At 39.8% G+C, this 72,089-nt stretch overlaps 3 protein-coding genes and 1 pseudogene across 3 annotated transcripts; all 4 read left to right on the top strand.

The window, feature by feature from the left end:
* Positions 1–14,741: 14,741 nt before the first annotated feature.
* On the top strand, positions 14,742–16,614 carry LOC120744906 (tripartite motif-containing protein 16-like). The gene has a single exon (XM_040049500.1). It carries the CDS (start codon positions 14,797–14,799, stop codon positions 16,486–16,488), a length of 1,692 nt encoding a protein of 563 aa, XP_039905434.1. The 5' UTR covers positions 14,742–14,796; the 3' UTR covers positions 16,489–16,614.
* Positions 16,615–22,723: 6,109 nt separating this feature from the next.
* Positions 22,724–59,707, top strand: LOC120744869 (E3 ubiquitin/ISG15 ligase TRIM25-like). The gene is made up of 3 exons (XM_040049461.1): positions 22,724–25,112; positions 58,076–58,849; positions 59,663–59,707. The coding sequence occupies exons 2-3, from the start codon at positions 58,172–58,174 to the stop codon at positions 59,705–59,707; spliced, it is 723 nt and encodes a 240-aa protein (XP_039905395.1). The 5' UTR covers positions 22,724–25,112; positions 58,076–58,171.
* Positions 28,153–29,928, top strand: LOC120744908 (annotated as a pseudogene).
* Positions 42,191–43,981, top strand: LOC120744907 (tripartite motif-containing protein 16-like). The gene has a single exon (XM_040049501.1). It carries the CDS (start codon positions 42,191–42,193, stop codon positions 43,853–43,855), a length of 1,665 nt encoding a protein of 554 aa, XP_039905435.1. The 3' UTR covers positions 43,856–43,981.
* Positions 59,708–72,089: the final 12,382 nt, after the last annotated feature.

The following is a 72,089-nucleotide window of genomic DNA, read 5'->3' as shown; positions in this document are numbered from 1 at the left end:
TTTCAATGTTTTGTTTTGTTTGCTGTTTACCTTGTAAATTAGTTCGTAAAAGCTGTGTTAGGGCAATTTTGTTTCTATAAATAAAGAGGAATGGTATAGTGTTACCAGCATGCACTGGGTTGAGCATTTTATGGTTTTTTACTAGAGCATTGAGAAGCAGCAGGACGTAACTAAAACAATGGATTCTTGTTTATGCTCTTGCCAAAACTGTATAAAATAACACCATAAAAACGCAACTTTAAAGTTTGGACAGTGGACTTCTGTTTGCTGCGTCCGAAACTATTATTCTCATCCCTGCAGCAGTGTGCTTGTTGATTTTTTAATTGTGGGCTGTTTGGTTTTTCAAACAAAAGGATATTGCCCACTACAACATAAGTAAAAACATTTTTGCCATTTCTTCCACCTCAAATCTTTTCTACAAGCTGAGCACACCGTGAATGTATGGGAGGGCTGGTGGCATATTAAGAGCTTTGATTGGGCAATCTAGGGGCCAGTCGTTCTTCCTTTGGTGAAAAGTTTGGCTCTTCAATCAGCTGGTTTTACAACTCCATCGATTCTGCAACATCAAACCCTCGTCTGCTAATCTTACATCCAGTTACATGATGAGGCTTCCCGACCCCTGAACTACGGATTTCCCTACCTGACTTTTAGGCACAACTTATGTACTTGCAAGTCTGCAGTACTAAGAATACTTGATGTTTTCGACGTTGATTATGAATTGTTTACCACGACAAAAACCCACATGTTTCAGTTCTACTAAATTAAAAAAACAACAATTTGTGGTAACCTGATAGGATTCAAAACGAATAATTCACAAACACTTCTCTGTACTGGTTGTTAAACTCAGCCCAGCTTTTATTTTCATATGCAAAAAGTAAAGAAAATCAGCAACATTACTCGGCACACATATTTATCATTGTCCATTATACTGTCACCATTTTTACTGTATTGACAGCTATTTGTAATTTGTCCAGGTAACGACTGCCCTCCCACAAATGTCATTTGGACAACCTCATTGGCTCTTACGTTAACTGTGAGGCACACACAATTAAGCATTCTTACCACCCACTGTGATCCTCATCCGATCCTTTGCTACTAAAACCTATACCTAGGGGTTGCGACGCAAGAAACTTTTAGTCCGTTCTTCGCTAAGCATTATGTTTGCAGATTTCAAACGACACGTTGCCAGAGAAGCCCTTTTTGGATCCTTTTCAGCGTCACTGTTAACAGATTCCACATGTCTCCACAGAAAGCAGACAAAAAGCGAACACGTTACAGCCCCCGCGCTCCTCTTTGCAAACCGAGAAGGCGATACTCAACGCAGAAGATGTGCTCGGAAAGACAAATGCTTCGGAAACTCTCCATGAAACAATCCCAATACGCGGGGGGGTGAAACCCCCCGCCCAGCCAGAGTACACCAATTACATCTGGGAAAGTTTTTTTAAACACCGAACGGAGATTATCTCACTGAGAGCTCCACTGTGCGGTCCGTGACCGCTGAAGCCGATAAACCTTTTCAGAAGCTTCTGCAAGGGAAAGATATTATAACGGATGAAAGAATGGAACTCCTCGGCCATGCGGGGACGGATCTTTGCGCTCCAAGCAAAGCTCAATAACCGAACCCGAAACAACCCCACAAACGACAATTCCTTCCAACAGAAAAGAAAAACGAGAAAGGAGAGGGGAAAAAAAGATTCAGGAGCTGTAAGTCAAGCTGGATGAAAGCTCTGCAAACAAATCAGAATCCTCCAGAGACGAACACAAACTGGTCATAAAAATTCCAAGCTGCACTGAGATACATGGAAAAAAGTGCTTGAAAGGAAGGGTTTAGGTTTCTTAGAAAGGACAGCGCAACAGACTTCATGAAAAAGACGATATGGATTGCAAGCTCAGGACCTCGAGACCCACCCGGCCGCCTTGCAAATAAAAGCTTGATGAAGCTCTGCGAATAAATCAATAGAACTCCCCAAGAAAAAAAGAACCAATGGCCCTAAAGCCGCGCCAACTGCACGGCATGGAGGGAAAGATACCACAGCACTGCCGTCGCAGCTTGATAAAAAACACTGAACAAAACTAACGCGTTGCTTCAAGGAAACAAAACGCAACTAGACATTACACTAGAAGAAACGGACCCCCACCCGCTTTGAAGGCGTGGCGGCACACTACACCGCGTGAAACTAAAAGCTTGCTAAAACAGTGCAAAGAAAATAAGGATTCCCTACAAGACAAAGCACAATGGCGAATCAAAGCCGAAAGCAGATCAACCACTTCTCCAGGCCTTTGCGCGGACAAACCACAACCACTGCACGCACGTTTTTTTCTAACAAATGAACTCCAAAACCAAACATGAGCTGCGAGGGGAAAAGAAAAACCGTGCACAAACACCTGTCCGAGATGCGAGACAGCTTCGTGACCTTGCTTGAGAGACAACACACAGAACTGGAGACACTTTCCACGAACTTGAAAGTGCAAACAAAAACACTGAGGTGCAGATGTTAAAGCAGCAAGTAGAGAAAACAACCAAAAGACCTGCAGGTACACTTCCAGAACTCGCGCGGAAGTCCAGCAGTTACAAGACGCACCACAACAAAATTACAACCCAGTTTGGGGGGTGTTACTTTTTTTTTTTTTCTTTTTAACCAAAAAGCGAAGGCAGGAGTGTGGTGGTCCCCCCCCCCCAACCGGGGAGGCACAGCTTCTGCAGGAGGCCAAATGTAAAAGAACTGAAACGAAAAGGCTCGCAGAAAAACAAGCCAAATTAGAGAAATGGAGACAACATGCAGGAAACTTGAGAAGGAAAACACCAAACAATTGACGAGTTACGAAACCCTCTCCAGCGAAAAGAGTGCTTCGTGGAAAAAGATCACGGAGAAGAAGAAAAAAACGCTTCCGCTTCTTCTGGAGAAAGAGCACTCCTGCTTTTTCTAGTTTCTTACTTTTCCTTCTGCTGATGTCACCCTTTCCCCCTCAACCGTTGATCGTACTTTACCTTTAACTCTAACAACCTTGCACCCCCCCCCCCCCCCCCCCCCCCCCCCCCCCCCCCCCCCCCCCTCCCCCCCCCCCCCCCCCCCCCCATTCTCTCTTTCACCCTCACCCCCCAAACCAGTCCCGACAGTTTTGAAATGGCCCCTCTAGAGCCTGGTTCTGTTCAGAGTGTTTTCCTTTAAAGGAGTTGTTCCTATCCCCTGTCGCACCAGTGCTGCTCAGCGGGCATCGTTGGGGGGTCTCTCTCCTCTCTTTCCTCTTCTCATCCCTTCCCTTTCCTGTACCCTTTCTTTACCCCCACCCCTCCCCCCCTTTTCTATTTCCTTAATAATTTAATAATCCCACCCACAATGGCTACATTTAAATGTGTCTGGAATCAACGTTTTCCTTTCAAGAATCGAATTGTCTTTCTCACGGAAAGTCATGTGGTTTTGTGTTTTCCTCGGGCTGGGGTGATCCCGCGGCGTTCAGCCCGGAGTCCCAGAGTTTTAGTGTTTTATCCCCTTAGTGTTACCTTTTAGATCCCCACAACTCGGCTATCCATAATTTAGGATTCCGGCATTTGTTTTAGTTCCCGTAATTCAATTCTATGACTGAGTAGTTACACGAACCTGCAGTTGCAGCAATAACTTTCTGTGGAGCTATGTTCTTATTTTTATTATTTGACATTTGTCACGTTTGTGTATTTTACTTATATTTTTCGGGTGTATTTAACAATGTTTATTTTAGGTTAATATTGTTTCAATGTTTTTTTTGTTTGAGTTACCTTGTTAAATTAGTCAGTAAAAGTTGTAGGGCCATTTGTTTCATATAAATAAAGAGACTGGTATAGGAACCAGCATGCACTGGGGGTGAGCCTATGGTTTTTTTTACTAGAGCAGGAGAAGCAAGCAGGTGACGTAACTAAATAATGAGGATCTTGTTCTTGCTTGCCACAATGGACATAAAATAAAACCATAAAAACGCAACTTTAAAGTTTGGACAGTGGATTCTGTTGCCTGCGTCCGAAATATTATCTCAGTGCAGCAGTTAGTGGCTTGTGGACTTTTAATTGTTGGGATGTTGGTTTGTCCAAACAAAGAGGGAATTGGTCCACTACAAAAAGTTAAAAAACATTTTGCCATTCTTCCACCCTCAACTCCTTTTCACAAGCTGAGCCCACAGTGGAAGGTAGGGGGAGGGCTGGGTGCATTAAGAGCTTTGATTTGTGGCAAATCTATGGCCCAGTTATTTCTTTCCTTTTGGTGAAAGTTGGGCTCTTCAATTCAGCTGGTACAATCCATAGATTCGCAACATCAAAACACCTGTCTGCTAATCTTACATCCAGTTTACAAGATGAGCTTCCCTACCCCCTGAAATACGGATGCCTACATGGCTGTTAGGGACAACTTAGTATGCAAGGTCTGCAGTTACTAAGATAAACCTTGATTGTTTCTGACGTTGCGCCTGTATGAAGTGGTTCCCACTGGACAACACCCTTCCAGTTCTACTAAATTAAAAACCAATTTGTGGTAAACCTGATGAGGAGTTCACAAAGAATAATTAACAACACTTCTTGTAACTGGTGTAAATCAAGCCAGCTTTTTTTTCATATGCAACACACGAAAGCAAATCAGCCAACATACTGGACCCATACTTGCTCAATTATACTGTCACCTTGTATCTGGTATTGAGCTTATTGATAATTTGTCCAAGTAAGGACTGCCCTCCTCATCCATGTCAGTGACAACCTCATTTGGCTTAAGGAAACTGCTGATTTCACACTACATTTAGAATCTTACCACCCACTGTGATCCTTCCGTTCGATTCCTTTGATCCCTAAAACCTATAAATAGGGGTGAGATCGCCAAGAACTTTACGCCGTTATCGCAGCATTTAGGTTGTCAGCATTCAACCGAAGTTTCGCCCAGAACGCATTCTGTCCCCTCTTCTTTTCTGCCCGCTTTCCTTCCGCCTCCCTTCTTTCGTCCAGGGTCACTGTTAAAGATCCCACATGTCTCCAGGAAAGCAGACAAAAAAAAAAGAGGGGAAAACGTAAAGCCCAGCGCTTTCCTCCTTTGCAATCGAGGTGGACGCCGATACTCACCTTCAAATAGTTTTGAAGAAATGCATATGAAACTCTTCATGACAAATCACATTACGCCGACACCCTCCCCAGCCAGAGTCAAACAATTACATCTGTGGAAAGTTTTTTTAACAACGACGGCGATTATTCTTAAATCTAAATTTTAAATTTCCAGTTCAAACTCTCCATAATTGACTACTTGTTCCCTTGTTTTACACATCTCTTCCCATACATTATCAGTGATAATAATATTTAGTTCTAGTTTCCATTTCTCTTTAATTTGGCCTGTATTTTAAGATCAAATTTCAATATTAGATAAAAAATAACCCAAGTAAGTAAAAAAGTGTTTTATAAATGATGATTTCGTTAGAAATCCAGAAATGACTCAAACAGAACCTGTCTGTCAAAGTGAAGCAGGCTAAAGCTCAGAAAAACAAAACATCACACCACGATGTAAAGACGCTCAAGAACCACTTATGAGAAAAATTACAACAGTTATTGGCAATCTACTTAGTCTGCAGATGTTTGTAAGGCTTTGGGGCTCCAGTGAACAACGGAGAGGTGAACTTTCCAAGAAGCTACCAGTGACTCATCCAGGTCACATAAGAACCCAGAATAACATCTAAGAACTGCAAACCACAGAAATCTAACATCTAAGAAATGTATAAAACCACATGTGCTCAATGGGTTGTTTTTAATTGTTATTCTTCTGTGTTTCAATTCCTGTTAAGATAAACCAGCTGGAGGGAACGCGGCAGATAAACGACTGCAGACAGAAGAAGAAACACAAAGCAGCAGTTTCTGTAATCTCTTTTATTAATTTTTTCTTCACATTTTTATTGACAGAAGTCAAGTAACCAAGGCATCTGTAAACAGTGCATCCACAAATCTACATGTTGCCTCTCATCAGTGCGATCGTTCAGTCATTCAAAAACACTGTTTGGAAATAAATACAATACTGATTGTTTTTTTTTCTTTAAAAAAAGAAGAAGAAGAAGAAGGTAAAACCTACATCTGCCTGAAGGAGCTCGTAAAGATTCAGTCTTTGTCTGTAGTCACAGTCTGGAAATGATGCCACATATGAAGCAACACACGGAGGTAAACGACTCGATGTGGTAAAATCCTGAAGCCGGAGGATAAAATACTGACACCACCTGCACGGCTGGTTATGTGCGGCTAAAATGAGAAGTGAGAATTTCTGGACCTTTGAACCCCTTAAAAAGCTTTCAGCTTCATTATAAGATTACAGTATATCTATCAGTGCATCAGGTGGTCCAGGTGTGTGATTAGGAGGCTTCCTGTGTGCCTCATTACGAGGTTTATTAAGCTGTACGACACCCAGAAAGCCACAAACTTCCTCCTAACAGCACTGCACCGCTGTCCAAAGACGACTGAAATGTTCCTTTATTACCATGAACACAGACCCACTCCCACATGCATCACTGTGCTGCCCCAAAAGTAACAGGTTGACTAATCCGCCATGAAAATAGTCCCCAAATAAACGCACCTTTTCCTCCTGTTAAACAAAAACTTCCCATTTTCTTTTGTGTGGTATCAAAAAGGGAAAAAAAGCCAGCCATCAAGAAATACTGGTGTCAGCAGTTCATCCCCCCAGTGTCGTTTGAGACGTGAAACAGCGCCGCCTGCAGCTAAACCGCCAGCGCTGCATGGACAAACTGAAACAGCAGATGTTCTGGTTGTTAAATGTTAAACGGATGGACGAGCATCTCTAACACGACACAGACGGACACGGTGAGATTGTATTAGTTGTTCTCGCTGTACATGAAATGGAATGATGTGCTGAAATTTGATTCTACTCTATTTTCTCTACTGGAATCGTGCGTCAAGTTTTCCTTCCATTTACTGAGAAGTGGTGCGATTTTTTTTTTTGTCCCAACGACGTTTCTTGTGTGTGATTATTGTCCACCTGTCCTTAATTTTATCACCTCAAAAGTCACTCTAACATTACAGAAACATGTTATTGCATCAGACATGAGCTCTAACCTGTTCAACCATGATAATCACTTTAATTAAAACAAGAATCTTTTTTAACATCACTGAACCCTTAAAGCTCACCAGTCAGTCATCAGCTCCAGCACGCGCCTCATCTTGAAATATTCCAGCTTGAATTTTATTTTTTATCCTATTGCTGCACAAGATGCACCGCGACTCTCTGAGGGGAACAAAATAGGAAGCACGTGTAAAACAATAATAATAATGATAATAATGATAATAATAATAATAATAATATTAATGCAGTAACTGTAAACAAAAACAAGGGTCGACTGATCGATTGTTTGTTGGCTGTTATGAGTTTCATGATAACCGTGTATTGACGATTACAATGAAGTGACAATACTGTGTCAATAATGCAGGTATAACGTAAACATATGAATAACTGTTCTCTTTTTACAGGTATGCCTAGACTTGCTCAAACCTTTGAGTTTAACTATTTTGAATTTTAAATTCTTTAAATCTAACCAAGGAAAAAGGGCAGATTAGCTTGGGTAAAAGAATGAAAGTTTAGGCACACAACGATGTGTGCCGCTGGTCAAGTTTCTGGGCTGCTTTTCCTCATAACAGCCATCACTCAAGATTTTCTCCATTTAAAGCAATGCATTGTCAGGGACTGTAACATCGAGTCCTTTTACTGAATCTTTGATGAATGCATAAAAATACAGCCCAAGTCGACCTGTTGGTATCTGTCTGAAGTCTTACTGCTTAAACAGCTGCTTTTATTACGTTTTTATTAGTTTGGTGAAAGAGGTTAAACGCCAGAAAACGTTTTAAAAATTGTCCTTCACCTGCTGGAGCTCAAACCGTGCAGCAAATGAAACAGGTGGCTTTAAATGAGTGTAAACTTTCTGGGGTTCAGGAGTGATGGTCAGGCATCTCATTTTAAAGTTTGCCCAGTTTGAATGCTCAGCATTAAATATCAGAGCTGCTTTTTACCAGAGCTGGTATTAACATCTTCGTTAGGACCAAAACTTGGTAGTTTTCTATACTCGTGGGGACAAACAGGCCTCACAGGGACCAAAATCCCAGTCCCCACATGTTTGAAGGCATTTTTGAGACTCAAAATTTGGTTTTAGTGTCAGGGTTACAATTAGGTTATGGTTAGGTTTAGGGTAAGGGTCAGGGTTAGGCATTCATTTTTGATCGTGTGAGTGCCTTTACTCCATGTGCACCTAGAAGCAGTTGAGTCTTCCAGCCAAGTGGTTCACAAAACGTTCATTTCTCAAAGCTTCACACAGTGTGTGTGTGTGGTGTGTGTGTGTGTGTGTGTGTATGTGTGTGTGTGTGTGTGTGTGTGTTGTGTGTGTGTGTGCGTGCGTGTGTGTGTGTGTGTGTGTGTGTGTGTGTGTGTGTGTGTGTGTGTGTGAGAGGGTATAATGAAGGTCGTCTTCATTACTTAACCATATAAACAGACATGGGTGGTTTTAATATTGATATTTAACTCATACAAAAGTTTGTTATGTTTTATTGAATGTTTGTTTATAATCCTCAGATTTACCCGTTCTTATATTTTGCTTGTTCTTATGTTTTTGTATTTTGCTTGCAGACAAGAATTTTGGATACGATTGTCTTACCTGTGATTTCTCTTGATTGTGTGTGAAATGTGTGTGTAGCTTAGTTCAGTATGTAACCCCAGATAGTGGTTTGGCTTCAGGGTAAATTAGCAGCAGTCTATAAAGGGCTGCCAGTTAACATCAGACGGCCTCTGATGTCCAAATGAAGCTTTCTGAAGCTTGGATTGAAAAACGGTTCATTACTCGAAGCTTTTCAACACAGTCCTGTTTGGTGACATCTGGTGGACAAAACTATGAAGCGCAGCTTGAATCTACAGCTTATAATGAACTGCTTCATTATGATTGCCCACTCTGCAGAGATGAACTGACAGCTTCTCTTTAATGTCACGTGACAGTTGTGTCTGATATCGGGCTGATATGGTGCTTTGAACATGTATTTGTTTTACGTGAAAAAAATTCTGTTATGTCGATTTTAATAATAAATAATTTAGATGAATAAAACGTTTTTGTGTAAACATGTGCCATGGTGTGTTCTCCTGTTGCTTGTGACTTCTTGTAGTTTGTTAGTAATAAAAAAGACACTAAATATAACAATGTAAAGCACAATATTATAATAGCTGTGAGTATTGTGCTGTGAGGTCACTGCCTCCACCTGATTATGTAATTAACCAGCAGACTGGTACGTTTATATATAATATACTATAAGTTATATCATTATAATTATGTGTACATCATATTTCTTATGTACATTTTAGACCTGGGAGCAGAAATGCTGATGAACTGGTTTTTATTCAGGAACAGGCAGAGCGTCCTCTCTTCCTGGCTCCATGTCTATAATTATGTCACACACTGATTCGCTCTCACAAAATCACCAAAACACAGCACAAATCCCGCCAATGACCCGCTTCCTTATAAATCTTTGAATCAGGTACCGAAGCAGTGACGTACTGAAAGAAGCTTCAGACGTCATTGATCACGTGACTCTGTTCAGACAAACCAAGCCTCAGCACAGCGTTTCTGAAGCAGTGTGTTGATTTTTTGACTCATGTGCCGGAGCTTCAGCTTCAAACGGGCCGTCACCATCAGAGTTGCTGGAACCATGTCCCACTACTGGCTACTCTGTTTTATTCTGTGTTAAGTTTTTGAATGTGAATTTTCTGTGTTAAGAATAACAAAGAAAATGTAATGAAGTGATTTTAAAGTTTAAACTTTGTGTTAAATCTTGTAAGTCAGAGAGAGATGAGGTGTGGGTGGACATCAGATGATCAAATGTCAACAACCTGATTGGCCCAAGTGTGCAGATGTGACGTCCAGTGAGGGAAGGGGGGAGAAAGGGTGAGCAGGTATAAAAGTGAGGTGAAGAAGAGATTCGGGGTTCTTCCCTTTTGTCCTCTGTGAGATGAGCAGTTCAGAAGTTTGGATCTAAGAGGTTCACAGTTAAAATTCCAGCAGAGACGCTAAAAGGAGAACCACAGTCCAACCTGTGAATGTTTTTAACCCTTTGTGAAACAACAAAGGCATAAATATGATCATATCAATATTATCTACTGGCTCAGACTCATAGGATCAGGGATTAGAACTCCTTTTATCAGAGAGATGAAATCTACTTCCTGTACAGGGTTTTTTTGTGGGCCTACCGATCGACAGAAACTAGAGTCAATAAAAAAACTGGACATTGGCTCAATGTGTGTGTGGCACAGGCAAACAAGGACTGAGCGCTGTGTAGTCCCACATAAAGTCAGACACCTGGTCACCCTAGGTGGACCATGGCATGGTCTATATGGAGGATACAGACACTGCTGAAAACATGACTCTGTCTGGTTTAGATGATCAAATGTCTTTACTTTAGGAGGCTGTGGCTCAGAGTACATTCACATAATGCCTTTGAATAAATGTAAAAAGCTTGTTTTCCTCCTGCTTTGATTTCTTTGTCCAGGTAGAAATTCTGCTTTTTGCCTCTAAAATCGGAAACAGTTTGAAACAAAGTTTGGCGCTCTAATCCTCTCTGTGTTTGTCCTTTGGTCAGATGGTGATATTGAATGAAATATTCCAGTATTCAGTAGCTCAGCAGCTTTGTAACATGTGGTTTTGCACACTGTTCAAACCTCAGATGTTTGTGGAAACAAGTGTGGAGGACACAAACTCACGGGGGAACGCAATAATTTTAGGTAAGAGAAAAATTGATTCAGAATGCAGGGTATTTAACCTGCAGTGGACACACGATTATTTTTTTGTTCAATGCAAAGAAAAGGCTGTTTGTCTCATCTGTCAAGAGAAGGTGGCGGTATTCAAAGAATACAATCTATGCCGACATTATGAATGCCGTCACAAAGACAAGTATGATAGCTTGCAAGGCCAAATGCGAACAGACAAAATCTCAAAGCTAAAAAGTGGACTGTTAGCTCAGCAGACTGCATTTGTACGCCAAACTCAGCTGAACCAGTCATCAGTTCGGGCCAGCTTTCGTGTTGCTCAACTGATAGCAAGCTACGGTAAACCTTTCACTGAGGGAGAGTTTGTCAAGAAATGTTTGAATGTTGTTGTGGAGGAGGTGTGTCCCGATAAGAAAGATGTCTTTAATGCTGTGAGTCTATCGGCGAGCACAATCACCAGAGGCTGGAAGAAATAGGGGGTAATGTATATGCCCAGCTGCAGCAAAAGACGAAAGAATTTGACTTTTTTTCATTAGCACTGGATGAGAGCACGGACAGGACACAGCGCAGCTTCTTATTTTTATTCGTGGAGTTAGCGCAAACTTTGAGATGTGTGAGGAGCTGGCAGCCCTCCAAAGTCTGAAATGCACTACCACGGGGGAGGATATTTTCGACAAAGTATGTCAAACAATGGAAGAGTTGGATCTGGACTGGGCAAAGCTTGCTAGCATCACGACTGACGGGGCTCCTTGTATGGTGGGCGCATCTCGGGGCCTAATAGGACGCATGAACCGCGAGATGGAAGAACGGGGTCTCACCGCCCCTCTACAAGTCCACTGCATAATTCACCAGCAAGCGCTTTGCTGCAAAGTGTTGAAGTGGGATTCTGTCATGAAGGCTGTGGTATCATGCATAAACTTCATCAGAGCAAATGGACTTAAACACAGGCAGTTCCAACAATTCCTGTCTGAACTGGAATCTGCGTACAGAGATGTGCTGTAGGGGAGACCGGGGATAGTTGTACCATGGGTCAGTTGTAACACTTTCAATTTCTCCAATCAGGGCTAAGTTTCAAATGATGTGACTCATCCTGTGCATGCCCAATTCAGTTCTGCTATCACATGTGGAAAATCAGCACATTTTGTCAAACACAGACAATTTAACATGAAAAAAAGTAATTTGTATGCCAAAAAGTAAGTTTTTCTACTTTATTTCAATTTCTAATAGCATTATCTGCTTTGCAGCTAAACTCATCAAACTTAAATTATGTTATTTGTATGTCTATGGGGATATATTCTGTGTAGGTCTTTAGTGCTAATGTTTTAGCCGTTGGCTGTAATATTAGCTAGTTCATGGCTATAGGAGTCTGGGTCAGTTGTAACAATAACGCAGATGTTAAAACTTACCACACTATTACTTTAACTTATATTAAACAAGTTGGGGCAACGACATCAGCAGAGAGAGGTTCACTGGTCGCATTTGTATATGCGGTTAATGCCATTGGCAACGCAATTCCTCCACTGTTTGTGTTCCCACACATACATTATGCAGACCTCTGTGTCAGAGATGGACCAGTAGGAAGTACTGGTAGTGGAAATAAATCAGGATGGGTGCAAGAAACAGATTTCCTCATCTTCCTGAAGCACTTTGCAAACCACACCAAGGTAAGCCAGGATAAAAAGTAATGGAATTGCGATGCTGGTGAACAACTACATTTTTTCAGCTTCATTGTTATGTTCAAAATTGGTGCAAGAGTTGTAGGTTATAATGCCCACTGAGCCAATGAGGCCAAACTCAAGGAAGACCAACCAAAATTAATGAAATATCCAGTTGCAGAAAATTCCATAATTTGTCTTTTTTGGGGGGTTGGAATATGTTCAAAAGCTAGATTTCTGCATTCTGTCACACACACACACACAGCTACATAAATGGCTCTAAGTGCATTCATGTGTTGAATAAACAAAGATTACATGTTAATATTTTGTTAGTACCCTTATTTCATTGTGTTACATTTCACCCCAGGATATGTTACAACTAACCCAGACTATGGGGTTAATTGTAACATTTCACTCTTTGTGTTTGAGACCACACCATGCAATGGGTAATTGTGCTGCAGAGAAAATAGCTGCACTATTTAATAGCAGAGACATGTAAATACTTTGCATTACATTTTGAATCCACTACCTTAACAGAGCTCCAATTTACAGACAGAAATGTCAAAAATGTTACAACTATCCCCGGTCTCCCCTACTACACAGAGGTCCGATGGTTGAGCCGCGGCAGAGTTTTGAGGCGTTTTTACGAGCTGCTACCCGAAATTAACGCATTTCTTCATTCAAAAGGCAAAACGGTCCCAGAGCTGATCGACCCAGAATGGAAGTGGCACCTCGCATTTCTAACAGACATGACGGAAATACTGAACGGCCTTAACTTGCAGCTACAAGCCAGGGGAAACTCATTTGCGACATGTATTCCCACATAAAAGCATTTGAGTTGAAACTAGCGCTGCTTTTGGAACAAGTGAAAAAGCACAACTTCACCCATCTCCCTGCTACCCAAAACCTTTCTGCAGAGAACCCAGCGGTCCTGTTCCCAGCTGGAAAGTGGGTGGAAGCACTGGAAATGCTGAAGGCGGAGGTCAGTGTGCGATTCCGTCAACTACATGTTCATGCAAAAGAAATCCGTCTTTTCCAAAACCCCTTTGTTGCTGACATCGATGAAGCCCAGCCTTTGTTTTTATCAGTTTGAGCTGGCCGAGTTACAGAACTCTGATGTTCTGAAAGACACATTCAAGCCCAACAGTCTCCTTGACTTCTATGCCGCCCTCCCAAATGACACGTACCCTGACATAAAAAAACACGCAATGAAGACTTTTTGGCAGCACGTATATCTGCGAGCAAACCTTTTCACACATGAAACTCATGAAAACTCCGATGAGATCAAGATTGACAGATGAACATCTGCATCAGTGTTTGAGACTGGCTGTGACTAGAAAGGAACCGTCACTCTTTTTCTGTTACAAACTGACCCTGGCCCCCCATCAGAGAAGGAAAAAGTTATGTGGCCCTCACTGGAAAAAGTTTGGGGACCCCTGCTCTGGACTTTACTAGACAACGAGTGAAGAACATGTAACGAATATCATCTTTAAAGTGATGAATAATAACTCTGCCTCTGTGTCTTCATAAAAAGATCGTACTTCTGAAAGGTCAGAGGGCAGCATCCACTCTGGGTTTACACAGTTTTGCAGGTTTAGCTCTTCTGAAGTTCAGCACCTGCTTTTTCAACCAATCAGAAGCCAGTATTGTAGAGAGTTCATGTTTCTTTTCATGCAATTGAATCATTTTGAATGTTTAGGTGAATATTTATATTTAGAGTATTTTCTCGATCAGTGTCTTCAGTCCTGACCCTGAGTGCGTACATTTAAAAATAAAGTGATATAACTTCTTTTACATTACTGTGAACTTCTTGTACAGTTTGACAGCTGATTGTTGTCGTGTTTGTCGTCATATGAAGATCGTTTCCTAAAGAGGACTGAACAGTCATTTAGCCTCTGGCTCCATCCATGAATCTGATGTTTGCTGTATAATCTGTGCTGTTAATAGTGTAATGGAACATATAATTTGTACATATAATTTCATATGTAATTATGATGATCTTTACCCATTAAGATTTTAAATGAAACGATAAACAAAGGCCAAGAAAACTGAGTTAAACTCCTGAGTCTACTATATATTTGCACCATGAAGAAATGAATTGTTAAAGTTTAACTGGGTCAGACTTGTTACTGCATGCTGTAACCAAACATACCACACCCTGCATCATGTGATTGGCTCTTGGTCGCTCTGTAAGAATATTTCTTTAGTGCCTCCCTTCACAGATGTGTCTGTATCAGGATGGGTCTAAACAACATGGTGTAAATGCAGTTGCTGGTGAGCCTCATTTCCTGTAGGAGGTGAACAAGAGCAGAGATCTGTTTCCCTTCAGAGCACAGAGGTTGTTTCTGTTCAGAGGAAGTGAAACTGTCTGACAGTCACCGAGAGACGGAGAAACGGCACAGCACATGAATCAAATGGATCAAACAAAATTCTGCTGTTCAGTCTGTTTGGATCTACTGAAGGATCCGGTGGCTATTCCCTGTGGACACAGCTACTGCATGAACTGTATTAAAAGCTTCTGGGATGAAGAGGAAAAGAAGAAAATCTACAGCTGCCCTCAGTGCCGGAGGACTTTCACAGCGAGGCCTGTCCTGGAGAAAAACACCATGTTAGCAGATTTAGTGGAGGAGCTGAAGAAGACTGGACTCCAAGCTGCTCCTGCTGATCACTGCTATGCTGGACCTGAAGATGTGGCCTGTGATGTCTGCACTGGAAGAAAAATGAAAGCCTTCAAGTCCTGTTTATTCTGTCTGGCATCTTACTGTGAGAAACACCTTCAGCCTCATTATGATTCACCTACATTCAAGAAACACAAGCTGGTGGAGCCCTCCAAGAAGCTCCAGGAGAACATCTGCTCTCGTCATGATGAAGTGATGAAGATGTTCTGCCGTACTGATCAGCAGAGTATCTGTTATCTCTGCCCTGTGGATGAACATAAAGGCCACGACACAGTCTCAGCTGCAGCAGAAAGGACTGAGAGGCAGAGAGAGCTGGAGGTGAGTCGACAAAACATCCAGCAGAGAATCCAGGACAGAGAGAAAGATGTGAAGCTGCTTCAACAGGAGGTGGAGGCCATCAATCAGTCTGCTGATCAAACAGTGGAGCACAGTGAGAAGATCTTCACTGAGCTGATCCATCTCATCCAGAAAAGAAGCTCTGATGTGAAGCAGCAGATCAGATCCCAGCAGGAAACTGAAGTGAGTCGAGTCAAAGAGCTTGAGGAGAAGCTGGAGCAGGAGATCACTGAGCTGAAGAGGAAAGATGCTGAGCTGAAGCAGCTCTCACACACAGAGGATCACATCCAGTTTCTACACAACTACCCCTCACTGTCAGCACTCAGTGAGTCTACAGACTCATCCAGCATCAATATCCATCCTCTGAGCTACTTTGAGGATGTGACAGCAGCTGTGTCAGAGGTCAGAGATAAACTACAGGACATTCTGAGAGAGCAATGGACAAACATCTCACTGACAGTCACTGAAGTGGATGTTTTACTGTCAGATCCACCAGAGCCAAAGACCAGAGCTGGATTCTTAAAATATTCATGTGAAATCACACTGAATCCAAACACAGCACACGAAGAGCTGTTATTATCAGAGGGGAACAGAAAAGTAACAGTAATGTATCAACAACATTATTCTGATCATCCAGACAGATTCACTGACTGGTCTCAGGTCCTGAGTAGAGAGAGTCTGACTGGACGTTGTTACTGGGAGGTGGAGTGGAGTGGAGAACAAGTTTATGTGGCAGTCGCATACAAGAATATCAGCAGAGAAGGATATGAATGTAGATTTGGACATAATGACAAATCTTGGTCATTAGATATTGACAACAACAGTTTTACATTTTGGTACAACAACATTGAAACTCCTGTCTCAGGTCCTCGTTCCTCCAGAGTAGGAGTGTACCTGGATCACAGAGCAGGTATTTTGTCCTTCTACAGCGTCTCTGAAACCATGACTCTCCTCCACAGAGTCCAGACCACATTCACTCAGCCGCTCTATGCTGGACTTTGGCTTCACTATGATGAACTGATGGTTTACTACGATTATGATGATGATTGTGGAGCCACAGCTGAGTTGATTAAGCTCAAATAGACTGAAGTCTTTCATATTGTGGGTTTAAATCTGTATTTTAGTTTCATTTTATTTTCTCTCCATCATTTCTGCACAGAGATCAGCTGTCAGTCAAACATTATGGGTGGTACCTCCACATCTTCTAGTTGTTCTCTTGATGTTTCTGAGTTTTTAAAGGAGATCTTTCCTGTGACTGTTTATGGAGGCTATCACTGCTCATCATCATTTTCATTTACTAAAATATTTCTCCACATGAAAATGTAAACTTCTCTATCCTCTAAATGTTTCTGGAATATTTGTATTGAAAAATGTCGACATTTCTCTTTATGAGTATGGCAGACCATGTGTGTGTGTTTGTGTTTGTTTTTGTCAAAATCATCAAACAAATGAGGAAAAACTGTGATTTTAATGAATGAATTCATATATTGTGTTGATGTTTTATTGTGTGAATAAACTGGAAGGTTTGACTATAAATCAAACTTTGAACAAAGTCTTTTCTTCTGTCTTCATTCCAGGATCTCACTCAAATCTGATGCAGAAAATATGAAACTAATCTGAGAGAATAACTGAAGCAGTTTTCCTCCTGAAGCATCACAAAGTTCAGAGTTCATGTTTAGAGCAGAAGATTCAGCAGTCGCTCTGTGACCTTTCAACTTTCTTCACTAAAACAGCTTCATTACAGAGAAACAAGTCACATTTTCTTCATGTTCTTAAGTCCTTTCAAATGTTTTTAATGGTCCTTGAATGCAGCATCAGTGTCGCAGGTTTAAAAGGTCACTTTCTGTTGTGTTCAAAGATTTCCTTCAGATATGGTCTTTAATCAGTAAAGCCAGTGATACAGCAGTGTCATTAGCTGTGTTATTGGCACCAGGCTGTGTTTATGTATGTATTTAATTCTGTCTGAGGATGTCTTCAGCATGAAATGATCATTTGCTCAGCTGCTGTGTCTCATCTCTTATCAGACATTGGTTGGAACAGAGTTTTGTTGCTGACCATCTGACAAGAGGGTGAAGAAAAGCTTCAGGCTTCATTTGGACACTACGTTGGACAGAAGTCTCCACAAAAATGACTCAGAAACACAAATATTATCAACGAAAGTCCAAATGTCAAAAAGGGGTCATACATGATCCTGAGAAATGTCCTTGAACATTTGAACATGAGTCAGAGGGTTGTCAGGTTTCTACACTGCATCGTGGCATCAAGCCTGAGATGTCTGTGGAAACAAGTATGGAGGACACAAATGCACAGACGCAGTCAAGCTGTTTACTGCTGATGAGGAAGGAAAATAGTCTGTTGGATATTAAAGCAGCATTTATTAGAGTAAGAACAGATACTTGTGTCCTTCATTTGATCCCCGTCAATTTACAGAAGACTTAAGGACCCTTTGACTTCTAACATACAGCTGCATGTTTACAATTTTATTATTTATTTATTTCTAGCAAAGCGAGACTTTACTGATTAAAGACATATAATCAGACATGTTACTGTTACTCTCTGAAAAAGACTCACATAAAGCAGATTTATCACAAGCAAACATCAAGACACATCCTTCATGGCTTAAAGTTGCAGTGGGACTCTTTCGCCATCTGGTGGTTGTAACAGTTATGACAACTGTTCCTGCATATATGTCCCTCCTCAGTGTGAAGAAGACTGGACTCCAAGCTGCTCCTGCTGATCACTGCGTGTTCCTCCTGTGTCTAAAATCTATTTCCATTATGAATCAGGAAACTGTTTGCACCAATCATAAAGCCAATAAAATACGTCACACACTAAGAAATAACAAAAAGGAATTGTGCATTTCAAGGAGATTTTTCCCTCGTTTTTTGAAATCATAAGAATACAAACTAATGCAAGACTGTCATGTTTTCATAAGTTTGTAGAGACACTGTTCTGTTGTATTCTAGGACATCAGTCACTTTTTTTAGTGCACGCTGCCCATCAGCAGCAGCATCCATGACCTGATGATGGAACTGATCTGATCTCCTTTATGTGCAGGTAGATATCCAGTGGGTTTGCTAAGGGTCACAGATGAGGGGCTGTGTGAGATGTTTAATGGGAAAGGAAATAGAACCATTGTTCCAGACCTGCAGCTAAGATACTCGAGTATCTTCAAATATGAAGCTGAGTATTACTTCCATACTTTCCTCCACTGCTGATGACCTTGTTACCTGCTGCTCCCTGTTAATGATCAGCCTCAGTCCTGATAGTAAACTGTTGGCTCTCGTTCTGTCAGGTTGTTGCTCAGTGACGTCTTGTTTTCATTTTCCTTCTTCTTCAAATGTGTCTTCCTTTAACTCTTTGCTTTTGTTTCTGCTTCAAACACCAAATGATACACGTGCTGCACCTCTGATGGTTTGTCAGAGAGCAGAACAATTTACATTACAGAGAATATTTTACAGTTGAACATAAACTTTAAATGCATCATGTGTTTCCCATTACTGGCTGACTTGTCCGTGTCTCTTGAAAGGTGATAGTTGTGTATCTTTAATCAGTTAATGTAATATGCTTGACTGAAAGAGCATCCAGCGGGTCAGATGGAGAATTTTTCATGCCGAATCTGACCCACGAGCCTTATGTTTGACACCCCTCATTTATACCTTTTCCATAAAAGAACAGATTCAATTACAGTGTGGATTTGCTCACCACAGGAAAAATCATGCCTGGATGTGATAAATTGTGTCATATCTGACCTCTAAGCATCATTTAACTGTCACAACTGGTGAAGATGGAGCTGAACTCACCAGCAGCATGTATAGTTAGATTTTTACTGGTTAGCAAATGTTCACAGATGAATATCAGCGGCTGTGAGATTTTTAATGGGAGTGAAAATAAATGTTACAGTTTCTGGAAACTTGACTTTGTTTGAGTTTCTAAAAATCCATTTACATCCGAAGTGGCGCTGAGCAACAGCTGCTTTTTGTGAGAGGGGAAAACAAGTTGTTGTTGTTTTTTTATTTAAAACTTAACCTGAAGGTTGTGCCACAATTTCAGCTGCAAGAAGTGCAAAACAGCACATAAGTAGAAAAAATATTATTGATTAAAGTCCCTGAAAGCATAAAGGACAGTTTTAGATGTACTTGGATACTTTCAGCTACTCTGCGTGACTTTTGTACCCTGCTGCTCCCTGTTAATGATCAAACTCTGACTGACAGTAAACTGTTGACTCTCGTTCTGTCACGTTGTTGATCAGTGACGTCTTGTTTTCAGATGTCTGCCTTTAACTTTTTGGTTTTGTTTACTGAGTAATATACCAGGTGTTGAAGCTCTGATGGTTTTTCAGAGAGTAACAACTTTTATTGCAGAGAACATTTTAAAACTCAACATAAACTTAAAATGAATTATATGTAACACATTATTGGCTACTTTAACTGTGTTTTTAGGATCTCTATCTTCCTGTATTATCTGGACTTGAAGGACTGTGTATAAAGGACTTTGACTCTGTAATCAACCGTGGATGTGAAAGCCTTCAATTTCAGTCCGAAAGTCAGAAATTGTTTCATTCCAATGAAATATACATTTTATAAGTTGAGTCTTTTTTGTGCTATGCAACACAGTGCATGTACATATGTGTACAATTTGTGAAGTCATCAGTCCTCTGTCACTGTGTTTAGAATGACTGTTTTCTTTTCTAAATGTAGAGATGTTTCCTGATGCTGTGTGATGGTTGTGACTGACTGTGAGGATGGAAATAAACAGAAACACTGAGACAGTTTCTTGGTCAGTATATAAACAAACATATGGCAGATGAGACTGCTACATACATTTTTAATATGTGTTGTAATTTTTCAGTTGCGTTGTCCATTGTGATGACCATCTCACGCAGGTCCAGAGAGCAGATGTTGCTGCATTGCAGCAGCTTTTTGCAGATGTGTTCTCCCCCTGCCCGACCGTACAGCTCTCACAGAGCACCATTTTATAACCCGCCCTGGTGTGACGCTGCGTTCACGGCCCTACTGGTCACCTGAACTTAAAAGACAAATTATTTAGAGAGAATTGGCTGAAATACTGATGCTGGGAGTAATAAAAGAGGCGCACAGTGAGTGGTATAGCCCCATAGTTCTTGTAAGTGAAGACAGATGGGTCTGTTTGTTTCTGTCAACTACCACAAGGTGAATGAGTGTGTCTCAGTTTGATGCTTACCCAATGCCCCGACTCAAGAAACTCCTGGAACGGTTAGGCACTGCTCGCTTTCTCAAGACACTGGATTTAACCGAGGGCTACTGACAGATGCCTTTGTCTCCAGAGTCTAAGGAAAAAAGATATTTCTCCACTCTGAATGGTTTGTACCAATTTATCACACTTTTGCTTGGCTTGCTGGGAGCCTAAGCCACTTTCCAATGACTCATGGACTGGGTGCTGAGTCCACGCATCTTTTATCGAAGATGGGGTTTTTATTTTGCATGGTTTTATTGGCAATCCTGACAGTTGTTTGGTGTCATTGACACTCACAAACAATTACGTACTCACGGGAGTTTCTTTTGAACCTTCTGTGGAACTGCCCATCTCTGGATTCTTTTTACCCTTCAGTGTTTTCCAGCCCCGGATCATCCTCTAATCACAGGAACACTTTTGAGGACTGAGGAAGCAAATATGATACAATCGTATTCCTTTGCCATCAATAATTCTGGCTAATGTGCAGTCTCTGAGGAGTAAATTGGATGAACTGAATTTGAATGTCGCACATTTACATGACTACAGGGACACATGTCTGATTCACAGAGACTTGGCTCAGGGATTCTGATCCTAATTTAGCAATTTGAATCAGCTGAGTTGGATCAAGAACACATCTAAAACCTGTAGGACACCGGCACTCGAGGCCTGGAGTAGCCTACCCCTGCACTAAACCATAAACGTTGTTGCCATTGCACTTTTTTGATGATAGAATTTGGACTGTTTCTTTGGGCTTTTGTGTGTGTGTTGTGTTTGCTTGTTTTGTGTTGTGTTGGCTTGTTTTGGTCTCTCTGTATGGACAGACTGCAAATCAGTTTCCCACTGGAGACAAAAAAGTTCCCATTGACTAATGCCTTTAAAGATGGATTGCATCTTGGTGCAGTGATTCTGCAAGCTGAAGGTGAGCACTGGAAACTTATAGCCTACGCATCCAGATTCATGACAGAGAGTGAGTGTCATTTACACTCAAACTGAGAAGGAGTGATTGGTATTTGGGTGCAGTTTGTCATGCTCTACTACTGTTGTGTTATTTTTTTCTGCTCTTCTGTGCTGACTCAGTTTTAATGATGTATTAGCTGCCCTGGTGTATGATCGCCTGGCTTTGCTATCCATCCGATCCTCTATGATGCCTCACGATGTCTCGTCGTCCTCTGGCATTTTCCACCCTCCTCCATTAGCTGGATCCTCGTCAGGTGATTTCGGTGGTTCCTCTAGACCACGGAGAAGGAGAGGGAGAAGAGGAGGTATTCAGGTAAAGCTCAGGCTTTACTGGCGGCGGGGTTTGGCTGGTAAGCGACGTCTAGCGTGCGTTGTCTCCTGTGTTCAGAAAAGCTCCATGGAGGGGGACTTGTTTTCCACAGCCTTGTTTGGATACGCTGGGCTCGGCTCTTTGAGACCGTGCCACCTTAGGAGGGTTTATCCAGACTCTTCTTCGGGCTGGCATTTTCTTCCCTCGGTGAGTTGATTCTAGGAGCGTGACGGCTCGAACCCTGTGTATTTATGTCCCTTAACTCGAGCCTCTGCAAATAATGAGGCTTCTAGCTCACTGAATATGGCGCTTTTTAACGCTCGAGCTCTGTCTAATAAATCATTCTTGTTGACTGGTTTTATATTATCTAAAAAACTGGATTTTTTATTCCTGACTGAGACCTGGCAGCGGGATGTAGACTACTCGTCACTTGTTGAACTCTGCCCGGATGGCTATACTTTTATTACCCGGCCTCGGTTGTCTGGTCGGGGTGGTGGGCTTGCTGTGGCTTTCCAGGACCATTTCTCCTGCCGCTCCGTTAAAATTGGACATTTTCTTTCGTTTGAGCTGCAGCTGCTTAAAATTGGTAACAAGGATCCTTTCTACTGTGCTGTGGTGTATCGTCCACCTAATAGGTTCTAATAGATCTAACAGGTTATTTTTATCAGAGCTCAGTGACTTCTTGTCTGCTACTATGAAACTGTCTGCTCATAGTTGGGGACTTTAACATACACGTTGTTGATTCACCAGAGACTTTATGAACATTATCCATTCTTTTCATTTTGCTCAGCATGTGTTCGGTCCTACACACAGCAAAGGTCACACACTGGACCTTGTTTTTACTTTGGATTTAATATTGATTTGATTTGCTCTGAGGACATTTTTATTTCTGATCACTATGTTAGTTTTTAACTTGTCTTTTAATGAGCCTTTGTCCCCCGTTAGACGGATGGTTAGCTCTCGCATCTTAAACTCCTCCACAGCGGAGAAATTTGTGGATGCTTTTAACTTACAGCTATCTCCTCACAATGGTTTTGATTTCTCAACCAGTCTTTTTAATAATTATTGTCTTTCTATTTTAGATGAAATTTGTCCGGTTTAAGACGAGTGTTTCTGCCTCCAAATCTCCTCCTTGGCCAAATGACAGTATTTATTGTCTAAAACGTGATTGTTGTAAAGCGGAGCACAGGTGGAGGAAAACTCATCTAAATGTTCAACTCCTGTATCTAAAGGACCTTTTAGCTTCTTTTAATAATGCGATCAGAGATGCGAGAGCTGCCCATTTCTCACACTTGGTTACAAAGAGCAGAGGCAATCCTAAGGTGCTATTCAACACCATTAGTGACATTGTTTAGTGAAATTAGTGAAATTTTCTTTCTTGCTTGCAAAAATTCATAACGTGAGAATGAATTTGATATTCAGTTGTACGTTTCTTTTAAGCCCCAGGATTTATCTAAGCTTCAGTGTCTGAATGATTGCTTAGATTCGATCAAACGTTGGATGGCTGCAAATTGCCTCCAACTCAACGAGGGGAAAACCGAAGTCCTCGTATGCGCCCCTGATAGATTTTTATGGCAGATACTGAAAGCCCTTGGTCCTCTCTCACTCTATGTTAAATCCTCTATCAGGAATTTAGGTGTCACTTTTGACTCGACTCTCACATTGGATGGGCGTGTGAAATCTCTGGTTCGGTCTTGTTTTTATCACTTAAGAAATGTGGCTAAGCTAAGCCCGATTTTATCTCGCTCTGAACTGGAGATTGCTATACATGCATGCAAAACGCTGCAGCTAGGCTTTTGACAAAATCCTCCAAGTACTCACATGTGACACCGTTGTTATCTCAGCTTCCTGTTGAGTTTAGAGTCCATTTTAAGATCCTGGTCTTGACTTACAGAGCTGTGCACGGACTGGCACCAGCCTACATCTCTGATCTGCTACAGCCCGATGTCCCCAGCAGGTCCCTGAGGTCATCTGATCAGGGCTTACTTGCTATAAAACAGACTAAGATGAGAACTAAGGGTGACAGAGCTTTTGCCACTGTGGCCCCGAGAATGTGGAACTCTCCCCCAAACATTAAGAACTGTGGACTCAGTAGCTGTTTTTAAAAAACAACTCAAAACTCACCTTTTTAAAACTGCTTTTGGTTCATTTTTTGCCTGTTTTATTTAGTCGTTTTTAAATCTTTTTATGACTTGTAATCTTATGTGCAGCACTTTGTGATTCTGTCATGAAAGATGCTATATAAATTATTTATTTTGGCTTAGAGAGGTTCCACAGCTTTGTATGTGGCTTACCCTCTTTCACTGCAGAAACAGATCATTGCCCACTAGTATCTATCATCAAGAAGAACTTGAATGAAATGACGCCAAGAATTTAGCGTCTGATAATGAGAATGCAGAGATGTGACTTTCAGCTAGTTTACATGCCAGGAAAGCACCTGATAATTGCAGATGCACTCTTACGAGCACCCACAGGGGGCGTGGTGAGTACAACAGAAGAAGACATTCAGACTCACATAAACATGGTCTCTGCCAAACTTCCTGTGCCAGACATGAAATCTAAGCAAATAACTGATGAGACTGCACAAGACACAGAACTGCAACATGTTATGGAAAGCATGTCAAATGGATGTTTGTTGGCTCGTGTCCACTCTTCTACCACATTAGAGGAGAACTGAGTGTAGTCAATGGACTGCTATTGAAGCAGGACAAAATCGTCATTCCACAGACAATGAGGCAAGAGATGCTGACCAGATTACATGAAGGCCATCTCGGAATTGAGAAATGCAAAAGAAGGGCAAGAGAGACAGTCTTTTGGCCTGGAATGAACAGAGAGATAAAGAATATGATAAGAAGGTGTGAGACATGTCAGAAGTAACACAACAAACAGACCAAAGGATCTATGGTTGTTGATGAAACACCAACAGCACCAGGATGGATTTGTTTCATGTTAAAAACAACTAAATTTACAATATTTACAATGAACTTTTGACCTACTCAAAATTTTAAAAATATAAATAAATAAGACTATAAATAACCTTTCTGAGAATGTCCAAACACCAAGTGCAGCTATCAAACTTTAAGTAGGTTGCAGTTTTTACTGAAAGTTGTAAATCAAACATAACAAACCCTGTTAGTGCCTCCCTTCACAGATGTGTCTGTATCAGGATGGGTCTAAACAACATGGTGTAAATGCAGTTGCTGGTGAGCCTCATTTCCTGTAGGAGGTGAGACACAGAGAAATGGACCTTCCCTGTCGAGCGCTGGGAGAGAAACTCCTGCTCATCCCCTCACTTGGCGCTTCCCCGTTAACCCACTAGATGGCAGGTTTGCCATTAGAAGATCAGGAATAGACCCATTCATTGAAACGTTGATCCCATTACTTACAGAACAAACGACTCTGACCTGTCATATAACAAACTTATAAAAAACATGCCTCAGAAATACCCGTGAGACAGAATACGTACTATCAGACACTTGCATGGAGAAACCTTATGAATACCAGCGCTCACACACTCACGTGTGCACGCAGGTACTTACTGACTCACACTATCTTGGGTGGCTGCTGCCTCAACATATCAAGCATTATCGATTCTGTGTACTGCTTAAAAAGATTCAGCATTTATTATTTACTGTTACCCAGTGTTGGGCAAGTTTGAAAAAGTAATTAATTATAGTTACTAGTTACTTCTTCAAAGAAGTAACTGAGTTAGTAACGGAGTTACAATATTCTAAAAATAATTAATTACTTGAAAAGTAACTATTGTGTTACTTAAAAACAACGTTTAACCCTCTGGGGTCCAGGGTTTAATTGGCCATTTTTTACTACTTTTGATTTTCCCTCCACATTTTACCTTTAAAAACTATTTGCTTTGCCTTGTTTGGTTTCATTCTTTTCAGCACAACCTCACATGTCTGAAGTTACAGTTGTGTTTTCATTTTGACAAACCGTATGAGCACAATTGATCTAAAATCAGAAAGAAAACATAAAATCTGAGTAGATATGGTTATATTTTTTACTGTAACAACATGTTTATTGAATCATAATTCATAACTTTCATGACATTAAATACAATTGTCAATTTTAAAATCTTATGCACAAGTTTTGCAAACAACAAAGTTATTTGAAGCCATTTACCTTTTACCTTTTTTAAAAATAACCATTTCAGACTATTTACACAACAATCAGCTGTTCTGCATTCAGTAAGATGCCACACAAATTATTTGTGCCACTCCAAAAAAATCATTTCTGTCCACTATAAAGGAAACATCACAGCCTGATACCTGCAGGTCTGACAGCAGCAGGTGTATCACTCCTGTTTCTACCTGGAGACAGCAGTCGCCTCATTGTTCTGACACACAACACAAAACTATCCACAACACTACACACTTACACAATCCAAACACGCTAAACGTCACAAATCTCTCACATCTCAAAACTCTATCTCTCTCTCTCACCGTCACTCTTAAATCTTCCCCCTCTTCCTAAACAACCAAACGTCATGTTGCCATATCATTTTTGATTGGTCGACATGGTGCATTTTTACACCAACACGACCAGGCTGTTTTTTGTTTGCTCATAAGCAGAGAGGTCTCGCTGCGCTGTCCTTAGACAGTAAACGTGACAAAACTATTCAGGAAAAAACAGGCGTATATATTGTTTATCATGATTCTGGTTTAACGCGGCCTATCAACACAATTTAAAAACTGGTATATATCACCTTGTTGCTTTGTCTTAAAGTGGTCATGTGATTGGCTTACCACAACTACTTTATTCTTCCTCAGTCAAACAGCAGCACTCATGTGATTGTTTTACCCCTTAGCTCCAGGTGTTTTTCTTTCCCTCTCCTTCTGTTAACTTTCTTCCTAACTTTTCTTCTTGTTTTCTTTCCCGTCCCCGAGTCCAGTCTGGCCTGATTACAATAATTTAGAATAAAAATAACTAATAAAGATCAAACAAACTATAACAATCAAGTGGACCAGTATAGCAAAAGGCCCACTTGGGAAAGTAAATCTGTTGGGCATTTTTCTCGGCCTTCAGACAATAATTCTGATTGCTACAGTTCCAGACAGGACAAAAATAAAGTATTCATCATTTTGCGTGAACGTGAACCCAGATGCAGACACAATGCGAAGCACTCTCTTGAATTTCACAAACTTTATTTGCAAACAGGAAATACTTGGTCTGTGGCAAACAGGTCTTCAACAATGAGACAGACTTGGGGAACGAGGGAGTTGCAGGGTGACGGCACTGTGACACTGTGACCCTCTACAAAATGCCAGGTTTAGATAAGTTAGTGAAACAAACTGATCAGCCGTCTTATCCTGTCTTGTGATACAAAATACATCCTCTGTAATCCACAAGGGTGGAACCATGTTATCCTTGAATCTGTACATTGTCAGCCAAGATTGTTTGTTTTTTTTTCCTTTGACCAGATGCAACTGGTTTCCTGTGCCAACAGCGTGTGGTGCTGTGGTTAAATAATAGAGGAAGGCACACAGATTGAGCTGCTGTTATCTTCACAACAGGAAGGTTTATTCTTCCTCCTGTGGTCCCAAAAACACTGCTCGATACAACCAGTGCGCTGGTAATGCCCTCTAGTGTTCGCATGTGTAAATAGCATTACCTCAAACTGCTATAATTTCAACAAGAATGTTTTAAATGACAGGTATAGATTAACAACAACAAACCAATGTCCAATTACTCTGTGAAGGTGACTGTTTTTCTTCTGATTATGTTCTACATATTGTATTTGAAGAGTTTTTTATACTCTTCACCATGTATCACTTCTGGCTAAGACAAAATGTTTTCTTACAACTAAAATAGTTATCTTGATTGTCTCTTTCATTACAACCAGCTAACTACCAAGGGTGTTTTGTTGAGGGTAAAACAGAAAACCTGTGGTAGTTTATTCTTGGAAACCAACAACTGTAATCTCCATATTTTTCAACGATTTCCTGGAAAAAACATGTGAACTTTAACCTAAAATAAGTAGTTTATCAAGGAGGCTCTAATACTGTAAAAGAAACATAACACACCCTCACTCTTGTCACTGCCAGGATATTCTTTAGTGCCTCCCTTCACAGATGTGTCTGTATCAGGATGGGTCTAAACAACATGGTGTAAATGCAGTTGCTGGTGAGCCTCATTTCCTGTAGGAGGTGAACAAGAGCAGAGATCTGTTTCCCTTCAGAGCACAGAGGTTGTTTCTGTTCAGAGGAAGTGAAACTGTCTGACAGTCACTGAGAGACGGTGAAACGGCACAGCACATGAATCAAATGGACCAAACAAAATTCTGCTGTTCAGTCTGTTTGGATCTACTGAAGGATCCGGTGACTATTCCCTGTGGACACAGCTACTGCATGAACTGTATTAAAAGCTTCTGGGATGAAGAGGAAAAGAAGAAAACCTACAGCTGCCCTCAGTGCAGACAGACTTTCACAGCGAGGCCTGTCCTGGTGAAAAACACCATGTTAGCAGATTTAGTGGAGGAGCTGAAGAAGACTGGACTCCAAGCTGCTCCTGCTGATCACTGCTATGCTGGACCTGAAGATGTGGCCTGTGATGTCTGCACTGGAAGAAAAATGAAAGCCTTCAAGTCCTGTTTATTCTGTCTGGCATCTTATTGTGAGAAACACCTTCAGACTCATTATGATTGAGCTTCATTTAAGAAACACAAGCTGGTGGAGCCCTCCAAGAAGCTCCAGGAGAACATCTGCTCTCGTCATGATGAGGTGATGAAGATGTTCTGCCGTACTGATCAGCAGAGTATCTGTTATCTCTGCTCTGTGGATGAACATAAAGGCCACGACACAGTCTCAGCTGCAGCAGAAAGGACTGAGAGGCAGAGAGAGCTGGAGGTGAGTCGACAAAACATCCAGCAGAGAATCCAGGACAGAGAGAAAGATGTGAAGCTGCTTCAACAGGAGGTGGAGGCCATCAATCAGTCTGCTGATCAAACAGTGGAGCACAGTGAGAAGATCTTCACTGAGCTGATCCATCTCATCCAGAAAAGAAGCTCTGATGTGAAGCAGCAGATCAGATCCCAGCAGGAAACTGAAGTGAGTCGAGTCAAAGAGCTTGAGGAGAAGCTGGAGCAGGAGATCACTGAGCTGAAGAGGAAAGATGCTGAGCTGAAGCAGCTCTCACACACAGAGGATCACATCCAGTTTCTACACAACTACCCCTCACTGTCAGCACTCAGTGAGTCTACAGACTCATCCAGCATCAATATCCGTCCTCTGAGCTACTTTGAGGATGTGACAGCAGCTGTGTCAGAGGTCAGAGATAAACTACAGGACATTCTGAGAGAGGAATGGACAAACATCTCACTGACAGTCACTGAAGTGGATGTTTTACTGTCAGATCCACCAGAGCCAAAGACCAGAGCTGGATTCTTAAAATATTCACGTGAAATCACACTGCATCCAAACACAGCAAACAAACAGCTGTTATTATCAGAGGGGAACAGAAAAGCTACAGTAATGAGTCAACAACAGTCTTATTCTGATCATCCAGACAGATTCACTTCGTATAAACAGGTCCTGAGTAGAGAGAGTCTGACTGGACGTTGTTACTGGGAGGTGGAGTGGAGAGGGGGAGTTTATGTAGCAGTCGCATACAAGAATATCAGCAGAAAAGGAGATGGTAATGAATGTGTTTTTGGACGTAATGACAAATCTTGGGCATTAAATTGTAACAACAACAGTTTTACATTTTGGTACAACAACATCCAAACTCCTGTCTCAGGTCCTCGTTCCTCCAGAGTAGGAGTGTACCTGGATCACAGAGCAGGTATTTTGTCCTTCTACAGCGTCTCTGAAACCATGACTCTCCTCCACAGAGTCCAGACCACATTCACTCAGCCGCTCTATGCTGGACTTTGGCTTTACTATAATTATGGAGCCACAGCTGAGTTGATTAAAGTGAAATAGACTGAAGTCTTTCATATTGTGGGTTTAAATCTGTGTTTTAGTTTCATTTTATTTTCTCTCCATCATTTCTGCACAGACATCAGCTGTCAGTCAAACATTATGGGTGGTACCTCCACATCTTCTAGTTGTTCTCTTGATGTTTCTGAGATTTTAAAGGAGATCTTTCCTGTGACTGTTTATGGAGGCTATCGCTGCTCATCATCATTTTGATTTACTAAAATATTTCTCCACATGAAAATGTAAACTTCTCTATCCTCTAAATGTTTCTGGAATATTTGCATTGAACAATGTCGACATTTCTCTTTATGAGTATGGCAGACCATGTGTGTGTGTTTGTGTTTGTTTTTGTCAAAATCATCAAACAAATGAGGAAAAACTGTGATTTTAATGAATGAATTCATATATTGTGTTGATGTTTTATTGTGTGAATAAACTGGAAGGTTTGACTATAAATCAAACTTTGAACAAAGTCTTTTCTTCTGTCTTCATTCCAGGATCTCACTCAAATCTGATGCAGAAAATATGAAACTAATCTGAGAGAATAACTGAAGCAGTTTTCCTCCTGAAGCATCACAAAGTTCAGAGTTCATGTTTAGAGCAGAAGATTCAGCAGTCGCTCTGTGACCTTTCAACTTTCTTCACTAAAACAGCTTCATTACAGAGAAACAAGTCACATTTCCTTCATGTTCTTAAGTCCTTTCAGATGTTTTTAATGGTCCTTGAATGCAGCATCAGTGTCGCAGGTTTAAAAGGTCACTTTCTGTTGTGTTCAAAGATTTCCTTCAGATATGGTCTTTAATCAGTAAAGCCAGTGATACAGCAGTGTCATTAGCTGTGTTATTGGCACCAGGCTGTGTTTATGTATGTGTTTAATTCTGTCTGAGGATGTCTTCAGCATGAAATGATCATTTGCTCAGCTGCTGTGTCTCATCTCTTATCAGACATTGGTTGGAACAGAGTTTTGTTGCTGACCATCTGACAAGAGGGTGAAGAAAAGCTTCAGGCTTCATTTGGACACTACGTTGGACAGAAGTCTCCACAAAAATGACTCAGAAACACAAATATTATCAACGAAAGTCCAAATGTCAAAAAGGGGTCATACATGATCCTGAGAAATGTCCTTGAACATTTGAACATGAGTCAGAGGGTTGTCATGTTTCTACACTGCATCGTGGCATCAAGCCTGAGATGTCTGTGGAAACAAGTATGGAGGACACAAATGCACAGACGCAGTCAAGCTGTTTACTGCTGATGAGGAAGGAAAATAGTCTGTTGGATATTAAAGCAGCATTTATTAGAGTAAGAACAGATACTTGTGTCCTTCATTTGATCCCCATCAATTTACAGAAGACTTAAGGACCCTTTGACTTCTAACATACAGCTGCATGTTTACGATTATTTATTTATTTCCAGCAAAGCAAGACTTTACTGATTAAAGACATATAATCAGACATATTACTGTTACTCTCTGAAAAAGACTCACATAAAGCAGATTTATCACAAGCAAACATCAAGACACATCCTTCATGGCTTAAAGTTGCAGTGGGACTCTTTCGCCATCTGGTGGTTGTAACAGTTATGACAACTGTTCCTGCATATATGTCCCTCCTCAGTGTGAAGAAGACTGGACTCCAAGCTGCTCCTGCTGATCACTGCGTGTTCCTCCTGTGTCTAAAATCTATTTCCATTATGAATCAGGAAACTGTTTGCACCAATCATAAAGCCAATAAAATACGTCACACACTAAGAAATAACAAAAAGGAATTGTGCATTTCAAGGAGATTTTTCCCTCGTTTTTTGAAATCATAAGAATACAAACTAATGCAAGACTGTCATGTTTTCATAAGTTTGTAGAGACACTGTTCTGTTGTATTCTAGGACATCAGTCACTTTTTAAATGCATGCTACTCCTCATCATCAGCATCATCATCAGCACCCATGACCTCCTTTTAGTCTTTGTTTTGTTATTTTTCAGAGTTCAGGAGACGTTCTTATGGGATTTCCACAGTGTACAAGTACTGTTTAGAGCCTTTACCTAAAAGAAAAGAGTAAAGTACAAAGTAGATTTACTCACTGCAGGAAAATAATGCCTCAATCTGATATATTGTCTTATATGACAAACTGAAAGTGATGCATCAAAGTGTAAGCAGCATTTTCCTGTTACAGCTGGTCTAGATGGAACTGATCTGATCTCCTTTATGTGCAGGTAGATATCCATTTTTTTGAACCACATTTCTTATGAGACTCAGAGTTTACATTTTGGAAATGTGGTGAGACCTGGGGTAGAAAGAGACTGAAGCTTCAACCTCGGCAGTTTTGTGTGTGTCTGAAGCAGAAAGATAAGAACTGTGTGGCCAACTCATCACACACATAATCCTGAATCAGAAAAACAGCATCAAGTGTTGTAATTGTTAAACACAGAAGTGTGATTTATATGTGGTTTTACTGATGGTTAACACAGTCGCACAAACACCTGAAACTGATCAAAATATAAAACAACATATAAACATAAATATGTGCCAGTTACCAGAACTTATATGTGGTTTCACTGAGGTTTAATTCTGCTCAGTTTATCAATACTCACTCATACAAAAGTTTGTTGTGTTTTATTGATTATTTGGCTTTAGGTTTTCCAGTTTTCCAGCTGCTGCTGTTTAATGTTTGCCTGGGAAAAGAAATCCAGTTAGTGTGGGAAGTTTGGTTAAGCTGGTGGAAAACAATACTGTTACACTGACCTTTTGGATAAGATTGTCTTACCTGTGGTTTCTCTGATGTGCACGACAAAACAGTCTCCAGGCAGCTTGAGTGCCCATTTAAAGGTTCCTGGTGGTACCAAGTGATTGAAGAGAGGATTGAAAAGCCATATTAGTTTATTGTAGATTGTAGTCAGTTGGCCAAGCTTGTAATGAAAAACGGTTCATTACTCGAAGCTTTCATCACAGTCCTCTTTGGTGACATCTGGTGGACAAATACATGAAGAGCAGCTTGAGTCTGCAGCTTATAATGAACTGCTTCATTATGATTGCCCACTCTGCAGAGCTGACAGCTTGTGTTTGATGTCATGTGACAGTTCTGTGTGATATCGGGCTGATATGTTGCTTTGAACGTGAATTTTCGGGGGGTGAAAAAATTATGTTATCATCGATCAATCATGTGGTCAGAAGAATCTGTGCTTACCTTGCAGGAATGTTTTAAATTTACAGATTGGGAAGTTTTTATTCAGCCTTGATGCTTTGGTGGATGTTAGCTCATATGCAGTTTTTTATAAAGACATGATTATACCCCTTAAGCGTGCTAAAGTGTACCCTAACAATAAGCCATGGGTCACCAAATGCATCAAATCCTGTTTAAGGAAAAAGAGACAGGCTTTTAAAGAGGGGGCTGTTACTGACTTTCAGGCAGTCACCAAAGACTTGAAAATCGAGCTCTTGAAAGCAAAACAGATCTACAAAAACCTTCTTGAAAGCAAATTTGCTGCAAAAAATTTTGGGTCTGCCTGGACTTGTATGAAAACCATATCAGGGTTTCAAAATCCCCAGAGCAGCAGTCAGATCATTGTAGACGGTTTTAAGTCAGACAGAGATTTGAATATGCTTGATGCTCGTTTTAGTTCTTCTGAACTGAAACAGAAACTGAAAGATACTCAACACTTCATCACTGAACTCAGCGATGTCCAAAAGGCCTTTCATACAGTTAATGTGAACAAGAGCCAGGGCCCTGATAACATTAGTGCCGCCTAATTAAATCTTGTGCTAAAGAGCTCAGTCCTAAATTTCAGCTTATTTTTAATAAATCCTTTCAAATACAAAATGTGCCCTCGCTTTGGAAGGAAGCTGTCGTCGTTCATGTCCCTAAATCTAGTTGTCCAAACGTCCTGAATGACTTCAGGCCTGTTGCCTCACCTGAGTTGTCATGAAAGTCTTTGAAAAAATCATCAGAAATGTGATTATGGAAGAGATTGAATATCAGCTGGATCCAATGCAGTTTGCGTACAGGCCCAACAGAGGAGTGCAGGACGCGCTTTGGACTAAATCTGATTCTTAAACATGTAGAGAGTAAAGGGACTTTTGCAAGACTTCTTTTCATTGATTTTTCTTCAGCTTTTAATACAATACAGCCCCATATTTTAATGAAAAGACTTTTAGAAGAGTTTGAAATCAGGAAAAACCTGGTTTGCTGGATTTTAGATCTTTTAACTGACAGGTCACAAAGAGTGAGAATAAATGGGGTTCTGTCTGACCCAGTGTTCTCCTCCACAGCTTCTCCTCCAGGGTGTCTCTTATCGCCCTTATTATTCATTCTCTTTACAAACATGTGTCAGAGCAGATATGAAAACAGGGCCATCATTAAATTTACAGATGACTTTGTTATTGTCAGCTTACTGAAAGAGGGTGAAACTCACCACGGTCCAATCATTGATGACTTTGTTCAGTGGTGGGAGGAGTCTTATCTCCAAATGAACATATCTAAAACAAAAGATATGGTTATTGATTTTAGGAAACAACAAAATGGGCACAGAGTCACTTTAATTAAAGGTCAGAAAATAGAGCAAGTGCAATCATATAAATATCTTGGGACCATAATCAATGAAAAACTGAACTTTTATTGCAAATCGGTCTGTAAAAAGGGTCACCAGTGCCTTTACTGCCTCAGGAAACTTGCTCATTTCCACATTGAGCGAAAGATTTGACCTTTGTTTTCTTGTTCTTTTATTGAGTCTGTTTTATCTTTTTGTTTGGTGCCATGGTTCAGTCAGACCTCTGTCACAGAGAAACATTCACTGAATTAGTGAGTGAGATGGTCCAGTCGTCTGATAGATGAGTCACAGGCCTGTTTAGACTCCCTGTACTCTAAACAGGTACCACAGATGCTTAATCAATCCTTAAAAATGGTTCCCATCCTCTACGGGGTGGATTTAGCTTCTTTCTTCAGGACGGAGGTTTCTAGTTCCAAGATGCAGGACAAAGCATTATAAAAACAGCTTTGTCCCTGCTGCTGTCACTGAACTCAATAAGAATTGTTTTTGATTTGATTCATTTTGTTTAATTACTAAATATGTGCTTTGTCAGGTTTCATTAGGTGTGTGTGTTTGTGAAGGGAGGCCAAATGCTATCATTGTTCTGTAAAGCAAATTTACCTGTGGGTATAAATAAAGTAACCTTAACTTAAAGCTTATAGGAGGTTGTGAGGTCACTGCCTCCACCTGATTATGTAATTAACCAGCAGACTGGCACGTTTATATATAATATACTATATGTTATATCATTATAATTATGTGTATATCATATTTCTTATGTACATTTTAGACCTGGGAGCAGAAATGCTGATGAACTGGTTTTTATTCAGGAACAGGCAGAGCGTCCTCTCTTCCTGGCTCCATGTTTATAATTATGTCACACACTGATTCGCTCTCACAAAATGACCAAAACACAGCACAAATCCCACCAATGATTCAATTCCTTATAAATCATTGAATCAGGTACTGAAGCAGTGACGTGCTGAATGAAGCTTCAGACGTCATTGATCACGTGACTCTGTTCAGTCAAACCAAGCCTCAGCACAGCGTTTCTGAAGCAGTGTGTTGATTTTTTGACATATGTGCCGGAGCTTCAGCTTCAAACGGGCCGTCACCATCAGAGTTGCTGGAACCATGTCCCACTACTGGCTACTCTGTTTTATTCTGTGTTAAGTTTTTGAATGTGAATTTTCTGTGTTAAGAATAACAAAGAAAATGTAATGAAGTGATTTTAAAGTTTAAACTTTGTGTTAAATCTTGTAAATCAGAGAGAGAGAGAGAGAGAGAGAGAGAGATAAGGTGTGAGTGGACATCGGATGATTAAATGTCAACAACTTGATTGGCCCAATTGTGAAGATGTGACTGGGCGGATCTAGAAGGGTGGCATGGGGTGGAAAGTGCCACCCTAAAATGATCCCTTGCCACCCCAAGTGCCACCCCAGTTTTGCATATGACAGTGTTGTTTATTAAAATAAGAGCATTAGCAGTTTGAGCATAGTTACAGTCAACAGTGAATATAAATGCTAAAACTGAATATATTGGATAGTGTTCCCCCCCTCCACCATTAACAAATGGTTCAGCCCATAGCAGGAGGGCTTTTTTCTTATTTTCAGTAGCAAGCATGCTTATGATTGTGCCAGAGCACATTTTGAACAACACCATGGGAATTTCGGATTTTACACAGGTGGTTGGATGTTAGACTCTGTAAATGGAAGGAAGATGAGTGTTATTAACCCTCCGTGGTCCACGGACACGCTGCACCTCCAAATCACATGACTGATTTAAGTTAGCAAAAAGCTGCAGCCATGCGGAGTCTCTATTTCAGCCCACATTGAAAGTTCGGACTTCAAAGTTTATAAATTTTAATTACTGGCCAGTAAATCCAGAGTTATGATAATATATATAAGCCACGCTTTTTTCTAAATACTGTCGTCACGTTTTTGTGTGTGTGTGTGTGTGTTTTAAGCGTTTTAAGGACAGAGGGCAGCATCCACTCTGGTTTTACACAGTTTTGCAGGTTTAGCTCTTCTGAAGTTCAGCACCTGCTTTTTCAACCAATCAGAAGCCAGTATTGTAGAGAGTTCCTATTTCTTTTCATGCAATCCAATTGTTCAGTCTGACGTAACTAGCCGTGTCTGGGTCTAAACTCCGCTGCAGGTCCATATATCAAACGATCACTATGGCATTACTGAGAGTTGAAAAACTGTCTAAAGTCTTTCATCTTTAATAAAATGATCAGCGTTCTGCTCTACCAGGTGTAACAATTGAGTTTAACATCCAGGCATCCATGAAAACGGAATTTATGACATTTAACGGAGTTAGAAGTTAGCAGGGAGTTAGCTCGTTAGCTTCTATCTAAATACAATATAGCATGTCCTGACTGCGGGGTTTTGGAAACAAATTAAAACGTACAGCTCTGTTATCATTTCCAGCATAAATGAAGACAGAAAACTAAACAGCAGTGACGTTTGTAGGGTTACTGAAGTTGGGCTAGCTGGTATATAATGATGTGCTACGTGACCGCTAGCGACACAGCTATGTTAGCATAATATAAACAAGCTAACTTTTTTTCCACTTGATAAAAGTTAACGTGAGTGTTCTGGGTGGTCAGGAACAAATGTAATCGCATGGCAGGATGCTGTAAAAGGACCAAACTTCAGCCAGGAGAACAACTGAGATAATCCATCCACAATACGAGGTTAGTCATTCATATACTGCTGCATGGGCTGGGCTGTAGTTACATCCTAAGGTTTTAAAAACTGAGCTTAAATAAATGATTAGCGGTAATAAAAGCCGAGGGAGGTCAACAGTGATCACTGACTGTTTTAGGAGCTTTTTGAGATCAAATAGAAGAAAATACATAACATTAAACATGTTAACAACACAAAAGCCATATTAAACGCAGACTAATTTAGGCCCGGAAGTAGGATTCGTCGCGTCATCACTGAACAACCGGATTGAATAATTTTGAATGTTTAGGTGAATATTTATATTTAGAGTATTTTCTCGATCAGTGTCTTCAGTCCTGACCCTGAGTGCGTACATTTAAAAATAAAGTGATATAACTTCTTTTACATTACTGTGAACTTCTTGTACAGTTTGACAGCTGATTGTTGTCGTGTTTGTCGTCATATGAAGATCGTTTCCTAAAGAGGACTGAACAGTCATTTAGCCTCTGGCTCCATCCATGAATCTGATATTTGCTGTATAATCTGTGCTGTTAATAATGTAATGGAACATATCATTTGTACGGGGCGATCGTGGCTCAAGAGTTGGGAGTTCGCCTTGTAATTGGAAGGTTGCCGGTTCGAGCCCCGGCTTGGACAGTCTTGGTCGTTGTGTCCTTGGGCAAGACACTTCACCCGTTGCCTACTGGTGGTGGTCAGAGGGCCCGGTAGCGCCAGTGTCCGGCAGCCTTGCCTCTGTCAGTGCGCCCCAGGGTGGCTGTGGCTACAATGTAGCTTGCCATCACCAGTGTGTGAATGGGTGGATGACTGGATATGTAAAGCGCTTTGGGGTCCTTAGGGACTAGTAAAGCGCTATATAAATACAGGCCATTTACCATATAATTTCATATGTAATTGTGATGATCTTTACTATGGAACGCCAGGACTGCCATAATGAATTAATTAAATACACCATTAAATAATTAATTAAATGTGGCAATAATTAATTAAAATTGGAATTAATTAATTAAATAAATAGTTATGACACATGTAATTAATTATTGATACATTTAATTAATTATTTATGTATTTCACATTTTAATTAATTATTGACACATTTAATTGATTAATTATTGACACATTTAATTAACTCATTCACTGCCAGCCATTTTCAAATCAGGTAACTCCCCACTGCCAGGGTTTTTGAGCATTTTTACTCATTTTTGAAGAGCCACAGAAAACTGTGTGTTATGATCATATAAACGCTGAACCTACCAAAATGAAGAACAGACTCTCTTCTTTCATCCAAAAAAAAAAGCTTGTTTCTACCATTTTCCATTCTTTAGTAATCAGCTGTAGAAGAGAGGTGGGTTCCACCAAAAATGCCTGTTTTGACCAAAAAAAGGGAGAAAACGAGCTTTTTGTGAAAAATACATTTCAAGCAGAAAAGTGCCTTTGTCACTAATATTTCTTGCTTTGAGACACCTCTAACATATAAAATAGTTTTTCACTTCTATAAAATAGAAATAACACTGAGAAAGGTTATGTTTTATCAAAACAATTTATTTACAAATATATGAAAAAATAAAATGTACATACGTATTCTAGCCCCTCCCATTGAAAAACGTAATTGACGTCTATAGACGTCAATGGCAGTGAATGAGTTAATTATTTATGTATTTCACATTTTAATTCATTATTGACACATTTAATTAATTATTTAATGATATATTTATTTATTTCATTTTGGCAGTCATGGCGCCTGGCTCTCATCATGAAATAATTTTATCTGTCAGCCTCACCCATCAAACTCAGGGGGCGGGGTTAACGCTGCCCATGCAGCTTCTCTAACATTTGATTGGTTGCCGTGCAAAGTAAGTCAAAACAGGTCGATCCTAGATAATCGATTGCTTGTGTAGACTTGGGGCAGCCAGGTATCCCAGAATGCAGATCAAATCACAGGCAGCAATGGTGGTGGTGTAGTTTTAAAATACCCCGTTTTTCTGTCACCAGCTACACTTTTAACAGTGTTTTAGCCGCGAATGTCGCGACGTATGTCTGGTCAGGTTGTCAACATAGAACATGTTTGCAAAAGTGCTCAGATGTTTTCAGAGATTTCACTAGCTCTGCTAACAATTAGCATGCAGAGTGCACCGAGGGGGTTACGTTAACCAGTTTGTTTACATATTCCACTCTCCGTGTTCCACATGTTGCATTCGCAGATTCTCATTTTCACCGAACGATCGTCTCTTTCCGCCTGGTCTTGTGTCTCTGTGCTTCTGTAACATAAAGAACGAGCTGACATTTTTCTGCACAAGATAAGTAAATATAGTGTTTTCCCCGAGCGCAGAGCTGCTGGAGCTTGTTTCCTTACAGAGCACTTTATAGGCGAACAGCTTCATCAGCGGCTGATGTCCAATCACCGGCACACAGCTTTGAAACCTCAGCTGAGTTTTAGCTCTCAGTGGTTAAACGCTGGACTTCATTCACTCAGGTTCTGTCTGTCGGGTCACGTTTACTTCGCTGTTTTATTTACAACTGAGCAAATCGGTTTGGCTGAGGTTAAAGTTACGTTTCATAACTGCATAGTTTCACAGACGTTTAATGGTTCACTGGCACATGTGTTAGACTGAACTATCATCTAAATATCATCTGTTTTTTAATAGTTATTCAACTGTATTCTAAGCACCAGCTGTCTGTTAGAATGTGATTTTTTTTCTCTCTGTTGGCAGAGGTATAAAAAATGCGCAGGAAAATCTGACGTGCATGGCAAACTTCACCAACGATATTTAGGGAGGAATAAACACACATCAAACATAAATGAACCATTTGCCTGTCTCCATAATTGAGAGCATTTTCTCTTCTTATGTCAACACACTCTCTCTCTCTTTTTTTTTTTTTTTGCTTTTTCGGTCATGTTATGTTTACCTGTCAAAGGCTTGTTACAAACTATGAAACACATCGTGCAGACTTCTGGATGTTAGAAGAAAACTAATACTGCTCATGAAGGAGACTAAAGGCAGGAAGGTGTCCTTTAAAACTAAACATGTTAATAGGACCTCCCTATTTATATCATAGTTTATGATATAGCACGTGTATTTCAGTAATAGCCTGCTGATTTCAGTGTAGTGGTGAACAGTCACACAGCTCACGTAGGCGTTATCTGTGATACTCCTTAACTATAATTTATCCAAGTTAACTTCAGTTAATCATTCAGACGGTTCTTTTGCAATAAAAAACATAAACACCCATGCTGCCGGTAGGTTTCCTCAGTGCCAGCTGTTAACATTATAGCTGCTTATGCAGTAACCATGGTAACCACGGACTCTGAGCGGCTGGATCGACGGAGGTCAGACAACAATTTTACATGTATGATCTTAAAACAGGACACAGCCACTATACGTGCTGGCCTCATATCAAATGTGAAGGCAGACTGAGTCTATGTTTGACGTTTTTTATATCTAATCTTCCTTTTCAAACATTTAAACAGCAGCGAGTCTGCAGCTGAGGGAATACAAACTCAAATTGTCGGAACAGGTTTGCTCGTTTCTTGGATTCATTTGGTGATTTATTAAATGTATAACTGTTATTCTAATCTGCTGCTGAGTCTCTTACACTTTTCTTTATGCTGTATATTTTCACGTCTCTGGAATAGTTGGCAGTTAGATAGTCAGCTGGGAAACTTTGTGTTAACTCATGGAGCTGAGGATATCGTGGATATGCTGACCTCGCTGCGTGGTGTACAGAGCGAGGTCAGCATGATTAATATTCACAATAAAAATATTAGCCGAACATCATAAAGTCTGTATGTGTTTCATAGTGTCGAACAACCTTTGTACAGTTAAAGCCAGCAGTTACTACATGACAGAAACACCAACGTTATCTCTTTTATGCGTTTATACACAGGTCACGCTGATTACTGAACAAAAACCCAAAGATCAGATGTTAAACAGATTTATTTGCTCTCTCTCCTCCTTAAACATGTTTTTAATGTTAGTTATAATTCAGAATTGGCGACTGAAACACGTAGGACACATAAGAACATCAGGAAATAAAACACCGATAAATATAACCTCAGTAAAAGAAGTCAGCGGGGGTTACTACAGCTGTGTACCGGGGCCTGCGCTTTGTCGGTGGGATTGCTTGCGAGGCGAGCGGGTCTATCCCCGCTTTGCCGTGAGACTGGGCAGACATCTCCGAAATCATCGAAGCACTTTTGCAAAGAGGCTGTATCTTGACAACCGACCAGACACATGAAGATTAAACCACTACATTCTCGGCTAAAAAAATATTAAAACGGTATTTGGTGACACAAAAACAGGGTTTTTCAAAGTTCAGTTCTGTTAGCTTCCACGTGCCGGTTGTTGTGTGCTAGAAACAATGGCCACCAGGCCAAAGCAATGGTTTTGACTCGATCAGCGTTAACCCCGCCCCCTGAGTTTGATGGGTGAGGCTGACAGATAAAATTATTTCATGATGAGAGCCAGGCGCCAGGACTGCCAAAATGAATAAATAAATATATATCATTAAATAATTAATTAAATGTGTCAATAATTAATTAAAATGTGAAATAAATAAATAATTAATTAAATGTGTCAATAATTAATTAAAATGTGAAATACATAAATAATTAATTAAATGTGTCAATAATTAATTAAAATGTGAAATACATAAATAATTAATTAAATGTGTCAATAATTAATTAATTACATGTGTCATAACAATTTATTTAATTAATTAATTCCAATTTTAATTAATTATTGACACATTTAATTATTTATTTAATGGTGTATTTAATTAATTCATTATGGCAGTCCTGGCGTTCCATAGTATCTTGAACCAACAACTGTAATCGCCATATATTTCAACTATTTCCTGGAAAAAAATGTGAACTTAAGTAGTTTTATCTTAAGGAGGCTCTAATACTTTGTAATAAACAAACCACAACCTCGCTCTTGTCACTGCCAGGATATTTCTTTAGCGCCTCCCTTCACAGATGTGTCTGTATCAGGATGGGTCTAAACAACATGGTGTAAATGCAGTTGCTGGTGAGCCTCATTTCCTGTAGGAGGTGAACAAGAGCAGAGATCTGTTTCCCTTCAGAGCACAGAGGTTGTTTCTGTTCAGAGGAAGTGAAACTGTCTGACAGTCACTGAGAGACGGTGAAACGGCACAGCACATGAATCAAATGGATCAAACAAAATTCTGCTGTTCAGTCTGTTTGGATCTACTGAAGGATCCGGTGACTATTCCCTGTGGACACAGCTACTGCATGAACTGTATTAAAAGCTTCTGGGATGAAGAGGAAAAGAAGAAAATCTACAGCTGCCCTCAGTGCCGGAGGACTTTCACAGCGAGGCCTGTCCTGGTGAAAAACACCATGTTAGCAGATTTAGTGGAGGAGCTGAAGAAGACTGGACTCCAAGCTGCTCCTGCTGATCACTGCTATGCTGGACCTGAAGATGTGGCCTGTGATGTCTGCACTGGAAGAAAAATGAAAGCCTTCAAGTCCTGTTTATTCTGTCTGGCATCTTACTGTGAGAAACACCTTCAGCCTCATTATGATTCACCTACATTCATGAAACACAAGCTGGTGGAGCCCTCCAAGAAGCTCCAGGAGAACATCTGCTCTCGTCATGATGAGGTGATGAAGATGTTCTGCCGTACTGATCAGCAGAGTATCTGTTATCTCTGCCCTGTGGATGAACATAAAGGCCACGACACAGTCTCAGCTGCAGCAGAAAGGACTGAGAGGCAGAGAGAGCTGGAGGTGAGTCGACAAAACATCCAGCAGAGAATCCAGGACAGAGAGAAAGATGTGAAGCTGCTTCAACAGGAGGTGGAGGCCATCAATCAGTCTGCTGATCAAACAGTGGAGCACAGTGAGAAGATCTTCACTGAGCTGATCCATCTCATCCAGAAAAGAAGCTCTGATGTGAAGCAGCAGATCAGATCCCAGCAGGAAACTGAAGTGAGTCGAGTCAAAGAGCTTGAGGAGAAGCTGGAGCAGGAGATCACTGAGCTGAAGAGGAAAGATGCTGAGCTGAAGCAGCTCTCACACACAGAGGATCACATCCAGTTTCTACACAACTACCCCTCACTGTCAGCACTCAGTGAGTCTACAGACTCATCCAGCATCAATATCCGTCCTCTGAGCTACTTTGAGGATGTGACAGCAGCTGTGTCAGAGGTCAGAGATAAACTACAGGACATTCTGAGAGAGGAATGGACAAACATCTCACTGACAGTCACTGAAGTGGATGTTTTACTGTCAGATCCACCAGAGCCAAAGACCAGAGCTGGATTCTTAAAATATTCATGTGAAATCACACTGGATCCAAACACAGCACACTCATGGCTGTTATTATCAGAGGGGAACAGAAAAGCAACATTTATGAATCAACAACAGTGTTATTCTGATCATCCAGACAGATTCACTGACTGGTCTCAGGTCCTGAGTGGAGAGAGTCTGACTGGACGTTGTTACTGGGAGGTGGAGTGGAGAGGGGGAAGAGTTTATGTAGCAGTCGCATACAAGAATATCAGCAGAAAAGGATGGGGTAAAGAATGTGGATTTGGACAAAATGACAAATCTTGGTCATTATATTGTAACAACAACAACAGTTATACATTTCGGTACAACAACATCCAAACTCGTGTCTCAGGTCCTCGTTCCTCCAGAGTAGGAGTGTACCTGGATCACAGAGCAGGTATTTTGTCCTTCTACAGCGTCTCTGAAACCATGACTCTCCTCCACAGAGTCCAGACCACATTCACTCAGCCGCTCTATGCTGGACTGACATTTTACCAAACTGCACTTGGAGTCTCTGCTGAGTTGATTAAAGTGAAATAGACTGAAGTCTTTCATATTGTGGGTTTAAATCTGTATTTTAGTTTCATTTTATTTTCTCTCCATCATTTCTGCACAGAGATCAGCTGTCAGTCAAACATTATGGGTGGTACCTCCACATCTTCTAGTTGTTCTCTTGATGTTTCTGAGTTTTTAAAGGAGATCTTTCCTGTGACTGTTTATGGAGGCTATCACTGCTCATCATCATTTTCATTTACTAAAATATTTCTCCACATGAAAATGTAAACTTCTCTATCCTCTAAATGTTTCTGGAATATTTGTATTGAAAAATGTCGACATTTCTCTTTATGAGTATGGCAGACCATGTGTGTGTGTTTGTGTTTGTTTTTGTCAAAATCATCAAACAAATGAGGAAAAACTGTGATTTTAATGAATGAATTCATATATTGTGTTGATGTTTTATTGTGTGAATAAACTGGAAGGTTTGACTATAAATCAAACTTTGAACAAAGTCTTTTCTTCTGTCTTCATTCCAGGATCTCACTCAAATCTGATGCAGAAAATATGAAACTAATCTGAGAGAATAACTGAAGCAGTTTTCCTCCTGAAGCATCACAAAGTTCAGAGTTCATGTTTAGAGCAGAAGATTCAGCAGTCGCTCTGTGACCTTTCAACTTTCTTCACTAAAACAGCTTCATTACAGAGAAACAAGTCACATTTTCTTGATGTTCTTAAGTCCTTTCAAATGTTTTTAATGGTCCTTGAATGCAGCATCAGTGTCGCAGGTTTAAAAGGTCACTTTCTGTTGTGTTCAAAGATTTTCTTCAGATATGGTCTTTAATCAGTAAAGCCACTGATACAGCAGTGTCATTAGCTGTGTTATTGGCACCAGGCTGTGTTTATGTATGTGTTTAATTCTGTCTGAGGATGTCTTCAGCATGAAATGATCATTTGCTCAGCTGCTGTGTCTCAAACGACTCCTACAGTCTTTGCTTATGTGACCAACTTTTAAACAACCAAAACAAATTCCCCTTTCCTTGATAAAAGTCAACTTATCCCGATGCATTTTAGCTTTAAACTGCTTACAATTCCCTAGTAAATGATTGCTGTGTGAACAAAACAAACAATTATGCAGAACAGTGGAATTTGTTCTGCTTCCAGTTGATTGAGTTTTGACTCCTGGAACCGTACTGACATTAGTGGCAAAACTACTTCCCTTTTTTCTTTGCTTGTTGGAACTTGAAACTTTAAAGCTGCTTCCAGATTGTGAGTCTTGGATGTTGCCAAACACTGGATCTTATGCTACTTTCACCTGTTTTATTATGAAGGCAACCAGATCAGTGAACACTGCTCTGTGACCATTTTGTTCCTGCAGTTCATAGGCAACAACTCTCCATTTTTCCCTCAATTTGTATGGAAGTTTCATAACAATCATTCTCATTTTTGAGGGCAAATCCAACTCCTTCATATAAACAACTTGCTGTGTTAGATTCGAACATCCTTGAAGAAAAAGAGAGAATGACTGTAGACTTTTCACATCCTCACTTTTAATAGGTGCCCAACTCACAATCCTCTCCATATATGCAGAGGCAATTTTATTTCCGTTCCCAAAATGTTCTTCAAGAAGATATTTGGCTGTGGAATAGCCCTGCTCAGGAGGTAAATGCTGACAACTATGCACCAAGTCTTTAGGCTGCCCCCCAGTGAACTGCTCTAAAAGATGCAAACAGTCGCTCCAGTTATCAGTTTTAGCTTCCACTCCATTTTTAAAGGCATTCATAAATGATCTGTACTGTAAAGGGTCTCCATCAAACATAGGGATGTTTCTAGCTGGAAGGACAGAAGATAAGTTTTGTTTTTCAAGCAAAGTAGTGATGTCATTTTGTTTTTGCATAACATTGACAATCTCCTTCGTGCAATTCTCAGTCAAAGTAGGAGACTGAGGCTGTGTTTGCTGCGTCACTTGAGCTGAATCATCAACTTTTACCATCACCTCATCCACCTGATGTTGGTTTTGACTTTGTCTAGGTACGATTACTTGTGATTCAGATGCAGAATTTGTACCAGAGTAATCTCTTTCTGCCGGAACAAATGTATCAGCACAAGGCGCTTCTTGTACGTGCCCTCTTTCAAAATAAGAGTTCATTCCATCAGAACGCTCAGAGCTACAAGCTGAGTTTATTTTTAAGACACGAAGCTTTGCCTTAGTTGCTGCCAACTCTGTTTCCAAGGATAATTTCTCCTTTTCTTTTCTCAGTTTTTCCTCTTGCGCTTCAATAGAATGTTTTTCTTTAATGCAGCGAGTCGCTCCATGAGCGCTGCCTTGTCAGCCGCAGCTTTAATGCGTGCGGAAGATGTTGATGAAATTCGACTTTCCTGTGACAATGTTTTCGAAGGTGGCTTTACACTTGAGATATTAGAGACACTGTCTTCAGGATTTATTTCATCCAAACTTTCAACAGCTTGATCATTAAGAGCAGTATTGCTTTGTTCAGTATACGGCTCGCCTGCTTCCTGCAACCAAACCTTTACTTTGTCCATAAAAACAGAGAATGCTGTCACCTTAGAGTGAAAATGTGCGCTTTGCCTTTTCACTTCATCTTCTGGCAGTGGCAAACTTAAAAGGGATTCTTGCAAAGCGTTTGCATCTTGATAGCATTTAATAAACTTCCCAAATTCAGAAGACACTTCCTTAACCTTCTCATGTGAGGTCATTAAAGCAGAAATTTTCCCCATGTACTTAGATGCTTGCTTACACATTGAACTCCGCTTTTCTTGGCATGTCTTTATATACAAATCCAAACCTTTTGGCGTAAATTTGATGCTTCTTTTCTCTGCTTGCATCTGAGTGTCATCCTCTTGTTTACTCTTAATATTCGACATTTTTATTGTCCTCTTGGATTATTTCAAACATTCTAAAGATGCACAGCACACTGAGAATCCATAGCATAAAGCGCAAACATGATTGCAGTGAACAAACATTTCCACAGAGGGCGTTGGCATGTTTCAATTAGTGATCCTATTATGCACAAATTTAGTACATCAAAACTCAGTTCATCAGTCTTTGTAGTGAAATAATGTCTTTAAACTCCAATAGCTTCACCGTTTTCCTTTACGGCTTAAACAATATTGTCACTCACCAGCTTTGATGAACGAGTGACATGTTGATCCAGGCTTCAACATCAAATCCGTCTGGAGTACTTACAGACGATCCAGTAACTTTTATTCGAGTTCGACGGTGATCCTTGAAATCCATATATCCAACATATCCATTAATGAAGGATTATTCCTTTGTCCACGGGCAGGTTTTTTACTTTTTGTAGTGGCAATTCCTTTTGTTTGACAAACCAAACATCCCACAATTAAAAGTCCACAAGCCACTGCTGCACTGAGATAATATTTCGTACGCAGGCAGCAGAAGTCCACTGTCCAAACTTTAAAGTTGCGTTTTTATGGTTTATTTTATCCAGTTTGGCAGGCAATAACAAGATCCATTTTTAGTTACGTCCTGCTGCTTCTCCTGCTCTAGTCAAAAACCATAGGCTCACCCCAGTGCATGCTGGTCCTATACCAGTCTCTTTATTCATAGAAACAAAATGGCCCTACAGCTTTTACTGACTAATTTAACAAGGTAACATCAAACAAACAAAACATTGAAACAAATATTAACCTACAAATAAACTTGTAAATAAACCCCAAAATATAAGTAAACTAACAACAAACTTTAACTAATTTCAAAATAATAAAAAATAAGAACAAATAGCTCCAACAGAAGTTATTGGTGCAGACTGAAGGTTCTGTAAACTACTCAGTCATAGAATGATTACGATATTGAACTAAAACAAATGCCTGAATCCTAAATTATGGATATCCTATTGTGGTGATCTAAAACTGTAACACTAAATGTGATTAAAACACTAAAACTCTGGACTCCGGGGCTGAACGACCGCGGGGATCACCAGCCCGAGGAAAACACAAAATACACATGACTCCGTGAGAAAGACAATTCATTCTTGAATGAAGACATTGATCAGACACATTTAAAATGTAGCCAATTGTGTTTATTATTAAATTATTAAGGAAATAGAAAAGCGGGGGAATAGAAAGGGGGAGGGTGGGGGGTAAAGAAGAGGGTAAAGGAAATGGATAGAAAGGAGGAAAGAGAGGAGAGAGAACCCCAACTATGCCCTCTGAGCAAGCACTGGGTGCGACAGTGGATAGGAACAACTCCCTTTAAAGGAAGAAACCTATGACAGAACCAGGCTCTAGAGGGGCCAGTCAACTGTCGGGACTGGTTGGGGGGTGAGGGTGAAGAGAGAGGGGGGGGAGATGGGCAGGTGTTAGGAGTTAAGGTGAAAATTACGATGCAACGGTGGAGGAGGAAGACTGGGGTGACATCAGCAGAAGGAAAAGTAGAAAAAGTAGAAAAAGCAGGAGTGCTCTTTCTCCAGAAGAAGCGGAAGCGTTTTTCTTCTTCTCTGTGATCTTTTCCACGAGCACTCTTTTCTCTAGGATGAGTGTTCGTAACTCATCAATTGTTTGTGTGTTTTCCTTCTCAAGTTTCCTGCATGTTGTCTCCACTTCTTCTAATTTGGCTTGTTTTCCTTCGAGCCTTTCTTTCAGTTCTTTACATTTGGCCTCCTGCATAAGCTTTGCCTCGTGCATCTCTGTATAACTGTGTTGTAATTTGTTGTGTGCGTCTTGTAGCTGCTGACTTCTCTCGAGTTCTTGAAGTGTACACTGCAGGTCTTTGTTTGTTTTCTCTACTTGCTGCTTTAACATCTGCACCTCAGTGTTTTTGCACTTCAAATTGTTGGAAAGTTTCTCCAGTTCTGTGTTTTTTCTCAGCATGTCACTGAGCTTACTCTGCATCTCTGAGCATTGTTTTTGCACTTTTTTCTTTTCCCCCTCCAGCTCAGTTGTTTTGGAGTTCAGTTGGTTATAACGGTCTTGCAGTTGTTGGGTTTTCCTCTCAAAGTCCTGGAGAATTTGTTTTTCTTCTTTCTGCTTTATTTCCCATTGTTCTTTGTCTTGTAGGAAATCCTTATTTCTTTGCACTGTTTTATCAAGCTTTATTTTCAGCGCGGTGTATTTTTCCTCCACGCCTTCAAGCTTGGAGTCCGTTTCTTTCTGTGTAATTTCTAGTTGCTTTTTTTCTTGAAGCAACTCTTTATTTTTGTTCAGTGTTTTATCAAGCTTCGCCTGCAGTCCTTTGTACTTTCCCTCCATGCCTTGCAGTTTGCGCTGCTTTATGTCCATTTGTTCTTTTTCTTGGAGGAGTTCTTGATTTTTTTTGCAGAGCTTCTTCAAGCTTTATTTGCAAGGCTTCCTTGTGTTTCTCGCTGTCCTGAAGCTTGCAATCCATATCTTCCTTTTTCATGGTCTGTTGCGCTTTCTTTCGAAGAAACTCAACCCTTCCTTTCAGCACTTTTTCATTTATCTCAGTGCCTTGGAGTTTTATGACCAGTTGTTTCTTCTCTTGGAGGAGTTCTTGATTTTTTTGAAGAGCTTCATCCAGCTTTACTTGCAGCTCCTGAATCTTTTTTTCCTCTCTTTCTCGTTTTTCTCTGTTGGAGGATTTCTTCTGTTGGTTTTTCTTGTACTTTATTGAGCTTTGCTTGGAGCTCAAAGATCCTTCCCCGCATGTCTAGGGAGTTCCATTTCTTTCTCCTTTATAATATATTCCTTATCGAGAAGCTGTCTGAACAGTTATCTGCTTCAGCGGTCCTTCTCTCACAGTGCTTCTCTCAGTAAGATAATCTCCGATTCGTTGTTTAAAAAAACTTTCCCAGATGTAATTTGTGTACTCTGGCTGGGGCGGGTTGTCGCGTATTGTGATTGTTCATGAGATTTTCCTCATGCATTTCTTCCGAGCACATCTTCTGCAGTTGAGTATCGTCTTCTCGATTGCAAAGAGGAGCGCTGGGCTTTACGTTTTCTCTTTTTTTCTGCTTTCTTGGAGACATGTTGGAATCTGTTAACAGTGACTCTGAAAAGGATCCAAAAAGGGCTTCTCTGGCGAACGTTCGTTTGAATGCTGCAAACATAAATGCTGCGAATAACGGACTAAAAGTTCTTGCGTCTCACCCCTATTTATAGGTTTTAGGATCAAAGGATCGAAGGATCACAGTGGTGGTAAGATTCTAAATGTGTGTGACATCACAGTTCCGTAAGCCAATGAGGTTGTCACATGACATTTGTGAGAGGCATTCCTTACTTGGACAAATTATCAATAAGCTTTCAATACCAGTAACAATGGTGACAGTATAATTGACAATTATGTGTCCAGTATGTTGGCTGATTTGCTTTTACTTTTTGCATATGAAAATAAAAGCTGGGCTGATTTAACACCATTACAAGAAGTGTTGTTAATTATTCTTTTTGAATCCTAATCAGGTTACCACAAATTGTTTTTTTAATTTAGTAGAACTTGAAATGTTTGTCAGTGGATAAACAATTCATAATGCAAAGTCAGAAACATCAAGTTATTCTTAGTACTGCATACTTGCAATACATAAGTTGTCCTAACAGTCATGTAGGGCATATCCGTAGTTCAGGGGGTCGGAAGCTCATCTTGTAACTGGATGTAATATTAGCAGACAGTGGGTTTGATGTTGCAGAATCTTTGAGTTGTACCATGCTGAATTGAAGAGCCCAACTTTCACCAAAGGAAAGAACTAACTGGCCCCTAGATTGCCCAATCAAATCTCTTATGCCACCAGCCCTCCCCTACCTTCACTGTGTGCTCAGCTTGTAGAAAAGAGTTGAGTGTGGAAGAAATGGCAAAAATGTGGCGCTGAAAAGCTAAGAGAGAAAAGAAATTATATAGAAACCAACGTGTCAAAATAACGGACATGTTAGTTATTGGAGTTCTGGCTGCCATTTTATATATCTATATTGTGTCCTTTTTATAATAAATAATAAAAAACATTATTTATTCCTCACTGTATGAACATTGTTGGAGTCCTGAAGTCTCGTCATGTTGAAGTTACTCATGTGATGTGATGTTGTTATAATGATCCAGCTGGTGTGCAGCCATCATATTAGAGTTCTCTTTCTTCTTCTGATTTTATACAATTTTTCTGTGATGGTGTCACATTTACATGGGTCGCAACATTTGCACCTATAGGACCCTGAAAAACTGGTGCACAGACTTCAGAGTCTAATAAGTGTCACCAACTGTAACCACTGCATAATGCAAACCATGACACGAGTTTAGTCTTGGTGTGAAACTCATTTTGGTTCATAGACGCCAATACTGACCTTAAGTGGAACAGACCCATAAACTAATGCGTAATAAATAAATCAAACTTCTTCCATCATCATTCTTTGGTAGGAAGTCATAAATAGGAGTTAAATTCAGACTCGCACAGGCTCACCTCTGCACCACTGGCTTCTCCTGTAACCCTGCATGTTTCTAAGGTTTGTTTTTCTTTCTTTTTTTTCTTGTTGTTCTTGTGCTTTTTGTCCTCAGGTGAGGTTTGAAGTGTCTGTGTGGTGCAGCTGGTCTGGTCTGTCCAGGCTGCACCCACACAGACACTTCCAATCACCACACATCAAAGTACAAAGCGTATGACGTCATCACATTCTGTGTTAGGAAGTCACATTTAGGAGTTAAATTCATTGTTCATCATACTCAAGAAATCTTTCTGTTATCTTGATTAACTTATCCCAACATTGTCAATTCAGACTAAGTGATCACATGATGCTAGTTATCAACTCTATAATGTAAACCAGGGTTTCCCATTTTAGCTACTAGCCTGTTTTACATGAAAGGGGGTGGCGTTGGGGGCATCTGACCAATCACATACAGAGCAGCAGAACAGCTGACTTTACAAAAGAAAGATAAAACTATAAACATGAAAAGGTTAAACACTTGTATTATAAAGTTGAAATAGGAACTAAAAGTTCTTTTGCTGAGCTCTGTTGATGTTTACCCAGTCTGGGAGAAAATACAAGCATAAATACAAAAATGGGCGTGGATATACTGGGAAAGCATGTCGAATGATGAGCAGTGATACAGGAGACCAAGAGGAATTGCTCAGATAAGATTAAATGCTTTCATGGACGAGGACATGCTAGGGACAAGCGTTGCAGACAAAAGAAAAAACGAGATTAATGTTTATAGAGGAATTCAAAATGTTTGTGAAATTGTTCTGCAGACAAATGGGAAAAGTCAAAGAATGAAGTTTGAATTTAAGAATCTAAACTGATTAGACTACTGATGCTCATCAATGGAAAGATCCTCCCACTATCCATGGCACAGCAGTCCAAAGGGATCTTTCAGGTACTTGTTTGTAAAAGCAGTTTTCCAGAGAACTGATTGGTAGCTAAGTGGTGATTTTCATACTTGTTGATCCGTAATCTCAAACACAACCTGCTCTGAAGCAGGTTTGCTCTACAGTTTAAGTCACTATGGTGATATACTCCAGTAAGAAGTGAGCTACCTTCATAGTACCTCTGTACTCATACCTGTGTGTTTCTTTGGCATTGCTTGTAGATGTGTTTTAAAATGCAGCTGCAGTGCATTTTAAAACCTTAAGGAAGCTGTTATTGATATGGTGTAGATTAGCCAACAGATTTCTTTTTTTTTTTACCTGATGGACACAATGCAGTGTAGTAGCCCTGCCCCTCGTTATGGTTTGTTCTTCATCATTCACTCACTGTGCGTCGATATGCTGGATGTCTCCACAAACAGTTCTCTGCATGCAGATGCAGTTTTTCTTCATTTGGAGCTTTGTGGGAGCTGAGTTCTGTTTACAGAGATGTTATGGTCCTGTATGTGACCTGTCACATTTTATTTATTAAACAGACCACCTTGCAGTGTAGCTTCCACGTTAGCTGAGGTTTGTTTTATTTGTTTTTGCTTGTTTTTTATATTCTTGCTGAGGATTTGTATTATCTAAATGTAAGGTTCATTCATATCAGTTTGCTTATTTAATTAATACAGTTTTTTTTTTGCCTTTGTCTTTGTCTCCATAACTGATAGTCTCTTATATCAGATTCTGCTCATAAGGTTACTTTAACATTTGAGGCCACGTTATGATTGGTTTAGGTGGCAGCACAAGCAGCTTCACTTGCATAAATATATATTTTTTTTAAATAACATCTGAAGTAATTTAATGAGGAATGAGTCATCCAGTTCAGCTCTGGTATTATGATAATATAATATGTGCTTCAGTCTTAAACAAGCACAGAATTTAATGAGCTGCTTCTTCCCGACTCCCTGATTTCTGCACAGCTGGATTATTGTACCAAAGAAACTGTTTCTGTAATATTTCTGTGAAATATAGTAATCCACTAAAACCCAGTGAGTGTTGGTTAGCTAGATTTGTTTTTGTTCTTGATGGAATCGAAACACTCAGAAACGTCATTAATATTCGCTCGTCCTGCTGCAGACTTTCTATCCAATCTAACAGTGAGAGCGAGCATGTGGTGCCCCACCCACTGGCTACAGGCCACATATTTCTGCAGATAAAGGCACCACCGTATTTGCCTTTATTCCGATGAAATGTCCTCTAAAGGACGCCCACACAATTGATGAGAAGTCAGAGACCAGATGCCGATATTGTAATTCCATTAGAAAAAGGCTGCACTTAAGTAGGGAAGATATGTGTAGGGTTTTTAAGGCCATTGCAGTCCCAAATGGAGGCAGATGGGGTATGTGAAGTTCAATATCTGTGGGCTGAGCACCCTGATACCACAACTCAAGAGTTCTGTTTCTGCGTTATCAAAGGTAGCCGGTCAGAATATTCTGGATAATCCTTCATAATTGATCAGAATTTGCCAAATAGACTTAACATGGTGTTAAGTCTGTCACATCATTTATGAAAGTCAAAGGTTAAAGTGTGATTTTCATCAAGAAGAACTTGAAAAGAGAAACTACATGACTATGACTCGACATTAGGCACAGACAGGAACGCTCAAGCGGTATTAGCTGTTTGAAGGTACATTAGGAAAATGTTGAACGTAATGCACAACAAGCACCTTATTTCCTCCACAGAAGGTTGATAACTAACCTTTAACCTCCGTCACTGTGATGTGTGAATACTTCTGCTACTTTACGAACTATTGTAATCATAAAACACTTTTAAAATCTGTATACTCCAATGATTTAAAAACAATAATACAGCAAACATTTAAAACAAATCTCATGACCAAGGGCGCTGCTGGCTTCAGGACCATGCAATAATCCATGTGTGGTTTGTATTTGTATTATAATACAGTCTGTAAGAAAGCCTTTTGTTATATTATTGAGAATATTGATCAACTAATTGTGATGGTGATGGTGCTCATCTGTCTTTTATCAGTCACTGCATTTTAACACAGTTTGCTCACCGTACATTCCAGTTTCTGGTTGCTGAAACCAGTCAGACCTGAGCTCCTGGGAGCCTCCCTCAGGTGAATGTTGTTTTTTTAAACTTCGTACCGCTTACAAAACTTCCCCAGCAGAACAGTTGGTTTCAGGTTTATTCCTGTAAAGAGTTTGTACATGATAGATAGTTGTTGTTTTTTTAAATATCGGACACATAATCGGGAAAACACAAAAGGGAAACATTTGTCTTCTTTCTTTTTCATTTTCCCAGCACTAGTTTATTACATCACAGCTTAAAACACTGATTCCAGTATTCAACTAGTTATACATCATTTCCATCCCTTCTTCTTCTTACTGTGTTGAGCCGTCAGAGATGCTTCATATTTGCATGTTTTACAGGATTGTCTGCCTGGAGTCTGTCGTCATTGTCTTTAAATAGTAGTTTTGACTTTTCATGTAAATGTCAGGATAGGCAGCATCTTCTTTAACTAGTTCAAGCTGCCAAAATAAATCCAGAATTAAATTTTAATCCTTATAAAAGGTTGAAAATAATTGTTCTGAATCCAAAACAGTTAGATGTAGTTTGTTAATTTCCCTCGTTTTGTTATTACCCTAGAGTAGCGTTGGTGTATCTTTTCTCTCTCAGTTAATATTTATTATAAACATCCATCATAACAGCATATATGCAATTACTGGTCACTTTGTTAGGTACACCTTGTTTATAGCAGGTATGACCCCTGTTGCTGACAGAACTGCGTCATGAAGTCATGTTCATTAATTGTTGACTTGAATCTGCCGTTCCACCTCATCCCAAAGATGCTCTATTGGAGTACAGTGAACTCATCTTCATGTTCAAGAAACCAGTTTGAGATGATTTGAGATGATTTTGAGATGGAGTGGTACAGTCTATGTTTTTAGGGGAAATCACTGAAAAAGAAATCATAGCTAATGTAACAGAATAGCATTAATGAATACTATTGAAGACATTTCATCAGCAACACATCATAATAAATATACTATTCACTGATTTAAGAAAAGCTTTTGACACTCTGCAACACTCCATCTTGATTTCTAAGTTAAGAACTTATGGTGTGAGAGGAATAGTATTGAACTGGTTAAGCAGCTATTTACATAATAGGTTTCAGTATGTGCAGTGTTTAGGCAATTCATCTGATAGAATGAAAATAGAATGTGGGGTCCCTCAAGGTTCTGTTTTAGGACCAAAACTTTTTAATTTATATATAAATGACATTTGTGATGTGTCAAAAATGTTGAATTTTGTTTTGTTTGCAGACTATACAAATTTTTATTGTTCCGGAGAGAACTTGAAAGAATTGGCTAAAATTATGGTTATTGAAATGAAAAAAATGAAAAATGGTTTGATGTAAATGAGTTATCACTGAATTTGGAACAAACAAAGTTTATGATATTCGGAAACCGTGTAAAGGAGGAAGAGATAGTATTATCTATAGAGGGAGTATTAATTGAAAGAGTGACAGAATTCCGTTTTCTGGGTGTAATAGTGGATGACAAGTTAACATGGAAATCACATATTGAACATGTTAAAAAAAAGTTGGCTAAAAGTATTTATATCCTGGGTAATGTTAGACATATATTAGATTACAAGACAATGAGAATATTATATTTTTCATTGTTTCTACCCTATCTGAGCTATTGTGTTGAAGTATGGGGAAATACATACGTGACTAATATGAAACCATTATATTTATTACAGAAGAGAGCGATTCGAATTATGCATAATGTTAAATATAGAGAACACACTAATAATTTGTTTATAAAATCGAAATTGTTAAAACTAGAAGACATAGTGAAATTACAGACTTTAACTATTATGTTTAGGGCGAAAAATAAAACACTACCTCTTAAGTTACAAAGTTTATTTGTATTGTGTTCAGAAAATGGGGACGGCAGAAGGAAGTTTTATTTTAAGCACCGGTTTGCTCGAACCACACAAAGGCAAATGTGTCCAACAGTCATCGGCATAAGAAACTGGAATTCTCTCAGTGATCATCTTAAGTGTTGTATAAATGTTTCTCAATTTAAAATCTGCTATAAGAATAAAATGATAAACCAATATGAAGAAGTTGAAAAGAATAGAATTTAATTGTAGAAAAATGATCTTTTAGTTTGATATTTAGTGGTATTGCTCATTGTTGAGTATATTGTTCTGTTTGCTTTGTTTTGTTATGTGCAGAAAATTGTCATAGTGTAATTTTGGTTGCCTACTTGTATTACCACAGATAGGGGGCAGGTATCAATAAGAATTTATTCTTCTTCCTGCTCCTTTTCATGCATGGAAACAGTGTTACTTTAATTGAAAGGAAGGTTGTGTGTGGGAATGCATTACTGCTGTGTGAAACAAAAAAATACTTTTCCCCCCATTCCATGCAAGGCCACTTGGGTTGGCTGGAAGACTGTTTACTTAGCCTAGCAGGGCGAAGGACACTGTCTCAGCTGAACTCTGGACACACACACACACACACACTTACACTGATATGCACACACTGATCCCCCCTCCGTTTCCAAACGCCTTCGATGCTTGTGCCCTACCGGGGCAGATGGCAGTCGACTGGACCAGCGCAGACATGCTGCAGGATCGGATGCGCTGTCTACACCGGCTCTCTCTTACCCTTTACCCGCCCCTGTTGCTTATCTTGTGTTTCTATGGTGTATTGATAGTCATGTGCTTTTTGTGCTGAGGTGTTTTTTCTGTTATCAAACTGTTCTCCCACTAGGAGCTCAGTCTGAGTGGAGTTTTTTTTTCTCCTCCTCTCACCTCATGTTATGTATTTTTGTTGTTTTTTTCCTATCAGCCTACCTTTCTGACATGTCTCCCCAATGTGATGTTTGTGTAAAGTTGGTCAGAAGGTTTCTTTGTAAGTGCGCATGCGCCATTAGCGTGCTGCCTGCTGTAACCCTAATTTCCTTTGGGATTAATGAAGTATTCTGATTCTGATTTACCCATTAAGATTTTAAATGAAACGATAAACAAAGGCCAAGAAAACTGAGTTAAACTCCTGAGTCTACTATATATTTGCACCATGAAGAAATGAATTGTTTGCACCAGTAATAAATAATCAAATATATCAAATTATCATCAATATTTAAATAAATGAACCATCGCACCAAACAAAACAACAATTCAACAGACAGTTCGATAAAACTGTGGATGATTCAAAGTGCTGCTATAACTGCACAACAAAACTGCAGTGAGAAAAGCTTTGGATGTTCAGTTTAGTTATAATGACAGTTAAACAACTAAAATACTCGATTAAGTAGGTGAGAAAAAGTTACATTTACTGGATCAGTTTAAGACCAAAATACATTTGAATGAATTACTGACATGGACACTTTGTGAAAAATTACTAAACAGTTCAGGCAAAATTTTACTAAAACCTTGAATTAAACTGGAAAGTTTGCATTTAAACTCCACTGTGACTGTGTACACAGGAAAAACTACAAAATAATGTTTGTTTGTTTGTTTGTTTGTTTGTTTTTGTAAACACTGTGGACCGATCTGCATTTGTTGTTGCTAAATTTAAATATTTGTTACTATTTAATGATCATAATCTCATTTGAACATAGGTTTGATTTAGTGGAGTCAGTTGTTCCCATGCATCATTCTGTAAGTGTGAGAATGAACTAAGATTAGAAAATGTCAAAATATAAAGTTTGATTTATTTTATTCATCACAGCATCCTAAACTTTGCTGAACTTTTTGAAAAATAGAATGAAATCACTGAGTGTTGACTGTCACATTTCAAAGCACCAAGTAAAGATAAACTATTAAACTTTAACTGGGTCAGACTTGTTACTGCATGATGTAATCACACATACCACACCCTGCATCATGTGATTGGCTCTTGGTTGCTCTGTAAGAATATATCTCCCTTCACAGATGTGTCTGTATCAGGATGGGTCTAAAGGTGAACAAGAGCAGAGATCTGTTTCCCTTCAGAGCACAGAGGTAGTTTCTGTTCAGAGGAAGTCAAACTGTCTGACAGTCACTGAGAGACGGTGAAATGGCACAGCACATGAATCAAATGGATCAAACAAAAATCTGCTGTTCAGTCTGTTTGGATCTACTGAAGGATCCGGTGACTATTCCCTGTGGACACAGCTACTGCATGAACTGTATTAAAAGCTTCTGGGATGAAGAGGAAAAGAAGAAAATCTACAGCTGCCCTCAGTGCAGACAGACTTTCACAGCGAGGCCTGTCCTGATGAAAAACACCATGTTAGCAGATTTAGTGGAGGAGCTGAAGAAGACTGGACTCCAAGCTGCTCCTGCTGATCACTGCTATGCTGGACCTGAAGATGTGGCCTGTGATGTCTGCACTGGAAGAAAAATGAAAGCCTTCAAGTCCTGTTTATTCTGTTTGACATCTTACTGTGAGAAACACCTTCAGCCTCATTATGTAGCAGCTCAGTTAAAGAAACACAAGCTGGTGGAGCCCTCCAAGAAGCTCCAGGAGAAGATCTGCTCTCGTCATGATGAGGTGATGAAGATGTTCTGCCGTACTGATCAGCAGAGTATCTGTTATCTCTGCTCTGTGGATGAACATAAAGGCCACGACACAGTCTCAGCTGCAGCAGAAAGGACTGAGAGGCAGAGAGAGCTGGAGGTGAGTCGACAAAACATCCAGCAGAGAATCCAGGACAGAGAGAAAGATGTGAAGCTGCTTCAACAGGAGGTGGAGGCCATCAATCAGTCTGCTGATCAAACAGTGGAGCACAGTGAGAAGATCTTCACTGAGCTGATCCATCTCATCCAGAAAAGAAGCTCTGATGTGAAGCAGCAGATCAGATCCCAGCAGGAAACTGAAGTGGATGTTTTACTGTCAGATCCACCAGAGCCAAAGACCAGAGCTGGATTCTTAAAATATTCATGTGAAATCACACTGGATCCAAACACAGCAAACAAAGAGCTGTTATTATCAGAGGGGAACAGAAAAGCAACAGTAATGGAAGAACAACAGTCTTATTCTGATCATCCAGACAGATTGCTATTTCACAGGTAATTATTAATAATTATATGCTATGAACAAAATCTGCAAATGTGTTTACTCACCTGATAAATGAAAGTTATTTCCTCCTTCAGACTGCTCAGTCTGATGATTCTGACTCTTCATTCCCATTTAAATGAGCGCACAGACACAAAATATGAAGATATACAGTTCATGTTATTGTCATTATTATTATTATTAGAGTTTTTAGATTTCCAGCTTTGCACTTCACACCCAGAAATGAGTGGCGTAGCTCCTTCAGTATTTGTTTCACTGCACAGTGAAAGGAGCTTTTTCATCTGCAGACATCTTATTGCTTAGAAAATAATTCAATTACTCAGCTGCCTCTGCAGTGAGCCTTCCCTACAATGGGTGGGCCCATCCTTTGCAGACACAGACACTCTCCAGAGCAGAAGCAGAGCTGCAGTCGATAACACAAAATACAAAAATAATTCCCGTTTCTGTAAAATGTGAAGAATTAAAAGTGAAGGTTTATTCTCACACCAGCCTCCTGCAGCTGCTTTGAACCTGCAGCCTCCTGCAGACGATTAAGACAAGCGCGCCTCAGATGTTTCACACAGGTCAATAAACAAGAAAATTTAAAAATGATGAAACCTGACAAGACGGGAATTGTCAGGCTGGTTATCAGTGGCTGAATTTTCAAAATAAGAGCGAAGGGCATCATCTAAGCAGTTGTAGATGCCATTAATGTGTTTAAGGATAATACATTTAGTTGGCATGAATACCTGAGCCGTCCGGGTTCAGAGGGGTCGTCTTCTAATCTGAAGGTTGGCAGTTAAAATCCTGGCTCCACCGTTCTTTTATCATCCTACATCCTATCATCCTCCTTTTCTGTGGTGTTTCTATAAAAACGCTGACCGATTTCCCTTTCGTGTTCAGACTCTGACGAGGAGCTGGATGATAAACACGAACCTGAAAAGGGGCTCATTACACAAGTGACTTAACAGGTAAGAATACGTAATGACAGACGTCAGTCAGGATTCGTATCCACAGTATTAGTCTGATGTGCTGTTTTTTTCTCCACAGGATCTCCGATCCTGAACATGGAGGGATTTTTGGGTCCTCCAGCGTTGTGCTACTGAGGGGAAACTTCTGCCTTACACCTTCAGCCATTTTAGTTTGTATTTGTTCATATCCACAAATGCAGCTCACGTTCTGATATCAGCCTTCTGCACGTACACCGCGACCGGGAAAGTGCCACTTAAAAGTTTCAGTGTCATGAACTCTGGTTACTGTATGAGTTTTGCACTTGAGTGCGCATGCGCCAACCAGCGTGCAGCCTGTTACAGTCGCTCCTGTTTTTCTCTTAGTTTAGCTCTTTTTTCTTACGTATTCTTTTTTTTTCTGACTTGTATTTTCCTCCGTTTTCTATCTCTTACTCAATCATGTGGATTGAGAGAGTTTTTGTTCTTCTGCTGGCCGTGGAACTGTTACTTTTATCAAGGAACGGGACCGCGGCACATCTCTTAAAATAATTTCCCCCAGGGATTAATAAAGTATTCTGATTCTGATTCTGATTGTGATTTCTCCACCTTTAAGGAACTCGAGACCTTACAAGAGATTTATCAGAAATAAATCATTACATCCTTATCAGTATCCATCCATCATTCAAAGCATTACATTCATTTTAAAACTTAAAAAATATATATTTACACTTCAATTAAAAAACAGAGTGTTAATGTCTTATTTCCAGCATAATGTTTACTTATAATTCTGTGATCATTTTCTTGTGCTTCGGTTGAGTCACTGCAAAGGAAAATAAGCTCATGGATGCCACAGAAAGGATTGTTCAGCCAGTATTGAGCCTGCAGACCAGACTGTAGCAGAAAGAGAAAGTCAAACTCTTAGAGATGTTTATGATTACTTCAATGTCTTAAAAATGTGCATGAAAGAATATTAAGGTAACATATAGAGATGTGAACGATACTGTTTGTTTTGAAACGAGAGTGAAGGATTGTGTGTTAAAGAAAACGAGCCATAAACGTGCAGCATGTACACTCGGAGATTTGGGTTTAGTGCACTGAACAGAAGGGACGCTGCTCTCGAAAGCTGCTGTGACGGGCGGGGAAACGTTCTAATGCAAATGTACATATCTTCATGCATGCTTTGCAAGCTCAGTGGATGTTTATTCTGTTTTTTCTTTTTTAAAGAAAAGCCCGTCTGTATAACAGAATCATTAAAATGTTAAAGGTTATGTGGTTTTGTTTAATTGTTTATGTCAAACGTCGACCTTAAATAGATCAACAGAATAAGAACTTAGACATAAATTAGCCTTATGAATAAATAAAATGTGAAAATATCAGTTTGTTTCAGGTAATGTCAGCTGTTTATTAAAAAAATATTCCTTTAAAAACCTTTTTCATCTCTATTTTTTCTTAAACCTAATTACTAGTCTTAATTAAGGTGAACAGACTCTGAATGGGGGACTTTTATTTTAATTGTGTGTCATATATTAATTACATTTATTGAATTAAATAAAGATTAACCCTTATTTTTAAAGAAGAAATGCTACTGAATACATGGACTGTAGATAAAAGATGGAGGTGACCTTTTACTAGAGTTATTAGTTTTGAATTTTCTAGTTTTTATTTTTCATTCCATTTTGACTTTTTAAGGTCAGTTTAGTGTCAGTTAGTCTCCAGAGTGAATTTTCTTCTTTCAGTGTAGTTTTTAGTAGTTTCAGTTACTTTTAGGCTTTTAAATTATTATTGTTATATGGAGGCCAAATGTCAGAGGGAACATTTATGAAAATCAGCAGAGAGATCACTAAAAATAAAGATTTATTTTACCCCCCTTTATTTTTTATTCATTAAATAAGATCAAACTAATTATGGGGGGGGGGACTTTTTATTTAGTAATTTTTGTGGCAATAACCAAACAAACAAGCAACATATTAACATTCTCTGACATAAGACCATTTAAGAGAGAGAGGGGGAAAAAAACAGACCACGATTAATATAATGATATGTCGTAGGGGAGATTTATAGCTTTATATTACAATGTTCCAAAGTTCGTGTTCATTCACCCAAGTATCTGGCCACACATCCATCTCTGGTGGAAGATCTCCACCTTCAGTTGCAGGCTTGCTGTCATTCTTTCCATTGTATGAACTCTTTTCAGTCTCTGTTTCCATTGAGTTATGGATGGTGAGTTTGTTTGTTTCCATTTCACAGTTATCCTTTTCTTAGCTATCAGTATATATTTTTCATCTATGGTGTACCTCTCTCTAGGTATAACTCCCAAGAGAAATATGGTGGGTTCAGTGCAGGATTTACTTGTAGGATTTTCTCTGTTTCTTCTTTGATTCTTATCCAGAAACCTTGAATTATTGGACAGTCCCAAAAGATATGTGAATCGTCTCCTATTCCCCCACATTTTCTCCAACATAGTTCTGCATTGGGTTCCTTACAATATGAGGAGATAACAAGAGGTGTATTAAAAAAATCTAATTTTAAATTTCCAGTCAAACTCTCCATAATTGACTACTTGTTCCCTTGTGACAAGTTTTACACGTCTCTTCCCATACATTATCAGTGATAATAATATTTAGTTCTAGTTTCCATTTCTCTTTAATATGGCCTGTATTTTAAGATCAAACTAATTTTAATATTAGATAAAAATAACCCAAGTAAGTAAAAAAGTGTTTTATAAATGATGATTTCGTTAGAAATCCAGAAATCACTCAAACAGAACCTGTCTGTCAAAGTGAAGCAGGCTAAAAGCTCAGAGAAACAAACATCACACCACGATGTAAAGACGCTCAAGAACACTTATGAGAAAAATTACAAAGTTATTGGCATCTATTAGTCTGCAGATGTTTGTAAGGCTTTGGGGCTCCAGTGAACAACGGAGAGGTGAACTTTCCAAGAAGCTACCAGTGACTCATCCAGGTCACATAAGAACCCAGAATAACATCTAAAGAACTGCAAACCACAGAAATCTAACATATAAGAAATGTATAAAACCACATGTGCTCAATGGGTTGTTTTTAATTGTTATTCTTCTGTGTTTCAATTCCTGTTAAGATAAACCAGCTGGAGGGAACGCGGCAGATAAACGACTGCAGACAGAAGAAGAAACACAAAGCAGCAGTTTCTGTAATTCTCTTTTATTAATTTTTTTCTTCACATTTTTATTGACAGAAGTCAAGTAACCAAGGCATCTGTAAACAGTGCATCCACAAATCTACATGTTGCCTCTCATCAGTGCGATCGTTCAGTCATTCAAAAACACTGTTTGGAAATAAATACAATACTGATTGTTTTTTTTCTTTAAAAAAAAAGAAGAAGAAGAAGAAGGTAAAACCTACATCTGCCTGAAGGAGCTCGTAAAGATTCAGTCTTTGTCTGTAGTCACAGTCTGGAAATGATGCCACATATGAAGCAACACACGGAGGTAAATGACTCGATGTGGTAAAATCCTGAAGCCGGAGGATGAAATACTGACACCACCTGCACGGCTGGTTATGTGCGGCTAAAATGAGAAGTGAGAATTTCTGGACCTTTGAACCCCTTAAAAAGCTTTCAGCTTCATTATAAAGATTACAGTATATCTATCAGTGCATCAGGTGGTCCAGGTGTGTGATTAGGAGGCTTCCTGTGTGCCTCATTACGAGGTTTATTAAGCTGTACGACACCCAGAAAGCCACAAACTTCCTCCTAACAGCACTGCACCGCTGTCCAAAGACGACTGAAATGTTCCTTTATTACCATGAACACAGACCCACATGCATCACTGTGCTGCCCCAAAAGTAACAGGTTGACTAATCCGCCATGAAAAATAGTCCCCAATAAACACACTTTTTCCTCCTGTTAAACAAAAACTTCCCATTTTCTTTTTGTGTGGTATCAAAAAGGGAAAAAAGCCAGCCATCAAGAAATACTGGTGTCAGCAGTTCATCCCCCCAGTGTCGTTTGAGACGTGAAACAGCGCCGCCTGCAGCTAAACCGCAGCGCTGCATGGACAAACTGAAACAGCAGATGTTCTGGTTGTTAAATGTTAAACGGATGGACGAGCATCTCTAACACAACACAGACGGACACGGTGAGATTTGTATTAGTTGTTCTCGCTGTACATGAAAATGGAATGATGTGCTGAAATTTGATTCTACTCTACTTTCTCTACTGGAATCGTGCGTCAAGTTTTCCTTCCATTTACTGAGAAGTGGTGCGATTTTTTTTTTGTCCCAACGACGTTTCTTGTGTGTGATTATTGTCCACCTGTCCTTAATTTTATCACCTCAAAAGTCAGTCTAACATTACAGAAACATGTTATTGCATCAGACACGAGCTCTAACCTGTTCAACCATGATAATCACTTTAATTAAAACAAGAATCTTTTTTAACATCACTGAACCCTTAAAGCTCACCAGTCAGTCATCAGCTCCAGCACGCGCCTCATCTTGAAATATTCCAGCTTGAATTTTATTTTTTATTCTATTGCTGCACAAGATGCACCGCGACTCTCTGAGGGGAACAAAATAGGAAGCACGTGTAAAACAATAATAATAATGATAATAATGCAGTAACTGTAAACAAAAACAAGGGTCGACTGATCGATTGTTTGTTGGCTGTTATGAGTTTCATGATAACCGTGTATTGACGATTACAATGAAGTGACAATACTGTGTCAATAATGCAGGTATAACGTAAACATATGAGCAACTGTTCTCTTTTTACAGGTATGCCTAGACTTGCTCAAACCTTTGAGTTTAACTATTTTGAATTTTAAATTCTTTAAATCTAACCAAGGAAAAAGGGCAGATTAGCTTGGGTAAAAGAATGAAAGTTTAGGCACACAACGATGTGTGCCGCTGGTCAAGTTTCTGGGCTGCTTTTCCTCATAACAGCCATCCCTCAAGATTTTCTCCATTTAAAGCAATGCATTGTCAGGGATTGTAACATCGAGTCCTTTTACTGAATCTTTGATGAATGCATAAAAATACAGCCCAAGTCGACCTGTTGGTATCTGTCTGAAGTCTTACTGCTTAAACAGCTGCTTTTATTACGTTTTTATTAGTTTGGTGAAAGAGGTTAAACGCCAGAAAACGTTTTAAAAATCGTCCTTCACCTGCTGGAGCTCAAACCGTGCAGCAAATGAAACAGGTGGCTTTAAATGAGTGTAAACTTTCTGGGGTTCAGGAGTGATGGTCAGGCATCTCATTTTAAAGTTTGCCCAGTTTGAATGCTCAGCATTAAATATCAGAGCTGCTTTTTACCAGAGCTGGTATTAACATCTTCGTTAGGACCAAAACTTGGTAGTTTTCTAATACTCGTGGGGACAAACAGGCCTCACAGGGACCAAATCCCAGTCCCCACATGTTGAAGGCATTTTTGAGACTCAAAATGTGGTTTTAGTGTCAGGGTTACAATTAGGTTATGTTAGGTTTAGGGTAAGGGTCAGGTTAGGCATTCATTTTGATGGTTAGGGTAAGCAGCTAGCTCGTGTGAGTGCCTTTCCTGCCTTTACTCCATGTTGCACCTAGAAGCAGTTGAGTCTTCCAGCCAAAGTGGTTCACAAAACGTTCATTTCTCAAAGCTTCAACACAGCGTGTATGTGTGTGTGTGTGTGTGTGTGTGTGTGTGGGTGTGTGTGTGTGTGTGTTGTGTGTTGTGTGTGTGTGTGTGTGTGTGTGTGTGTGTGTGTGTGTGTGAGGGTATAATGAAGGTCGTCTTCATTACTTAACCATATAAACACACATGGGTGATTTTAATATTGATATTTAACTCAAACAAAAGTTTGTTATGTTTTATTGAATGTTGTTTATAATCCTCAGATTTACCCGTTCTTATATTTGCTTGTTCTTATGTTTTTGTATTTTGCTTGCAGACAAGAATTTGGATACGATGTCTTACCTGTGGTTTCTCTTGATTGTGTGTGAAATGTGTGTGTAGCTTAGTTCAGTATGTAACCCCAGATAGTGGTTGGCTTCAGGGTAAAGTAGCAGCAGTCTATAAAGGGCTGCCAGTAACATCAGACGGCCTCTGATGTCCAAATGAAGCTTCTGAAGCTTGGATTGAAAAAACGGTTCATTACTCGAAGCTTTTCAACACAGTCCTGTTTGGTGACATCTGGTGGACAAAACTATGAAGCGCAGCTTGAATCTACAGCTTATAATGAACTGCTTCATTATGATTGCCCACTCTGCAGAGATGAACTGACAGCTTCTCTTTAATGTCACGTGACAGTTGTGTCTGATATCGGGCTGATATGGTGCTTTGAACATGTATTTGTTTTACGTGAAAAAAATTCTGTTATGTCGATTTTAATAATAAATAATTTAGATGAATAAAACGTTCTTGTGTAAACATGTGCCATGGTGTGTTCTCCTGTTGCTTGTGACTTCTTGTAGTTTGTTAGTAATAAAAAATACACTAAATATAACAATGTAAAGCACAATATTATAATAGGTTGTGAGTATGCTTGTGCTGTGAGGTCACTGCCTCCACCTGATTATGTAATTAACCAGCAGACTGGTACGTTTATATATAATATACTATAAGTTATATCATTATAATTATGTGTATATCATATTTCTTATGTACATTTTAGACCTGGGAGCAGAAATGCTGATGAACTGGTTTTTATTCAGGAACAGGCAGAGCGTCCTCTCTTCCTGGCTCCATGTCTATAATTATGTCACACACTGATTCGCTCTCACAAAACCACCAAAACACAGCACAAATCCCACCAATGGTTCAGTTCCTTATAAATCTTTGAATCAGGTACTGAAGCAGTGACGTGCTGAATGAAGCTTCAGACGTCATTGATCACGTGACTCTGTTCAGTCAAACCAAGCCTCAGCACAGCGTTTCTGAAGCAGTGTGTTGATTTTTTGACACACGTGCCGGAGCTTCAGCTTCAAACGGGCTGTCACCATCAGAGTTGCTGGAACCATGTCCCACTACTGGCTACTCTGTTTATTCTGTGTTAAGTTTTTGAATGTGAATTTTCTGTGTTAAGAATAACAAAGAAAATGTAATGAAGTGATTTTAAAGTTTAAACTTTGTGTTAAATCTTGTAAATCAGAGAGAGAGAGATGAGGTGTGGGTGGACATCAGATGATCAAATGTCAACAACCTGATTGGCCCAAGTGTGCAGATGTGACGTCCAGTGAGGGAAGGGGGGAGAAAGGGTGAGCAGGTATAAAAGTGAGGTGAAGAAGAGATTCGGGGTTCTTCCCTTTTGTCCTCTGTGAGATGAGCAGTTCAGAAGTTTGGATCTAAGAGGTTCACAGTTCAAATTCCAGCAGAGACGCCTAACAGGAGAACCACAGTCCAACCTGTGAACTGTTTTAACCCTTGTGAACAACAAAGGGCATAAATATGATCATATCAATATTATCTACTGGGTCAGACTCATAGGATCAGGGATTAGAAACTCCTTTTATCAGAGAGATGAAATCTACTTCCTGTACAGGGTTTTTTTGTGGGCCTACCGATCGACAGAAACTAGAGTCAATAAAAAAACTGGACATTGGCTCAATGTGTGTGTGGCACAGGCAAAACAAGGACTGAGCGCTGTGTAGTCCCACATAAAGTCAGACACCTGGTCACCCTAGGTGGACCATGGCATGGTCTATATGGAGGATACAGACACTGCTGAAAACATGACTCTGTCTGGTTAGATGATCAAATGTCTTTACTTTAGGAGGCTGTGGCTCAGAGTACATTCACATAATGCCTTTGAATAAATGTAAAAAGCTTGTTTTGCTCCTGCTTTGATTTCTTTGTCCAGGTAGAAATTCTGCTTTTTGCCTCTAAAATCTGAAACAGTTTTGAAACACAGTTTGGCGCTCTAATCCTCTCTGTGTTTGTCCTTTGGTCAGATGGTGATATTGAATGAAATATTCCAGTATTCAGTAGCTCAGCAGCTTTGTAACATGTGGTTTTGCACACTGTTCAAACCTCAGATGTTGTTGGAAACAAGTGTGGAGGACACAAACTCACGGGGGGAGGACGACATTTACTGTTGATGTGTCTGACATTTAGTCTCCATGAGTTCTCATAAGACTGAAGAACTCTGTGAATCTCTAACATGCAGCTGTATGTTTTGAAATCATGTGTCTCATTCTCTGGACTTTACTAGACAACGAGTGAAGAACATGTAACGAATATCATCTTTAAAGTGATGAATAATAACTCTGCCTCTGTGTCTTCATAAAAAGATCGTACTTCTGAAAGGTCAGAGGGCAGCATCCACTCTGGGTTTACACAGTTTGCAGCTTTAGATCTTCTGAAGTTCAGCACCTGCTTTTTCAACCAATCAGAAGCCAGTATTGTAGAGAGTTCATATTTCTTTTCATGCAAGTGAATCATTTTGAATGTTTAGGTGAATATTTATATTTAGAGTATTTCCTCGATCAGTGTCTTCAGTCCTGACCCTGAGTGCGTACATTTAAAAATAAAGTGATATAACTTCTTTTACATTACTGTGAACTTCTTGTACAGTTTGACAGCTGATTGTTGTCGTGTTTGTCGTCATATGAAGATCGTTTCCTAAAGAGGACTGAACAGGCATTAGCCTCTGGCTCCATCCATGAATCTGATGTTTGCTGTATAATCTGTGCTGGTTAATAGTGTAATGGAACATATAATTTGTACATATAATTTCATATGTAATTATGATGATCTTTACCCATTAAGATTTTAAATGAAACGATAAACAAAGGCCAAGAAAACTGAGTTAAACTCCTGAGTCTACTATATATTTGCACCATGAAGAAATGAATTGTTTGCACCAGTAATAAATAATCAAATATATCAAATTATCATCAGTTATAATGACAGTTAAACAACTAAAATACTCGATTAAGTAGGTGAGAAAAAGTTACATTTACTGGATCAGTTTAAGACCAAAATACATTTGAATGAATTACTGACATGGACACTTTGTGAAAAATTACTAAACAGTTCAGGCAAAATTTTACTAAAACCTTGAATTAAACTTGAAAGTTTGCATTTAAACTCCACTGTGACTGTATACACAGGAAAGACTACAAAATAATGTTTGTTTGTTTGTTTGTTTTTGTAAACACTGTGGACCGATCTGCATTTGTTGTTGCTAAATTTAAATATTTGTTACTATTTAATGATCATAATCTCATTTGAACATAGGTTTGATTTAGTGGAGTCAGTTGTTCCCATGCATCATTCTGTAAGTGTGAGAATGAACTAAGATTAGAAAATGTCAAAATATAAAGTGTTTTATTCATCACAGCATCCTAAACTTTGCTGAACTTTTTGAAATATAAAATGAACTCACTGAGTGTTGACTGTCACATTTCAAAGCACCAAGTAAAGATAAACTATTAAACTTTAACTGGGTCAGACTTGTTACTGCATGCTGTAACCAAACATACCACACCCTGCATCATGTGATTGGCTCTTGGTCGCTCTGTAAGAATATTTCTTTAGTGCCTCCCTTCACAGATGTGTCTGTATCAGGATGGGTCTAAACAACATGGTGTAAATGCAGTTGCTGGTGAGCCTCATTTCCTGTAGGAGGTGAACAAGAGCAGAGATCTGTTTCCCTTCAGAGCACAGAGGTTGTTTCTGTTCAGAGGAAGTGAAACGGTCTGACGTCACTAGAGAGGACGGTGAACGGCACAGCACATGAAGCAAAGGGATCAAAACAAAATTCTGCGGTTCAGGCATCTGGTTTTGGATCTACTAAGGAGCCGGTTACTAGTCCCTGGGGACTGACAGCTACTGCAAGAAGAGTAATTAAAAGCTTCTGGGAGAAGAAAGGAAGAGAGAAAAATCTACAGCTGAACCGCGTGCCGAGGAATTTCACACGCGAGGGCCTGCTCGGAAAACAACATGTTAGAAGAGTATTGTGGAGGAAGCTGAAGAAGACTGGACTCCAAGCTGCTGCCTGCTGAGTTCACTGCTAGTGGACCTGAGATGCCTGTGATGTCTTGCACTGGAGAGAAAAATGGAAAGCCTTCAGTCCTGTTTTAGTCGGTCTGGCATCGTACTGGTGGCAGAAACACCTTCAGCTCATATAATGTTGCAGCTTTCATTAAAGAAACACAACTGGTGGAGCCTACTAAAGAAACTCACAAGAGAAACATCTGTCACGAGCAACTACGATGATGAAGGTGTTGAAGATGGTCGGGCCGCGACTGATCAGCAGAGTACTGTTATCTCTGCGCTGTGGATGAACACAAGGCACGCACACGTACTCAGCTGCACAGAAAGGACTGAGCAGCAGAGAGAGCTGAGAGTTAGTCGCAAAACAGCCAGCAGAGATCACAGGAACAGAGAGAAGAAGTGTGAAGCTGTTCGAAACAGAGTGTGGAGGCACATCAAAATCTGCTGTGCAAACCTGGATCAAAGTGAAGATCGTCACTGAGCTGCCCATCTGCACCAGACAAAGAACTCTGATGAGAAGCAGACAGATCATAATCCCAGCGCGAAAACTGAAAGTGAGTCGAGTCAAAGAGCTGAAGAGAAGGGGAGCAGGAGATCAATGAGCTGAGAGGAAGATGCTGAGCTTAAGACACTCATCACACCAGAGGATCAGCATCCAGTTGCATACACAACTACCCCCTCACTGTCAAGCACTCAGGCGAGCGACAGACTCATCCCAGCATGCAAGTCCGTCTCTGAGCGACTTTGAGGATGTGACAGCAGCTGTGGTCAGAGGTCAGAAGAACTACAGGACATTCTGAGAGAGGAAGGGACCAACATCTCACGAGACAGTCACTGAAGTGGATGTTTGTAACTGTCAGATCCAGCCAAGGTCAAGACCAGAGATCTGATTTCTTAAATTTCACGGGAAAGTCACAAGTGATCCAACACAGCAAACACAAACAGCGTTATTAATCAGAGGAGAACAGAAAGCAAATTAATGAATCAACAACGTCTTATTTGATCATCAAGAAAGATTCACTTTCGTATAAACGGTCCTGGTAGAGAGAGTCGAACGGACTGTTGTTAATGGAGGTGGAGTGGAGAGGGGGAGGATTTTATGTAGAAGCCCATACAGAATGACAGCAAGAAACAGGAGTGAGTGTATTTTTTGGACATAATGACAAATCTGGTCATTAGATTGTAACAAAAAGTTTTAACATTTTACGTACAACAACATCAAACCCGTGTCTCAGGTCCTCGGTCCAGCATGAGTAGGAGTGTGTCTGGATCACAGAGAGGCAGGGTATTTTGTCTTCTACAGCGGTCGTCTGAAAACCATGACCTGCCCCACAAGCCAGGTCCAACCATCGACTCATCTCAGCTCAGACTCTATGCCTTGACTAGACTTTTTACTAAACACGTCGATTTGAGGCCACAAGCTGAGTTGATTAAGTGAAATAGACTGAAGTCTTTCATATTGTGTGGTTTAAATCTGTGTTTTAGTTTCAGTTTATTATTCTCATCCATCATTCTGCACAGGAGAGATCAGCGGTACAGAATCACAGTTATGGTGGTACAAAACCTCGCACTCTTCTAGTTTTTCTTTGAGGTTTCTAGTTTTTAAAGGAGATCTTTCCTGTGATGTTATATGGAGGCTATCACTGCTCATCATCATTTATGATTTACTAAATATTTCTCCCTGAAAATGTAAACTTCCTATCTCTAAATGTGTTCTGGAAATTTAGTATGCAAAAAGGGTCGACATTTCTCTTTATGAGTTGGCAAACCATGTGTGTGTGTTTGTGTTTTGGATTTTTGTCAAATCATCAAAGAGATGATGGAAAAACTGGGTTTAATGAATGGACGTCAATATTGTGTTGATGTTTTATTGTGGGATGAAAACTGGAGAGGTTTGACTATAAAGCAAAACTTATAGAACAAGTCTTTTCTCCTGGCGTTCATTCCAGAATCTCACTCAAATCGATGGCAGAAAATAAGAAACCTAATCTGAGAGCAACTAAGCAGTTTTCCCTTCCTGAAGCATCACAAAGTTCGAG

The sequence above is a fragment of the Simochromis diagramma genome, unplaced genomic scaffold (genome assembly GCF_900408965.1).
Source record: "Simochromis diagramma unplaced genomic scaffold, fSimDia1.1 OVJJ01000355.1, whole genome shotgun sequence".
In the NCBI taxonomy this organism is placed as follows: domain Eukaryota; kingdom Metazoa; phylum Chordata; class Actinopteri; order Cichliformes; family Cichlidae; genus Simochromis; species Simochromis diagramma.
Note: the sequence above shows the minus strand (reverse complement) of the source record. Positions and strands in the feature narration are given on the sequence as shown.

Bases quoted from the DNA above. Each gene is read 5' to 3' on its own strand.
- LOC120744906 (XM_040049500.1), top strand. From the start codon at position 14,797: ATGAATCAAATGGATCAAACAAAATTCTGCTGTTCAGTCTGTTTGGAT.
- LOC120744907 (XM_040049501.1), top strand. From the start codon at position 42,191: ATGGATCAAACAAAATTCTGCTGTTCAGTCTGTTTGGATCTACTGAAG.
- LOC120744869 (XM_040049461.1), top strand. From the start codon at position 58,172: ATGGCACAGCACATGAATCAAATGGATCAAACAAAAATCTGCTGTTCA. The intron at 58,850-59,662 runs GCCATCAATCAG...TTCTCACACCAG, and splicing joins TGCTTCAACAGGAGGTGGAG to CCTCCTGCAGCTGCTTTGAA.